We start from the raw sequence: 72,089 nt of genomic DNA on the forward strand, positions 1-72,089 counted from the left end.
AAAGTGGACTAAACCCATGACTCCAACCAATATTCAAAGCTTTTTGGGTTTAGCTAGGTATTATACAAGGTTTGTGGTGATTTTTTCTTTAATTGTTGCTCCATTGACTAAGTTGACTAAAAAAGGTGTAGTTCCTGTGGTCCAATGCTTGTGAGGGTAGTTTTGAAAAGTTGAAGGATAAGTTGACTTCAGCTCTAATTTTGACCATACCCGAGAGTACTGGTGGTTTTATTATTTATTATGATGTATCCCGTGTAGGACTAGGTTGTGTTTTTATACAGCTTGGCAGGGTGGTGGCATATGCCTCTATGAAGTTAAAGGTACATAAGAAGAATTATTTGACTGTTGATTTAGAGTTGTTGGCTGTGGTTTTTGCTTTGAAGATTTGGCACCATTACTTGTATGGGGTTCATGTTGATATATATTCTGATCATAAGAGCTTGCAGTATTTATTTACCCAGAAGTATTTGAATCTCAGGCTAAGAAGATGGCTTGAATTGCTCATGGATTATGATATGAGTCCCCATTATCATCTAGGTAAAGTTAATATGGTTGTTGATACTCTTAGAAAGTTATCTATGGGGAGCTTATCTCATGTGGATGAGTACAAGAGAGGCTTGGTAAAGGATATTCACCATTTGGCCAATCTTGTAGTTTATCTTTTGGAGTCCAAATACGGAGGTGTCATTTTTCAAGAAGTGGTGAAGTCTTCTTCTAGTACTGGGGTAAAGAAAAATCATATTTTAACCTTATCTTAATGTTGATTAAGGATGATATGGGTTAGTAAAAGTTTATGGCTTTTGAGATCGGTGGTGATAGTGCCTTGAGGTACCAAGGCAGATTGTGTGTTCTCGATATTGATGCACTACAAGAAAGGTTTTGACCGAGGCTTAAGAGTTGAGGTACATGGTTTATCCTATTTCAATGAAGATGTACCATGACTTGAAAGAGATTATTAGTGGAATAACATGAAAAGAGATGTGGCCAATTTTAATGGTAAGTGTGTTATTTGTCAACAAGTGAAGGTAAATCACTTGAGGCCTAGTGGTTTGTCTCAAGAGATTGATTTTACTTTGTGGAAATAGGAAGTGATTAATATGGATTTCATTGCCAGTCTTCCACAGTCTCATAACTAGTTCGATTCTAGTTGGGTCTTCGTGGATAGGATGACCAAGTCTGCTCATTTATTCCTAGTGAAAACTAATTATTCTGTAGAGGATTATGCTAAGATTTTAATTCAGGATTATCATCAAGTTGCATGGTATGTCTGTTTCTATTATATCTGATTGAGGCACACAGTTCTCATCTTACTTTTTGCAGTTATTTTAGAGGGGTTTGGGAACTAAGGTAAATCTTAGCACTGCTTTTCACCCTCAGACGAATGGAAAAGCAGAGAGGACTATTCAGACTTAGAAAGATATTCTAAGGTACTGTGCGATGGACTTTAGTGGTAGTTGGGTTGATCATTTGCCTCTCATTGAGTTTGCTTATAATAACAGATATCATTCTAGTATTCAGATAGCCCCATTTGAGACTTTATATGGCAGGAGATGTCGTTCTCCAATTGGGTGGTTCAAGGTTAGTGATACTTGGTAGTTTGGTCCTGACTTAGTTCATCAGTCCATGGAGAAGGTGAAGGTGATTAGGGATAGGCTTAAGACTGTCCAAAGTCACCAAAAGTGTTATGCAGTTTTGAGGCATAGGGAGTTAGAGTTTGATGTTAGTGATTGGGTGTTCTTGAAGGTGTCTCCATGAAAAGGGTGATGAGGTTTGGAAAGAAGGGAAAACTCAGTCCCCTTTATGTTGACCCATACTTGATTTTGAGGAGAGTGGGTAATGTTGTCTATGAATTGGAGTTGCCTTCAAGTTTGGGTTTTATCCATTTGGTGTTTCATGTTTCAATGTTGAAGAAGTGTGTGGGTGATCCTTCCTTGGTTGTTTTTTTAGAGAGTGTTGGCATTTTGGATTCCTTATCTTATAAGGAAGTCCCAATTGAGATTTTGGATAGGCAAGTCCGTTATTTAAGGACTAAGGATATGGCTATGGTGAAGGTTCTATGACGGAACCATAAGGTTGAAGAAGCTACTTGGGAAGCTGAAGAGGACATTAGTCCAAGTATCCATTCTTATTCCCCATTCTATATAATCGTGCTTAAGGTATGTGTATTTCCAAACATCTTTGTTTTCTGACTTTGTTAAAGGAAATTTTTGTTGTATTTTTATGTTAGATCGTACTAATGCATTTGTAGATATAGCACCCCAGATTTTTGGGCTTGAAAATTTCTTGACTTTGAGCTTACTTCCCAGATTGAGACTCACCTTATGAATCGTAAAGTGTCATTACGATTCTTGGGACCTCAATCATAGGGTAACTAGTGAATATGGTCTAAGTTTCTTCCTTGATGACGACTAGACATTACGAGTCTTTATGAGACATTACGAGTCATGATATGTAACTCGTAGCCTCACCAGTGTAGGGTCTTGAATGATTGTTACCTTAAATGATGTTTCCATAGTTTATATGAAATTTTTCATGCTTTATTAATGGTTTTGAACGTGTGGGGTCCATGGGCATGGTGAATAAAAAAGAAGGTTGTGGCTTTCCCCAATTATGTGGATTTTGATAATTGAATTGGTGATAACCTCAACCCAATCTTGTGAAAATTTTTTTGAACATGAGAGTATACGTATTGATAATACCTTTGGAGCTATTGCACAACACAAAAGGCTAAATAACCAAATTTGATTTAAGAAAAAAAAGGGGTCGAGGCAATCTCCCAATTTAATGGAATTGTAATGGCATAATTATAAGCTTGCAAGTGTAGTTGGTATGATGATACCAACATTGTATGCCTAATGTAATCTTGGTTCAATTAACTAAAATATGTAAATGTTTTAATTGGGCTTAAAGGGGGTTGTGTAGCTGAGCCATGAAGGTGGAGGTTCCTAGGGACTGATACTGGAAACCATGTTTTCCGGCGTTGGCGTTGGACTTTATGATCATTTGCATAGTTCACACATTACATACACATTTTGGAATGGTTGTCGCCTTGATGGCTTTGTCCATTCCTTGGATTTCTCTGATTCGTACGGCTAAAACGCACTGGTCCAAACCAGTAGGGGAGAGCTAGACCCATATAGTTCGTGGGTACGAATGACGGTTTGAACTACACAGTCCATACTAATGTTTTACTTTCATGCTAATCTTTGTTCCCTATCCCGACATGATATATATATATATATAGTTGTGTTTATTGGTTTTGAATGATTTTGAACTTATTTGATCATGGAATTACTTTATCTCTTCCCTAAGTAACATGCTAGCACTTGCCCCACTAACCATCTCTGAATGTTGTATCCCTATGTGATGCAGGAACCGAAGACACTTCAACTTTTTCTGTGCAGTGATAGGATTTTTGGGTTGTCAGCAATCAGCTTTAAAGTGGTGAACTTCCATTCTCCGGAAGGACTATTATTTTGAAGTCTTCTTTTATTTACGTCTTAGACTACGTCTATTGGATTCTTTTACCTATCATCGGCGGGCATATCCCGACTTAGATTGGTTTGGTTTGTTTAGAAGCTTTGTGGATTACTATGGATTGGGATGTTTTTGTTGAATTCTCAGAACCTTGTCTTGGTTTAGTTTATCTATCTTGTTATATGGTCAGAATTCATCCGCTGCTAGTTGTATTGTGTTCTATTTGACTAGGTAAAAAGGGGTGGTCTCTGATCTATGGTGGACTTTAGATACCCATCACGGCTAGAACCTTGTTCGAGTTGTGACAAGGACCCAATTTCCACCAGTGGCCTCAAGTGTTGATTTAGTGAATCTTGTAGAGTTATCTAGACTAGGATAGATTAGGGTCATACAAGATGGAATAAGAAGGAAGGTAGAAAGGCTTATTAAGGACAAAGATATACGAATAAGTAAAATGATAAGTTGGTCACAGAGAGTGTAAGTGTTAATAAACAAATGTGTGTGAATGGGATTAGTGAACAAAAATTTACTTAAGGCCATGGATTCTTTCCTATTTATTATTTTTATTATATGTTTCTAACCATGTGGGTCAATGATGCCTACCAGTATGTGCAGTCGTACTGATACGACACTTACAATTTCTCTTTTAAGGGATATTGCCATGTTGCAGGTCAATTAGAGTTTTTATAGCGGTGATGGTGGTCATTCTTCAATAGCTTTTGCCCTCTCTATTCTACATGGATATCGTTTTATGGACTTTTCTACTCCTGGTCTACTGCAATTGTATCGAATTAGTCTAATTTTTTGGGATTCATTGCTGATTATTTTCCATATTACTTTTACATATCAAATATATTAAACTAGATTTATATATGAGCTAAATGGATTAGTGTCTTGAATTAAGAATTATTTAATTAGATTACTAGAATATATCATTGAAATAGAATTGTTTTAATTTCCCTATTAAATGAATGGTTGAGTAGTAAAGGTTCTCCTATCTAGGGTGGGGTTAGGTAGGTACCCGCATGATCCGCGGGTTGGGTTTTGATAGATAGCCAAATTCTTTTGCATGACCATGTTAGCCTCTTGAAATGTCATCGTCCTTGAGAGGGAAGAAAAATGTCTTTTCTTTGGTCTTTTGGTTTCTCATTAACATTTGTTTTGTGTTCCATAGGCCACAGTGGATAAAATTTGATATAATGATTAGGACTTCCATACTTGTGATAGAGTTGTTCATGAGTGTCCTTTTGTAAATTTCTAAGGTCCTCATTTGGAAGTTTTAACCCCTCTTTACATGCACAACTTCCTACAAGGCTAAATTCTTTTCTTCATAATCAATAGTTTCAGTAGACTTAAGAGTCAGAGTCTTATCTTTCTTTTTTGTCCTAATATCCTTATCTTGAATCTTATTAAGTTCATATATTGTCAAGTTTCCAATGAGTTCATCCATTTATAGAGTAACAACATCTCAAAATTCAGTGATAGCTTCCACCTTACTTCTCCAAGATTCAGGAAATACACTAAGAAGTTTTCTAATAGTCTTTCCTGTGGGATTGAATTCTCGTAGTCGTAGATCTCATTGAGAATTGTAGTGAATCTTATGTAAATGTCCTATATAGTTTCTCTTTTTTCATTCTAAATATTTCATATTGTCTATTTAAGTTATAAATCTCGGCCATTTTGATAGTATAAGTACCTTCATAGGTAGTATGAAGAGTGTCCCATATATGTTTATCATCTTGACAAGGAGAATATACAATGAGAATTTTAGCTTTGACATTATTTTTAATTGACATCTTTTCAGTAGCATCCCATTCTCTTCTTTCCTTAGGAAATTGAGTCTTTCCATCAACAAAATCTTTCATGGGGATAGTGGGTCCATCTAGGATAATATTTCATAAATTAGGATTTTCTCCAATTATGTGATCCATCATTCTATTTTTCCACCATCCATAGTACTTACAAAAATTTAGAGGTGGTCGTGTTTATGAGGCACCTTATTGAGTAGTTGAGAATCAGCCATAGGTTTCTTTTTAAGGTGTTACCTCTACAAGAAAAGACATGCTCAGATACCAATTGAAAAGATCTAGTACCATTTTCCAACATAGAAACCAGGTCCCTATACAGCTAAATATGTACGATAAAATAAAGAAAACACAATTTTATATGGCAAACCTCCTTGCTTAAAGGAGTAACAACCATTACCAATAGTGTGCAGGATTTCTCAAAAAAATCCACGAAAGTTCAAATCGAGCAAATTTTATGGTTATAACTTAATAATCAAAGAAACTAACTCGAGCACCAACTCTCAAACAGTTAGCTATAACTCTTATAGAAATAACTCTCAAACTCACTTCTTGTTATAAGCCTCACCAAATAAAATAAAAGGTCTCATACAAATAGAATAGTTATAACTTAATAACTAGACTATTACCAAACTCACGCAGTTCTCTCTTCCTTAAAATCAAAAATAGTCAACTTGGAGTTATTCTTGAAGACTTGGTTTGATGATTCTTCCTTTGTTCTACTATACTGCTTGAGAATATTTCCTTATCAGAGTATGTAATTGATGGTGATTCACAAATTTAGTCCTTTTCTTATATAGCATGATATCACAGACTTTGCCTCCTATGCACATAAGGAAAGCCTTAAGGTTTTACTCTTCCTTGGTTGACAAGGATTCAACAAGCAGAATCTCCATATAATTCTATTTACCATAAATATACTTTCCTTGACTTGAACTATGTACACACGCATGCTTGGTGGCCAACCACACACTATATCAATATACTATTTCTTTTTGCACAAGAGAATGACCACCCAAAGGCACTAATACCACACATTGAACAATTGTCAATTGATAAGTATGTAGGAAAAACCATTACTCCTTTTTGTTTTTTTAGCTTATATTTCCTATTTCTACATTGTTGTTCTTTCTATTGATGAGATCCAATATTTCTACTATTCTATTTATCCTAGGATGGTTTCCTTGTAACACCTCAGAAATTCAAGCTAGATTTGAACCATCAAATTTTATGGTTCGACCCAAGCTATGTTAAACACAATGTAAGTATATGTTAAAATTATTTTCTTGGCATGAACTAGGTGTACCAAAGAAAAAAGGATTACTGTTGAAAAAGATTAAAAATACCAAGTTGAAAACATCTATGATAGGCATACAGATCATACATGTGATATATGTCCGTATGTCTACTCATATCAGAGGTTCAAAGGGTTTGAAGTTTTAAATTTTCAGAGTTTAAGATACAGAATCACATATAGATCACATGTTGGACATACAGAGCATGTCAGTCATATTTGGGGTCCTATTGGAACTTAGATTTTTGAGATTTTTTGTGTTTACTAATGGAAGCCATATAGGGCCATGCATTTGTATGCAAGCCATATGTTCAGTCATAAGTAAAACTCCTTAAATTTATTGGGGTCTTCTGTTATTGAACGTGGTAGCCACATAAGACCATATATTCCATATATGGGGTTGTGTGTCGGACCACAAATGAACTAATAAAAGTTGAAGTTTTATAACTTATAAAGGTTAGATTATGAATCAACATATGAACTATATTTCAAACCGGACATAGGCTTTAGCAATTTTAAAAAATTGATTTAGGTGGGGAGGCACACACTGGCCAACATATAGCTATTTGATACCACAGATATGCCGTATAAGGTGGTCATATATGAGAAATTGCTGAAAAATTATAAATGTGTTTAGTTCAAAATTTTTCATCTACTTTGTATTTGGCCAACTTTTGAGAGAGAAAACACCATGATGCTTCCTCTAATCATATAGTTATGGTGAGTTCCTTCTCAATCTTTTGTGGTTGTTATGTCAATGTAATATATATTAACAAACAAAATCTTATTTTAATCTATGGATTCAAGGAATCTTGATTTAAGAGTGATTGAAGGGTATTTTTGGAAAATCTTAATTGTTATAAGTAGAGGGTTGGTAGGGGTTCATGTTGCCTACTGAAAGGTATTAAGAATGGTTAATTCTAAAATTTGTTGTGAACCTTGATTTTTGCCATATAATTGTTATTTTTCAAAAAGTATGGAAATTCATGGATTTGATTAAAGTTTTAAAAATTATTACTAATATCGAATGTATTGCTATCACCAATCATTGTGGATCCGTTAAGATTATTTTAGTAGAAAGAGATGTATGTCTCTTTTGAACATATTTTTAACTACAAGGTTTGAATAGGATTTTATGTGCGTGTGGGCCAAGTTCACATCAAACCTTCATATTTTATTTTGTACTATAATATATTGACATAAACGTGGTTTACCCTATGAGTGAAATTGTTGAACTTGATTTATAAAGTCTTAATATTAAAGTCTTTATCATTAAAAATATTTTTAATCTCTATGAATTATCCACTAATTTAAAACAATGTAATGACTTTAAATATGATTTCTTGATTGAATAATGATTGTTCAATTTCCCCTATCGTTGGATCCTATATGGGAAGCTTTGTCAATCTAGAGAATGATTGATGTCTATGGGTTAACAAAATAGGTGTATCACTTTCAATCAATTTTTGGTGTGGCTATCCTAAGTTCGGATTATTCCCATGAGTGGCATGATAATCTAGATTATGCCCATGAGTTGGCATGAAACTTCTGTTTGGGTTTCACCCATGAGTTGGCATGAACTTTACTATTTTGGTTTCCTCTATTATTTGACATGAAAATAAGTCGATTGACGTGATTTTGATATTACTTGAACTTACATTATTTTGAACATACTAAACTAAAATTGACTATTTCCCAGAGTTTTCATAATTTTACTCTATCTCTGATATTAAAGGTGACTCGGTCTGCTAATTCAACAACTCATAGCGGCTTTGAAGCCATATTTGGACAAGTAAAAAGTACATATGAATTTCAAGAGCAGGTGGAGGTCAGAACCACACATTCAGATTTAGAGGCATCTTTAGATGTTAAAAATATATTAATAGTCTTTTCTTTTTATGTTCATGCTATTTTATATAGTGGATGTACTTTATTGCTTGTGACTGTAACACCCCATATTCCGAACATAGAACACTCAATTCTCAGTACAGAAAACCAAAATCTAAGAGTTGATGTCCCAGGCTACCATGACTCATAGTATGAGTCGTGGAATAAGACCACGAGTCGTGGTATTACTCGAGGTACCAACCACCAAATTTTCATAAGTCCGTAAGTATCACAACTAATATCATGATTCATAGAGTGGTTCACGAGTTGCAATTTGGACTCGTGGCCAATGCATGATATGAAAAAAAATTCACTCGAATCCACCAAATAATATATGAGTCATGAAGTTAGTATATGAGTTATGAAATGAGTCATGTTGTCTATATGGGAAAGTTATCAATGATTTTAAAAAAACTCCTAGGGACCATGACTTAAAACACTAAGCGTATGGACCACGAGTCTATTGGAGTCATGTACCAAAAAATTTAATAACATTTAAGTAACGATAAATTTGACTTTTCATTACCTTATTTCCTTATTAAATGATTTTTTGACTTTAAATATATAAATATAAGATCCTAAAATCTATTATTTCTTTAAACTCTCTAAACCATGGTTAAAGAAAAACCAAGCAACATAGAGTTCCTATTCTAGAAAGCTAATCAAGTTCTTCTTCAAGTTAATTGTCTTTATTTAGGTAAGCAAGATTTCAGTGATGGATATATTTCATCCTAATGTCCAAGTAATTTCATGATATTATGAAATTACGATCAAAACTAGGGTTTATGTACAAACTACTAAAGTTGGTTCATTTACATATTTTACTTGATTACTATGAAAAGGCTTCTATTTGATTCTTATAATAAACTCTTATATATGCATTAAAACTTATACATTATGATTACTTTATGAACTATGAACTCTATAATGAGAACAACATTTTTTTTGGATACAAGACTTTTACACATATGATTGATAACATGAACTTGAGTAAAGACTCACAATAGTACAACCTTATAAACACAGTGCGCACATACTCAAACAATGATTCATCTATGTTATATGATACAATAAGAGCAGAAGTATATTTTTAAAGGATTATTAACACCGATAAGACAAGGGTTCAAATAAACCAATTCTCATAACTATGTTGCAAACATTGATTTTGCCCAAGAGGTATAATTATAAGATCCTTATGTCCATGGTTTTGTACCTTGGCCAGTCAAAACAACCTTTTTCCAATATGGGTGTATGACATAGGGCATAATGAGCTCAAATGGTATTTGTCAGTTATGATAAACTTCTCTATGTATAAACTTTTGAAATTTTTATTTATATACTCATGAAATACTTTTATGTAGACTTATCATATATTGTGTTTTCTCTACATAACTTATGATTATTTATTCAGTTTATACAATGTATATGTATATACTTGCATACCAATACATTCCATAGTAATACATACCATTATGTTGACTATGTCTTTCACTATATTTTTTCTGTGATGTAGATTCACGTACTTGATATTAAGGTTTGCTGCTAGACATTTTGTAGCACCTGACATCCAGATGATTAGTGAGTACTCCTATCATTGGGGAGGCTTAAAGCTATTTTTAGTTTCTTCATTAGTTTGGTTTAGTCTTTTGATTCAATAAAGGTTATGGGGCCTGTTTCACTTGACTCATTTGACTCTTATGATAATAGTAAAGGCTTTAATAGACAAATAATATTTAGTAGTTGACTTCGTTCATTCATTCTAGCTGTATTTTAATAATAATTACTTCTTTTCAAATTTAACCCCCTATGATTGTTTATATTTCTGCATCAGTTTCATCATTCATATTAATATATAGATACGTTATGCCAAGAGTCCCACCAAATCACTAGTAAGTAACTAGATATAGCCCACAACTTGGGTGTAGACTTAAGTTGAGACAAACTCTATATCAAAGAAATATGTTCTAGTGTCTTAGTGTATTTGTGTAGCTGTGACTAGTAGAGTCCTACTTATGAGTGTGAAGCATGCCACATCTATAATTGGGAGGCTACACGGTTGTAATTACCCAAAGCATTGTTATGTAAAAAATCATCTTAAAAACTTAGTGGTAAAGAAAATCCTTTCTTCAGACTTGATAGAAATTATTTCATAGGAAAAAATGGGGCCCAACATAATTAGGCCAAAAAATTAAATAAATGGATTGACATGTTACCTGCCACTACAATTTTAAACCCACTGCTATAGCAGTAAGTCAACTGCTACACCTGTACACGAGCAATATCTAGCTGATTTTAATTTAAAACCCTTTTTTATTTAGCCTCCTTAGGTCTTCCACCTCCTACAAAACCATGTTGATCAACTCTAACTCCTATAATAATGAGGTTTCTTAGGTTATGCATCATGAGAGTGTTATATAGGCATACCCATCAAAATTCTAATGCGAGAAGAGCCCATGTGCGTATGGGAAGACTCTCCACTCTTCGTGGTAGTGTGATTTATCTACGAGGTCGGTTATGTTTCATTTTAGTATACTTGAGATAATGCATATAATAATGATAGTAATATCAGGAGTTTTCATATCTTAGGCCTTTGAGCATAGATTTTGGATGGATAGAATGATAATAATAGATTTAGGCTTTAATATGTGCTTTTATCTTATTATATTGAGTTGGTGTGACTTTAGTGGATTTAGAATGTAGTTTAACGTGATTTACAGATAATAAAAGGATTACAAGGATCTTTAAGAGGTTAGATGAGGGAAGGGTGATCGACGAATGGAAGGAGGGTAAATAGGGTTAAGGTACGTTGCTTGTGGGGCCCCAAAATATTCTGAAAATTGATTAGGGATTTGAAATAGATTGTTCAATACTTTGTGTCTGGAAGTTTCTGTGAATCATACAACTCACTCTCTTGAGTTGTACATACAACATATGAGAAGTATGTTGTAGTCGTATCAAAGACCATGTGACATGATGGGCATTTTGTTGAAGGTATGACTTGATTCTTAGAGCCTTAAGATCACCATACGAGTGGTATGAAGGGAAGTAGTAAGTCTATCAGTGTAGGCTCTCTAAGATTTTGTCCAAGATACGAGAGGGGGCTATAAGTCATATGAAGATAATAATAGTCGTATGTTACCATTCATATGATGATCAGTGTAAGACATCCTTGATTATTCCAAGCTTATGAGTTGATGGTCCTAGTCGTACCCTCATCAGAAGAGTAGTATGTTTGACTTGTAAAGACTGGTAAGCAATTTTTTTAAATTTCAGCTAAAGGTATTTTTGGTCTTTTCCCCTCTTATAACTCCCAATCTATGACCTGTAACCCTCAAAGAGGTGATATTTTCCTTTATTCCTTATACAATTAACAACACTTACCTTCTCTCATCACCAAGAACATCAAGATTAGGGTTCCTGATAAAAATTCATCTTCCACGTCCTAAGGTTTTAACTCTCTTCATAAGTCATGAAATTCCAGGTATGTGGGGTTTATGAACAAGGTTGTTCTTTCTCCCTTTATGAACAAGGTTGTTCTTTCTCCCTTATTCTTAAAGTACATGGTTTTGAGATTTAGTTTACTTCTTTTGAATTAGGATTCATACCCAAATAGCCATATTCTTGAATAATGATACTACCATGTGATTAAAATTTGTAAGTGAATTAAGGTTTACTTGTATTCATGTTTTGACTTGCAAGAATTATGTCATGATTTGAATTTCATTATTTTGACTTGTTATTGTTGAGAAAATTTAAGATGATTATTGAGCATGATATATCATTATGAAATCCTATGAAATAAAGCATGAATTTCAAGTCCTAAGTACAATCATTAAGTTTATAAGGAAGTTTAAGCTTTTGAAACTTCATTCACATACATTATAGCATGATTCAAGAAAGATTGATCTTTTGATCTAAAGTTAAGATATAAAATCAACAACTATTTATATTGATTATGATTTAAAGAAAAGAGAAGCATAACTGGTTTTCATTCTATAAACCCTTATGTTATTTAAGGTGAAATTCTTAAAGTATGAGCATACAAGTATTCTGGGGGTAGCATTTAGCACTGATAAAGAAATGCAGATAAATGTCCTAAATTTCTAGAAACTACAAGCCCCCGTAGGTTAAGCTTTTTTCCTAATATTGATGAAGTTCAGTGATCACTTAATATAAGGTTCTATTTTGATGACAAGGATAGAACAGTACTCCCCAACATGGGTAAGACATTGGACTTCATGGTAGCTCACATGGTTTATGTCGGCTATAAAAATCCACCATAAGAAAGAATGAAAATTAAAGCTTTTAGAAACGATGTGTCATGGCTCACATAGTTTATTATTATGCTTCATTATTCATGTTTATGATCTTGTAGTCTTTTGTCTTATTTAGATTCAAGGTGAGTCATTTACGCTTAGCATGCATCATTTGAAAGCTTGTGTGCATATTTAGTTATCATTTTTACTTATGCATTCATACCCGCTTACTCAGTACATTCCAGAGATACTGACCCACATATATGTCTATGCACTACAATGACTTATAATATAGGTTTGGGTGCTCGTTTCCAGTAGCACGATTAACTGCAAGCGTCATCATCTATATCCTGACTTTTGGTGAGTCCTCATAGTCCGAGGGCCCATTTTATTAGACTTTTACTTATTCATGATAGTGTTTTAGTTATTTGATTTTTATTTATGTTTGGGTTAGCTCGGGTCTATCCCAGTGGTTCTCCATACATTAGTAGAGGCTTGTCAGACTGATCATGTTTTCAGTTCAAAAAATTTGTTTAAAGATTTGCAAGTTAAAGACTTTTATTAAGATATGAATTTATTTACTTTCAAGTTCCTATATATCTGAGTTCAATTCTCATGTGAGTTCCAAGCACCGTTTGATGTACATGGGGTACTTTTTGGATGTTACAAAGTTGTTATCAAAGCCTAAGGTTTAAAGAGTCCTAGGGAGCCGGACAAGCCACATTACGTAGTCTTGATCGCGAATGTAAAGAGCGCCATATTTATGAGTAGGAGGCTATGGAACAAGTTAGGAATTGTCATTCATTTCATGATCTATCGTGCTTACAGTTGCCTTTATCTACCTTAACTAGTTATTTTACATGACAGAATATGCCTCATCGCCAAGCCGACACATACAGAAATAATGTTCAACCACCCCTGCATGTCAACCCTCTAAATGAGAATGTATCTCTTTCTAAATTTTGGGTTTCCTTTCAAGAATTGTCCCAATCTGTGAATGCCAATGTTCAAGAAAACCAACAAGTAGTAGTCCTATGTCAGCAAAATGATAACCTAGCTGCAGCCCAGATTTAGGACTTTAGAAGGATGAATCTACCTGAGTTCCGTGGGTCAAATGTGGATGAGGATCCTCAAATCTTTATTAATGAGGTGATAAAGATTACATAAATTATATATGTCACTAAAGAAGAGAGTGTAGAGTTGGCCTCTTATAGGCTGAAGGATGTCGCTTATGATTGGGTTATTATGTGGAAGAAAGGTAGGGGTAAGAATGTAGCTCCTATGTATTGGCATGTGTTTCAGAGTGCTTTTATGTACAGGTTCATTCTGTGTGAGATAAGGGAGAATAAGGTTGAGAAGTTTATAAACCCGAGGTAGGGATCTATGATAGTGAAGGATTACTGCCTTAAGTTCACTCAGTTTTCTAAGTATACCTTGAGTTGTTACTGACTCTAGAGCTTGTATGAGTAAGTTAGTTACTGGGTGTCTGATTTGGTGGTTAAGAAGTGTACGACTACCATTCTTATTAGGGACATAGATATTGATTGATTGATGACTCATGCTCAATAGGTTGAGGCAAAAATGTTGACGAAAAGAGAGAAGAGAAACAAGAGGGCTAGGACTGGACAGTTTGAGTATGGTCGGTCAAGGTCTAAAGAGGGAAGCCGTTTGCAATTTCAAGTTCATTTAGTAGTGCCTGCACCATCTTCGGCCAATGCCCCTACACCCAACACCAGGCAGGAGTAGTGGAACAATACTTCAAACTCAAGGTATTAAAATAGTATAGTCCGGAGGGCTAGTTACCCGACATATACAAAGTGCTACAAGACCCATCCTGGCAATTTTTTAATGGGAAAACAGGGTTGCTATGGTTGTGGCAAGCTGGGCCACAGAATCAAGGAGTTTCCCCAAAGATCTACTAGGGAACCTCTAGATAATAGAATTCGATATTGATCTTCTACGTGATACTCAACCAGTCTCTATTTCTCCATATCGTATGGCTCAGGCCTAACTTAAAGAGTTAAAGGAGCAACTTAAGGACCTCTTATATAAAGGTTTCATTAGACTTAATATTTCTGCATGGGGTGCCCCAGTTCTTTTCATGCTCAAGAAAAATGGTACTCTCAGAATGTGTATAGACTATATACAACTAAACAAGGTTACCATCAAGAACAAGTATCACATTCACAGAATCGATGATTTGTTTGATTGCTTCAGGGTGCCCAATCGTTCTTCAAGATTGACCTTAGGTTGGGATACCATCAATTGAAAGTTAGGGAGAAAGATATTCCAAAAATAGCTTTCTGAATAAGTTTTAGCCATTTTGAGTTTATGGTTATGTTGTTTGGATTAACAAATACTTTTGCGGCTTTCATGGATTTGATGAACAGAGTGTACAAGCAGTACTTGGACATATTTTTCATTATCTTTATAGATGACATACTGGTGTGCTCCAGGATTGAGTAAAAATATACAGACCATTTGAAAATAGTGTTGTAGACCCTCAAAGACTGTCAATTGTATGCAAAGTTTGGTAAATGCGAGTTTTGGTTGGAATTTGTTACCTTCTTGGGATATGTCATTTTAGGGACTGGTATTTTTGTAGATCCTCATAAAACTAATATAGTGAAGCACTGGCCTAGATCTATCACTCCATCTGATATCCAGAGCTTTTGGAGTTTAGCTGAGTAATATAAAAGATTTATTGAAGGGTTCTTCTCTTTAGCCACACCATTGACTAAGCTTTCCCAAAATAAAGTGAAGTTCATATTGTCAAAGAAGTATGAGTAGAGTTTCCAAGAGTTGAAGGATAGATTAACTTTAGCACCAGTGTAAGCTCTGCCCGAAGGGTTAGACGGATTCATAGTGTATTGTGATGCTTCCAGAGTTGGGTTAGGTTGTGTGCTAATGCAGAATGAGAGGACGAATGTTTCCAAGTAAGGAAATATTGTAATACCCCATGTTTGGAAGTTTCTATGCATCACAGGACTCACTTCTTTGAGTCTTACATACAACATACCAGAAGTATGTTGTAGTTGTATCTAAGAAAGTATGGCATGGTGGGTATTCTGTTGTAGGTATGACTTGAGCCTTAGAGTCGTAAGATAACCATACGCATCGTATGAAGGAAATTCAAAAGTCTATCAGTGTAGGCTCTCTAAGATTTTGTCCAAGATACGAGTAGGGGGATACGAGTCGTATGGAGATAATACTAGTCGTATGTTACCACTCGTATGATGATCAGTGTATACCGTCCTTGATTCTTCCAAGTTTATGAGTTGATGGTCTTAGTCATACCCTCACATACGAGTAGTATGTTTGACTCATAAAGACTGGCAAGCTATTTATGTAAGGTTTAGTTAAAGGGATTTTTTGTCTTTTCTCCTCTTACAACTCCCAACCAAAGACCTATAACCCCCAAAGAGGCATTATTTTTCTCTATTTTTTATTCAATTAAAAACTGTTACTTCCTCTCATCACCACTAATATCAATATTAGGGCTCCTCACACAAATTCATCTTCTACGTCCCAAGTTTCAAACTCTCTTCACAAGTCAAGAAATTCCCAAAGTGCAGGGTTTTGATATTTAATTTACTTATTTTGAATTAGGGTTTATACCCAAATAGCTATATTCTTGAAGTATGAAATTACTATGTGATTTAAAGTTTTAAGTGCTTTAAGGTTTACATGTATTCACATTTTGACTTGCAAGATTTGTATTATGATTTGAATTTTATTACCTTGACTGGATATTGCTGAAACATTTCAAGGTGATTGTTTAGCATGATGTTTTATTATGATCCTATGAAATAAAGCATGAATTCCAAGTCCCAAGTACGAGCATTAATTTTACAAGAAAGTTTAAGCTTTTGAAACTTCATTCACATATATTATGGCATGATTCAAGAAAGATTGATCTTTTGATCTATAGATAAGATATGAAATCTATAACTATTCATCTTTATTATGATTTAAATAAAAGAGAAGTATAATTGGTTTTTATTCTATAAACCGTTATGCTATTTAAGGTGGATTTATTAAAGTATGAGCATATAAGTATTCTGGGGGTAGTATTTAGAACCGGTAAGGGAATGTAGATGAGCGTATCTTAAATTTCTATAAACTACAAGCCACCGCAGGTTAATCTTTTTCCTAATATGGATGAATTTTACTGATCACTTAAGATAAGGTTCTATTTTGATGGCAAGGATAGAACATCTCTCCCAATGTGGGTAAGACATTGCACTCTATGGTATCTGACATAGTTTATGTCGGTTAGAAGAATCCCCTATGAGAAAGAAGGAAAAGTAAAGCTTTTAAAAACTAAGTGCCATGCTCACAAAGTTTATTATTATGCTTCATCATTCATGTTTACGATCTTTTGGTCTTTTGTCTTATTCAGATTCAAGGTGAGTTATTTAGGCTTACCATGCATTATTTGAAAGCTTATGTATTTATTTATCTTTTTTACTTATGCATTCACCCCCACATACTCAGTATATTCCAGAGGTACTGGCCCACATATATGTCTATGTGTTATATTGTCTTATAATATAGGTTTAGGTGCTTGTTTCTAGCTGCATGATTAATTGCAGGCATTATTACCTACATCCCAACTTTTGGTGAATCCTCATAATCCAGGGACCTAATTTATCAGACTTCTGCTCGTTGATGATTGTGTTTTGTTATTTGATTTTTTTTATGTTTTGGTCAGCTAGAGGCTATCCTAATAGGTCTCTAAACATTGGTACAAGCTTGTCAGAATGATCATATTTCTAGTTCAAAGAATTTGTGTAGAGATTTCCAAGTTAAACAAATTTATTATGATATAAAATCATATACTTTATAGTTCCTACATATGTGAGTTCACTTCTATTGTGAGTTCCAAACTAAATAGATATCATAGGTTAGCTTAGGGCTATTCGTAGCCTTAAGTACCGTGTAATATCCAGGGGGTACTTTCGAGGTGTTAAAAATTATAAGTGCAGGGAAGAGTATAATTGGTAGTTTTAGTGGAGTATAGACAGTTGTAATACATACTTAAGTGGACATGATGAATTGAACAATAGTCTTAGAATGGTGGTTGAATAAGAGTAAGGAAACTAGATAAGAATTTAATGTTTGGGCTAGATGTTAGATGAAGGCATGAGTAAGACCTAAGGGTATGAACGTGTAATGACCCTCTAGGTCATTTTTGTGGTTTATGTGCATTTTTTAATGTTAAGCGTTCCCATAGTGGCCATAGGTCATTCACAACTTACCAAAACTTTTGGTTTGGTTATCAGGTATTTTATTTGGATTTTAGGCTCAGTTTTATTATTTTGGAGCTTTCTCTACTAGGTCATTAGTCTTAAATAAAAACTCCTAGTAAACAACCTTGGATGAGAATTCCAACAATGCCATTAACTCTAAAACATTAACTTTAGGCTAGGAGGACCCTTGGTTTAGGTCCCAAGGCTTCCGAACTCATTATAGGATATTGGATAGATTATATGAAAAATGAAACTATAGGTGGGGGATCCTTAATTAGTTGAAATAATTTCAGATGAAAGTTTGGATAGTTCTACTGAGTCTGGAACCCCAAATTTGGTATGGTAGCAAAGTTAGTTTGCATGCACGGGGTTCTAAATGAATTTCGAGCACCCAATCAAATTCTATTTGGACTTATAAAAATATGGTACATGGTACCATCTAGCGCAACCGCTTAAGCAGATCTTTGGTCACTTAAGCAGTAGTCGCTTTAGAGACCCTTAGTTACTTTGGCATCCTTGGCCATTTAGATAAGGTACGCTTTAGTGGTGAAGGACCTCTTAAGAGAACATCACTTTAGTAGCTGAGAAACTACTTTAGCGATGCTCGCATCCCTGGTGCATGACCCCTTTAGCAGACTCGTGCTGCTTAAGTAGACAAGTGGTGCTTTAGCATGACCTGGGATTGTTAAATCCCCCTATTCAACAAATTTTCCTTATTTTCTCCATCATTTTACACTATTTTTTGGAGCTTGATGAGAGAAAAAGAGTGTAAAATTATCCACTAGATTGGAGATAAGTTAGCCTAACACTCCTTGGTCATTTCCCATTGTTTTCCCTGTCGATTTCCATCCAATTTCATTATAATCTTAGAAATTAGGTCCTTGAATCCCTATACCTTAGGGGCTGATTTGGGCCCCGATTTATGCATCATTTGTGCTCTTTTTTTGAGCACACATTCTTTATCCTTGGAGGAACCTTATAACAGGTTCAATTTTGGATTCCATTTATGGGCCCCGCGGGTCTGTTCTTAACCTAGATTTTGACCCAACCCATTATATTTTCATATGGGTCTTTTTTTACTCCTAATAACATGTAGATTACTATTTTTACAGTGTGGCAGTATTTTGGGATTGTGGAGCACTGGCAGGCAATTTGAGGATGATTCAAAGATTGTAGTTTGGTATCAAGGTAAGCTTTGGTTTACTCTTTTGCATGATATAGTGTATTTCATATATTACATGCTAGGTAAGGATGATAGGTTATGATTATAGGTAGAATTCCATGACTTAGCCTAATAAGAAGCTTAAGGATCAACCCTTAAGATGAAATACTTGTTATAGCAATAGAAGCCTATCACCCTAGATAAAAGCATGTAAATAATTGTTGATGTTAATTATACCTTAGTATAAGGATTACTACTTCACTTAGTAGATTATACTATAGTTTCTCAAATTGCAGTATTGATATCATGATGGTTATATACTATTGGGCTCGAGGTTATGGTTATGATATCAGTTGGACTCCAGGTGAGTAATCTATCCTTGTAAAGGATTTAGCCTTAGTATATTAATGTTTAGATGCTTATGATTGAATTTTTGGGATACTAGTGATGGCCTTTATAGATTTTGGAACATTCATGCTTACATAGTGGTACGATTCTAATCAAATCCATGATTTTTCTATTATTTTATAAAAAAGGATTTATTCCTAATTTTCACTTTTAGAATAGATTCTTTAATAGTGGGAATCATACCACCTTATTTACTGATTTATGAGCTTTGTTAACCAAAGATGATGTTTTCAAAATTAGATTGACATTAATTATGATCTATGGTTTACCCACTCTTTTACCACTACTATTCACTTTAGTCGTGAGAGATTTTGACTCTTTCTATTATATTATAATGATTTAGTCTCAGAGTTAATCTCAAGCAATATATTTATATATTTACGCTCTTAAGCCACAGTTTGAGTCTATATATTTATTATATATATACATCTCTTTGGTACTAGAGAGAGTATATTAATGATGATGATTATGATTGGAAAACCTAGATCAGGAATAGGTAAGTGTACATAGATATTTCTAAATCCTCTAGGGTCCCTTTTGTTCGTAATTCATTATGCTGGAGAAGAGAGGTCATCTTAGGTCCTGCCTTTGTGAGCTGTTGAGCTAGAGGAGGTGTATTTACATAGTATGTTATGGCACTTAGATCAACTATGGTATTATATATTTACTTATATTCATTCGTGCATATGCATTGCTCATCATGAGTATGTTGTTTGGTGCTTATATCTATCATCCTTATGGGGAGCTCCATAGGTAGAGGCTACGATTGCTATTTATTGAGTGTTGATTAAACTTTTTCGGATTTATGTTGCCTCGATTAGGTATTATTTGTCCAAACTAGATAATTACTTTGTAGTTGTTATTATGGTTAGTTTTCGTAGGTTGATTATGGACTGATATTGAGGTTGAAAGTATGATTCTGATCCCTTTTCTTTCATGGTAACTTATATTATAAATAGTGTACTTATGGTTAGATGCTTTGACTATGGGCCTTGATTATGCTAGCATTAGCCTTCCTACTTGGTTAGGATTTTCTAGAGAGGTTAGGTTGGCTACCATAGTTCTCTACCTCTAAATTAGTCTTGTATACCTATATGTGTATATATACCTAGCTATGGTATTACTGTATATCCCTCTCTTCCCTTGTTTATTCATATTGTATATGTATTTCTTAGCCTTTGATAGTGCTATATATCCCTTTTTTACTCTTTATTTATATATGGGCCAGTGATATACAATATAGTACTTTAGTTCTTGGATACAACTAGAATAAGATAGTTTATCCTTACTGCCTCTCTAGCTTTATTATGTTAGCCTCCTAGATAGTTACCAATAGTTTATATTTCTTCTTTGCATGTTATTTTTATTTGTATTATATTTGGATTTTAGTCGGTAGTTTCCTACTAAGTACCACATGTTTAGTACTCATACTATACTTCTGCAGCCTGCAAATCATAGTACGAGTTCTCATTATTGTGTGTGTGTCGTACGAAGTAGCTATGGGTCAGAGATTTGGATTTATCTATTGACTTTTTGAGAATTACTAGTCTCTCTTCTGGATTATACTTATCTCTATGTTGTATTCATAGATGGGTTGTATATGTATAATTATTCATTATTTGACTTTGCACTCTTATTGTATTAGAAGATCTTTTACTAATTTCACCAGGTCATGGGGTTATTTTATATGTCTTAGGCCCTTTATTATAATTATTTCATTTTTGCTTTTATTTTCTCTTGGTAGTCAATTAATAGTAGTATTGGATAATGGGTTGCCTTACTTGGTGGTGGGTTATAGTAGGTACCATCATGAATTGAGAAATTGAATTGTGACAGAACGTGTGTCTAGAAGAAAGATTTGTTAGTTTCATTCAAGTGGGGCATTCTATGAGTTCATTTATATGTTTATAGAAATCCCAATAATGGAAAACTATAAGATTAAGTGTTAGAGTTACTTTGGTGTTGTGTTAATTGCTATTAGTAGCAAAAGACTTATTGACTCACTTCTTAATGTAAATTAATTATTTGTAATTATTGTCAAACACTACTTGTTAATGTTGACTACATTGCATTTTCATTAATGTTGATATCGGATAATTTGTTGTTGTGGAAATGAGTTAATGATATTAATGATAATATTGAGATCATTATAATACTAAGATGATGATGTGATTAATTGATTATAATTTTATTTTGTTGATGATATTGAGATGATGTCATAATACTAATAAGGTGAAGGTGAGATAATTCTGATAATGGTGATGATATGATAATGAGATGATTCATGCATATTACATATATGCATTGTGGGAAGGAAGAGTGGTGCTTATACTTAGATGTAATGCAGGTTAGAAAATAATAGTGAATTTAGGCTACCCCATTAGAGACTTTAGAGGTTAGATTAGTGAAGTCTATAGAATTTCCTGAATTTGTTAAAAGTAAGATCAGAAAATCAGGGAAGGAAGATAAGGCAAGAAGGGGCTTAGGAAATTAAAGAAAGAATAGGATTGGCAAAGTACAAGGATACACAACAATGTTAAATGTCGAGTATGTCACAGAGGTGATAAGGGTATCGAGCCAATAATTGTATTAAAAGGTAATTAGTAATCAAGACTTTACTTAATGCCATGATTTCTTCCTATTTGTTATTATTATTATTGTTTATTTCTAACCTTGGTCGGCTGATGATACCTACTAGTATGTGTGGTTGTACTAATACTACACTTACTATACATTTTTAGGGGTATATTCACGTTGCAAGTTAGTTGGGGTTTCCATAGAAGCGAAAGTTATCACTTTCCAACAGTTCCTGTCCTTTCACTCTTATATGAAATTGGTCTCGGATTTGTCTATTCCTTGTCTAGTGCTCTTGTACCAATTTAGATTAGGTTCTAAAGAATCACTTCTTATTATCTTTAATAATTTTTTTTACCTATCATATGTACTGAATGAAGATTGATTTATGATTTAAGGATTCTTATGGCTCTCATGAGAGATTTATTTAACTTTCATATCAAACTAATGTATTAAATGTATTTCAATCAAAAGTTTTGTTATAAATATATATACATGAGTTTGTTTTATTTATTTTCCATTTTAATTGAATGGTTGGGTGTAAGGGTTCTCCTATTTAGAATATAGTTAGGTAGGTGCCAGTACGTCCCGTGATTTGGGTGGTGACAATGGAATTGAGGAATACATACCTTATTTTAGGATCTATTATATAACAGTCCTTGTTGAGAGTTTTATATTTTGCTTTCTTTGACCATTTTGCCTTATCTCGTAGCTGTTATATGCTATTTATGAGTTATTTAGTTGGTTGGCACGTTTTTGAAGTGTTTAGGAGTGATTTGAGTGAGTTTGAGGTTTTCAGTAACCTTATAAGTGATTATTTTGACTTTGGTCAATATTTTATGATCCAAACATCAATTGGTGATTCAGTCAGTTCCATCATATTTGAAATTTTGATTTTAGGTTAGTGGCATAATTAGTTTGGGTTCCAAGCCATTATATTGAGTTTGACCTACTAGATGAAAAACTATTTAAATTTAGCTGGGGGTTTTCGGGGGTTAACTTGTTGAAAATGACCTCTTTTGATAATTCTGAAGGTTCAATTGGGTTTAAAATGTTGAAATTAGCCAATAGAATATTTGGTTTATCTCTATGAGGTCCCAAATAAATCCCGAGGGTCCATTCCAAAACATTTCTAGATTTGTGCACTATTGAACTATTGTTTCTAGGGCTAAAATGAATCCTTCTTTGAATTTATTTTGCAAAATCCAATACAAAATATCGCGAGGGGCATTGTTGAATGAATTGAATTCAGTTTAATTTCCCAAAATCCGAACGGATTAAAATAGTAGAACTAATAATAGAATAAATAGAGACAAAAGCAAATATTTGAGAACTCATGAAAGGAGAATAAGCTTATCCAAGGGAAGAAGACCTAGCCAATTTTCTTTTCGAGCCATCAATAACTATCGGCTTTCAACGGATCTAGCTATCCTTTCATCGATCGATCGATTATGGAAGACTCTGTTAGGTTGAAACCCAGATTTCATTAAACATTTCTTAACATCTTTTATTTTGTGTGGTTTTTCCATAATGGTAGGTAATATATGAATATGAATAGATAGCATTCCTAGTCGTGAGTTTAGAGAAGGAAATATTATTAATTGTGAATTCGATGGTGGGATTGTGTTTGTGAAGGGTAGCCTTATTCGTTCATCATGAATGTGAGGTAGTGGCCATGTTTACAAAGGGATAGTGGGCCAGGGTCGGTATACATCACGACTGTAATGGTTTGACCATATTTATAGATCTTAGGTCGAGTTTGTCTTTGTGTTCATCACTGGGGCCTACATTAGCAAAGTAAAATTCATACCTGGATAGAATTTAATTTCTTTTCATATACAAAACACTATTTTCACCATTTTTAGATTTTGGGAGCTTGGTCCTTGGCAATTTAAAAGAGAAATTTCATCAATCTTGTGTGAGCAAACTCTAAAATCATATTTTTGTCATTTTCCTTTGATTTCATCTACAAAACAACTTCAAAACTTAAATTTCAAACTTGTAATTTTAGAGTTTTACCTAATATTTGGAAAAATATCCTTTCTTCAATTTCAACACCGATTTAAACTTTTTTCTGTGGGTTTTCATATTTAGAGTCCTCTAAGTATGGATAGTTGAATTTTTAAATAAAATTTTGCTTTTACTATTTTTCCTTTGAGGTTAATTTTTGAACTATTTTTGGACCCAGAATGAAAGTAGCCAATATGGGTATTATTAAACTTCTTTTGACATATAGATTGGTTTTTGATAGATTTGGTCTAGTCCAAAATTACTCGTAAAGGAAACACTTCATGTTAAAGGGACTACGCTCGCGTTTTGACTTTTCAAGGTAGGTTATACTTAAATTTATTTAGATTGAGTTGGGTAGTAGTCATTCATGTAAATTATTTTATGGTTTGGATATTTTATCTTGAGCAATCATATTTTGTGATTGTTATATTATTATGTTGCCTGTGCGGGGGGCTATTTGAGTATTATTATTGGCTTGAGAGATTATTATTTGTGATGCCTAAGTGGAAGCTTATGTGAACATTATATTAGACTTGGGAGATGATTATTATGGTGATACTAGAATAAGAGTTGATATTGGTCTGGTTTGAGCATTGTTTATCATCTATCCTTATTGTGATGCCTATTGGGGCTTGAATTGATATTATTGATGTCTTAATGATTATTTATTACTGTTGTGTGATGCAGTGGCTTATATCATGATTTATTATGATATTAAAGAGATTTGGGCTCATTTGATTCCATTATTGACTTGATTTAGCATATTGATATTGAACTGGTTATGTGCATGCATCCTCATATCATTCATCCATATAAATAGAATTTGTACCATAGAGAAACATTGATTTTAAAAGAAATTAAGTACTTTAAGAAACCTTACCCAAAGATTTTATTAGAAAGGTTGATTGAAATATATGATTGAGATTGTGAAAATACATGGGTTGCAAACCTCTCATGGGTCCTATCCTAGAAGCTTATTCTTAAAAGGTGTATATGAGGCCATGTGATGGCTTACTTCATCATCCTCCCACTATATTTGCATTGCATTATTTTCACTTTTATTTATCTATTTGTTATCGCATATTTAGCCTTGACTTAAAACTTCCAGTGTAGTTATTCTTATGTAGATATTATAGTTGTAGAATTGTTAAGAGATATGGTTTGAGCCATAGTTTGGAATTTTTGTATGTAGCTGGAAGTGTGCTAGTGGTATTCTTTACTTGTTTAGTTTTCTTCTTTTCTTAGTTGATCTATAATACCTTCTGAGTATAAGTGGATCGTACTCATTCCTACTTCTGTGCCTGTTAAATAAAGATTCTAGTATGAGTGAGACCATGGTAGCTGGTCTATGCTTTGAGAGATGATCCAAAGTACTAGTGAGCTCCCCATCTGGAGCCTTATTCTAGGCTCTATCTATGCCTTATATCCTTACTTGTACTTAAAGATAGTGATGTATTACCAGATTTTTGCACTGTCATAGACATTATTTATACTTATGATAACACATTTTGGGAGTCAGCTGTATTTTTATTCACGTATTTTGTATTTTATGATTATTATGGCCTGAATTTATTCTAAAAGTCTAATATTACTTTATTTCTTATCTTTTTTTATTTCATATCTATAGTGGATTTTCAGCTTACCTACTAAGGTTGGGTAAGGATAGATGTCATCATGACTTAGTTTTTAGGTTGTAACAAATTGTATCAAAGCACTAGGTTCATTGATCTCATAAGTAAAAGAGCAAGATGTCTAACAAACTCTTGCAAATCAAAACATTGACATATTTGTCTATCTTTTGGAGACTATATGACAATTTTTAGAGAACTTTGCTAATTTGATTCCATTTTGTGCATATTATTTATTCTAAATTTGTATTACATTCTTGCTGCATATATACTAAAGGCTAAATCTTGAGTTTTTGAGAATATTAAGCCAGAACCTACTGGTTGAGCCTCAATCAAAGGAGAAATAGGGGTCACAACTATGACAGAGGTAGTGGTTGGGCATGAGGAACGGCTCCAGCTAGAGGACAAGTTAGAGAAGTCTCTACCAAGCCTAAGATTGAGCATGATGAGGAGGTTTATTAACTAGATGATGTTAGATCGGCTCAGGCCCCTCAGGGTTTTATGATTAAGCCAGTATTATAGGATCCATTGTTCTTTATTTTAGGCTACTTGGATGGCATTCCCTAGACTGGTATTCTACCGAATACACTAGATGGTCTCAATCTACAATAGGTGTACAGGCGCTAGGGTAGGTTACTACCCATGGTTCTCAGACTCCTGGGGAACAACCAACTGTTATTATTACCTCACATATAGATACTTTGCCTACTAGATTAGTTATTCTGCCTATTGCTCTAGGTCCTGTTATGTTTGCTGATAAGTAGAAGTGATTTGAGAAATTTATCAAATTATCCCCAACCAAATTTAGTGGTTCTATTGGTGAAGATGCTTATGAGTTTTTGATTGCTAGGAGAGGTAACATTGATTTTCTTGAATCCCATGGTGTTGTTTACACTACCTACCAGTTGACTGATATAGTTAGGCAGTGTAAAGACCTCTAGTTAATTGTAGACTAGTAGGTTCCCATCAGTTAACATGGACCTAGTTTTCTGAGACCTTTTTGGATCTATTTTAGCCCTTTAGCATAAAAAAATAACAAAGAGATGAGTTTTATCATTTGGATAAGGAATCATGCCTATTTCTAAGTTTGAGACTCATTTTCTTTCCTTTTACATTTATGTTATTGCTAGTATCTCTGTGGAGTTTGAGAGGATTTAAAAGTTTTTTAAGAGTTTGTATAGTTATTACTAGTTGGCAGTGGCGTAGTTAGTGGTTAATGGTGGTTCTTTTCAAAGTATAGTGGATTATGTCAAGATTATTGAGACTATTTGCCAGTGTATGTAGGTTAATATGCTAAGAGAGTGCATCGATAGAATAATTTCAGTGGTCACGTATCTTGAGGTAGGGAATTTTATGGTAGAGCTTGTCATGGTCATCATAGAACACTAGTTCAAGCAACTTTTTAGAGTTCAAATGGCAGGTTTCCAAATTCTGAGACTTCTAATAGTTAAAGATTAGGCTATGCAGATTGAGGTTCTCATTCTGGTTCATTAAATTATCGAGGGTGTTTTGGTTCTTCTAGGCCCTTTGGGCATGATTCTTCTGGTAAAGGATGTTTTATGTATGATGATCATGGTCACTTAGAGAGAGATTATCTCATCATGTGATTGGTTCTTCCTAGTAAGGATCTCAACTTTAGATTTGTGTAACAATAGTTTCAGTAGTTAGGGGTAGTATACAGAGTAGTAAAGGTTATAGAGGTACTATATGTGGGGCTCAGGAATCTTGTGGTGGTGATGAGGAATTACTTAGTTGGTAGTGGGCTGAGGCAGAGACCTCTTATGCAGTGATTACAGATATCATCCTAATTTTTCATCATTCCACTACAATACTATTTGATCCTATATTTACATTCTCTTATATTTCGGTTTATTTTGCTACTGGTGTTGATGTTATGTATGAGTATCTTGCAATGCCTATTCATGTATCTACCCCCATAGATAATTCTTTAGTGGTAAATAAGGTGTACCAATCTTGTATTGTTACCTTTTCTGCATGTAAGACTTGTGTGAACTTAATTATCCTTGATATGGTTGATTTTGAAGTTATATTGGGTATGGATTGGTTGGCTTCTTATCATGCGGTTTTAGATTATTTCGCTAAGACCATGACTTTAGCTACTCTTAGTATTTCAAGGTTAGAATGAAATCTTCTAGCTCGTGTCTGAAGGGTATTATATCTTTTATATGTGCTCATCCCATGGTAAGAAAGGGTTGTCTTTCCTATTTGGCCTATATTTGCACTACTAGTGTTGGTTCACCGCCTCCTTTAGATTCTATGAAAATTGTTAGAGAGTTCATGGACGTATTTCTTATAAACTTGCCTGGTATACCTCCAAATCAAGATATTAAATTTTCTATTGATGTTGAGACGATCACTAAGCTCATTTCTATTCCTCCTTATAGGATGATCCATATAGAGTTACAGAAATAGAAAGATAATTTATAGGATTATTGGATAAGCATTTCCATAAATCGAGTGTGTCTCCTTGGGTGCTCCTATCTTATTTGTGAAGAACAAAGCTATATCCATGGCCATGTGTATTGATTATCACCAGTTGAACAAGGTGACTGTCTAGAACAAGTATCCTCTTTCTTGTATTTATGATTTATTTGATTAGCTTTAGGGTGCTTCACTATTTTCTGAGATCTATTCAAGTTCTTGTTATCATCAGTTATGGACTAGACCTTTGACTATTGTAAAGAAAGATTTTCTTGGTATGGCCATTATGGGTTCTTGGTTGTCTTTTGGTCTAACTAATGCCCCGATAACATTTTATGGAGTTGTTGAATAGGATATTTTGGCCTTATCTTGATTATTTTGTGATCATGTTTATCAAGATACCTTAGTTTATTCCAAGAATGAGACTGAGTATGTGCGATGTTTAAGGGCCATACTTCAGAGATTATAAGATGAGAAGTTGTATGCCAAGTTCTCTAAGTACATATTTTGGTTGGATTATATTTCTTTCTTGAGTCATATAGTGACCAAGGATTGTATTATCATTGATCCGACTAAGGTAGCGGTGGGTTGTCACTCTGCTAGACCTACTTCTCCTACAGACAATTAGAATTTGTCAAGTTAGCAGGCTATTATCGACATTTCATGTGTGGATTTCTTGTATTGTGGCTTCTTTGACCAAGTTAACTCATAAGAAGATTGTTTTTCAGTGGTCGGATGCCTGTGAGTATAAAAACTCAAGAAGTTGTTAACTTTTTCTCTTACCTTGACTTTGCCTAAGTAGGGCATGGGTTTCATCGTATTTCATGTTGCTTCTGGAGTTGGCTCGGGTGATATGTTGATGCATAAGGGCAAGGTGATTGCTAATGCTTCTTAACAGTTAAAGCCTCATAAGAAGAATAAGCACACCCATGATTGGAGTTATCCGTGGTTGTTTTTGTGCTATAATTATGGTGATATTACTCGTATGGAGCTCATTGTGACATTTTGTCTAATCATCATAGCCTTCAGTACTTCTTTACTCAGCAAGATTTTAATATGTGACAACATAGATAGTTAGAGTTTCTTAAGGATTATGATCTCACTATTCTTTATCATCTGAGTAAGTCTAATATAGTATTTGATGCCTTGAGTTGCATGGCAGTGAGTATGGGGGGTTTGCTCATATATTGGTATAGGAGCAAACTTTAGCCTTACACGTACAATCTTTATCTAATCATTTAGTTAGGCTTGATATTTTGACACGAGGCATATTTTTTCCTTTTTAAGGCTAGATCTTCATTGATGGAGCTAATTTGAGCTCGTCAATTTGATAAAGAGAAGTTGAGGGTGATTTGTGAAAAATTATTAAGCGATCAGATAAAGACTATATTTCTTTATCTCAATGGTGTTTTGAGTATTGGTGGTCATGTCTATGTGTCGAGAGTTTGTGGATGGGTTAGACTAATCTTGGAGGAGGCTCATTGTTCGAAGTATTCTATTATCCAGGAGAGGCCAAACTATATAATGACTTAAAGAAATACTATTACCGGTGTATCATGAAGAAAGACATTGTTGAGTTTGTGGACAAGTATTTGAATTGTTAGTAGTGAATCTTAAGCATCAACGAGCGATTAGGTGGTACAATATAGTTGAAGATTTTTCTTGAGTGAAAGTGGGAGCAGATCATTGTGGATTTTTTTATTGGTCAACCCCAAACTTAGGAAAGTTTGATTCTATTTGGTTGGTTTTGTATAGGTTGATGAAGTCCATGCATTTTATGCTTGTTGTTGTAGCTATAATGCGGGGAAGATGGCCGAGATCTACAGTTTATAGATTGTTTGATTGCACAGTGTACCTATCTCTATAATTTCTAAAAGAGGTACTAAATTTACCTTGAATTTTTAGAGTTCTATGTAGAGTGGGTTGGGTACTCAGCTTGATATGAGCATAACTTTTCACCCTTAAATGAATGGCCAGTTAGGGAGGCCCATTCAGGTGTTAGAGAGTATGCTTCGAGCATATGTTATGAATTTTTGTGGCCATTAGGACCAGTTTTTCTCTTAGTGGATTTTTCATGCAACAATAGTTACCATTCCATAATTTAGATGGCGCTTTTTAAGGCTTTGTATGGGAGAAAGTGTAGATATCTCATGGGATGGTTTGATTCATTTGAGGCTAGGCCTTAGGGCACCAATTTTTTTAGAAACTCATTGGATCAAGTTTGATTGATTTAGCAGAGTCTTATGACAACCAGAGTAAGCAGAAAAGATACGTCTACCGTCGAGTTTGTAATGTAGAGTTCATGCTTGGCAAGTGGGTTTTGTTGAAGGTATCACTCCTAGAAAGTGTAATGATAGTTAGGAAGTAATAACGCTAGATCCAAAACTCATTGGGCCTTTTGAGATCTTGAGAAGTTTGGAAATATGGCATATAGGCTAGATTTGCCTCTACATCTATCAATTGTTCATCAAGTATTCCATATTTCCATATTGAAGAAATACCGTTCAGATAATTTGCATATGATTTAGTGGATTTTAGTGAATTACATCATGACTTATACTACAAGGAGGATCCCATTGCTACTTTATAGACTAGGAAGGTGAGGTCTAAGCATATTAATTTTTCTAAAGCTCCAGTAGAGACACCACCCTATTAAGGAGGCTACATGGGAGGTTGTGTCTGATATGCAGAGTAGATGCCCCCAGCTTTTTAATGATTCAGATGCTTTATTTTCTTTTTCATTCAAAGAAGAACAAGTGTTTTAATGGTAGATAATGTAAAAATAGTTGTTGTGTTTTTTTACCTTTCTCTCTATTTTAATCATTTTGCCTTTCCTCGTAATTATTATATGTTATTTATGAGTTGTGGGGTTGGTTGGAATGGTCTGTGAAGTGGTTGTGAGTGATTTGACTGAGTATGAGGTTTTGAGTAGCCTTATAAGTGATTGAATTAATTTTGGTAAATATTTTATGATTTGATTGTTGAATGACGATTTTGTCAGTTCTATTAGATTCAGAATGTCAATTTTGGGTTATTAATATAGTTGGTTCAGGTTCTGAGCCCTTATATAGAATTTAGACCTATTAGATGACAAACTAGTTAATTTTTTCCTAAATAGTTCTCGGGGGGTTAATTTATTGAAAAATGACCTCTTTTGATAAGTCTAATGGTTCGACAAGTACCAGAACATCAAAATTAGCCTAGTAACATATTCAAATTATTTTCGTGGGGTCCTAAAAAAATCTCGAGGATCCATTTAGAGATACTTCTATACTTGTGCACTACTAAACTGTTGCTTCTTATGCCAAAATAAATCTTTCTTCACATTCACGGCCCCTGGTTATGATCACAGAGAAGAAAAATATTGTTCATAACAAATGTGATGGTGGGATCACGTTTGCAAAGGGTCATCATTTTTGTTCATCACGAACGTGAGCTAGTGGCGACATTCGTGAAGGGATAGTGGCAGGGTCTTAGTCATTCTTCATCATGACCGCGATGGCTTGACAACGTTTTTGGTATTGAGTTGGGTTGGTATTTATTTTTGCAAATGAAGGACAACGTTCATGAAGAACAATTTATACGTGGACATAATTCAATTTCTTTCTCATCCAAACCCCCATTTTCACAATTTGTAAATAATGGAAGATCGATCCTTGGCAATTTAAAAGAGAAATTTCATCAATCTTATGGGGTTCAACTCTAAATTCCTATATTCATCATTTTCATTTATTTTATCTTCAAACTTTGGATTTCAAACTAGTAATTTTGGGGGTTTTCTTGGTATTTCAAAAAATAGCTTTTCTTCTTGTTCAGGCTCGATTTAAATTTTTTTCAATGAGTTTTCATATTTAGATTCTTTGGAGTATAGGAAACTTAATTTTTGAATAAAATTCTTGCTATATCCTTTTTCCTCTAAGATCTATTTTTGAAATATTTTAGACCCAAAATGAAAGTAGCCAATATGAGTATTGTTAGACTTCTTTTGACTTGTAGATTATGTTTTTAATAGATTTGGTTCGTTCTGAAGTTGCTTGTAAAGGAAAGTCCCTTTATTGAGTGGTCTAAGTTTGTGTTTTAACTTTTCAAGGTAGTTTATGGCTTATCTTTCTTCAAATTGAACCGAGTAGTTAATCATTCATGGAAAGAAAGCAATGGGTTTGAGATTTGATTGTGAGAAGTCATATTTTGAGGTAGTTTTCTAATTGTATTGCCCATGTGGAACCTATTTGATTATTATTATTGACTTGAGATATTATTATTATTATTATTATTATTATTATTATTATTATTATTATTATTATTTTGATGCTCGAGTGGGGACTTATGTGAACACTATATTTGATCTAAGAGAATTACTTTGGTGATACCTGAGTGGAGGTAGATACTGGTCTTATTTGAGAATTATTTCCATCTATTTTTATTGTGGTGCCCAAGTGGGGACTTGAATTGATATTATTGATGTCTTACATGACTATTTATTATTGTGGTCCCATGCGATGACTTATATCATGATTTATTAATATATTGATGAAATTTGAGCTTATTTGATACCATCATTAACTTGATTCATTGTATATGACAGTTTATTGGTTATGAGCACACTTCCTCAAATTATTAATCCATGTATATGGATTTGGTACTGCCAAGAAGCACTAATTTTAAAAGAAAATGAAACATTTTATAAAACCCTTGATCAGAGATTTTGCTGACTAGGTTGATTGAGATATGAGATTGAGATTGTGCAATTATATGTGTTTCAAACCCCTCATGGGTCATATCTTGAAAGCTTAAGCTCGAACGTTGTATACGAGGTCATGAGACAATTCCATGCAATGGCTTACTTCATTATCATCCCATTACATTTTCCCTGCATTGTATTATTTGCAGTTCTATCTATGTGTTTGTTATTGTGTATTCAGCCTTGTCTTACATATTCATGGGTAGTTATTCTTATATAAGTATTATTCTTGAAGAATTATTAGGAGACACGATTTGAGCCACAGTAGGGAACTTTTATGTATATAGGTAAAAGTATTCTCAAATTATTCTTTACTTTTTTAGTTTTTCTACTTTGCTCAGTAGGCTTATGATCCCTATTGAGTACAAGTGGAACATACTCACTCCTACTTCTATGCCCTTTTGATGCAGATCCCAGTACTAGTGTGACCCCCGATTATTGATGTATGTTGTGAGAGTTGATCCAGAGCAGTAGCGAGCTCCCCTTCTGTAGTCTTGTTCCAGCCTTCATCTATCCTTTCTGTATTTACTTGTATTCAGAAACAGTGATGTATTGCCAAATTTTCATTTATCTTAGATGCCCTTTATTCTTAGGAAACCAGATTTTGGGATTCAATTGTATTTTAGTTCATGTATTTAGGATTTTGTGATTATTATGATCTAACTTCATTCTAAAAGTCTTATATCCCTTATGTTTCTATGAAGTTAGGAATTACTCTTGAATAACCCCTAGAGTTGTTCTCTATTTCCACTAGTTAGTGAGTCTATCTTAGCTAGATGATTCTATATAAATTGCACCATGTCAATTGTTCATAGAGACACCACAACCAATCTAGTATAGTTAGGCATGGTAGATTTTGATGTCATATTAGGCACGGACTAGTTGTATTCTTATTATGATTCAATTGATTGTAGAACAATTTTAGTTTCCTAATGAAGGTATCTTAGAATGGGAAGTTAGTCCAGTGGTGCCAAAGGGTTATTTCACCTTTTATCTTAAGGCCAAATCTTTTAGGGTTGTATCAACCATCTAGTTCAGATTAAATATTCTGGTGTTGAAACTCCCTCTCTTTAGTCAATCCTATAGTTAATGAGTTTCTAAAGGGTTTTTCTGATGATTTTCCCAAGGTCCCTCCCAATAAAGTGATAGACTTTAGGATATACATTCTTTCTAATATGCAACCCGTCTCTATTCTGCCATATAGAATAGATCCAGCCAAGTTGAAAGAATTGAAAGATCTTTTAGAGAAGGGATTCATCAGACCTAGTGTTTCCTCAAAGGGTGCCCCAGTTCTCTTTGTGTATAAAAAATATGGTTTCCATAGAATATGTATCGATTATTGTCAACTAAATAAGGTCACCTTTAAGAACAAGTATCGCATCCCTAGAAGCAATGACCTATTCGACCAATTTTAGTGTGTTGTTTACTTTTGTAAGATTGATCTCAGTTACGGATGCCAGCAGTTAAAGGTTAGAGAGTATGATAATCTGAAAATGGCCTTCTAAACTTGATATAGTCACTATGTGTTTCTTGTAATGTCCTTTGGGATAACCAATGCTCCTATAATCACTACGGGAAAGAAGGCATTTCCGGAAAAAAATTGCCATATATCGGATGTTGTTGCCAAGTAATTTTGGCAACAATAAAAAGGTCGTTGCATCTCACTGCAATAAGCACCGATGATAAAAAATTTTGCAACAACAAAAGATATTGTTGCCAAAAATGACTTAACGCAACCAAAAAAATTATTGCCTTACATTCGTATAGTTGTGGCTTATAAAAAATTTTGCAAAAAAATTTATGTTGTAACAAACTAATGTTTTTACCAACAACATTAGTTGTTGCAGAAACTTAGCAAATAGTTAGCTAGTAGTCTGTTAGGAAGCTTTTTAGCAACAATAATTTTTATTGCAATAAATCAAATACTTTTTGTACTCATTTAGCAACAAATTGTGAGTAGTTGCTACATACACAATACACATTTTTTTTAAAATATTTACACAAATATTGAAATAAAAATTATATAAATTTGCAAAGGTCAATACATATGTTTGATGCACTAGATATTACTTCCAAAAAACTAAATACTTCTACATATGTTTTTACTTTTAAAATATATATATAAGCAAGGTCATGATATTCTAATCCTAGCCCTTCAAAAAATCCTCTCCCATTAGTACTTGTATTACTACTTGATTTGAATCTTCTCACTTGATTTCTTCTTCTCTATCCCTTGGATTTTTTCCTCAAGTGATGTTTTTTCACTCAAAAGTATCCTTTTTGTTTCTTCTACAGTACACAACATAGTGTGAGCTTCATCTCTTCTTAGATATTTTGTAAGATCTACAAATAAAAGTCACATGAGTTTATGTTTTGTAGGTTACTGACAAATTTGGATAGAGAACAAAAGTCAAACACAAATTCACAACTCTATGTGATTATTTACTTCAATCGACTCTTTTGGAATATTTTTCTTTAAACCTTGAGAACTCATCAACTTTGAAAATCACATTTCTACTGCAAATTTATCTGCCAAGTTAGATGTCAAGAGAGATTATTAAAAAGATGAATATGGGATAGAAGAAGCCTTACTCTTTAAAAAATAAAGTCAAAATTTCAATAATAATTACCATTCTCAACATAGCTATCTGCAAGTGGCAAAGATTGCTAATCCTGTAGAGAAACATATAACAAGTTAGTTCAACTATTAATGAGGTTTCAGTATAAAGAAAAGGGATGAGTCCACATAAAAATGAAAAGAACATCAAACTAAATAGTTTCAACACATTGCATTCATTTTTACTTTATAAGGTTACTAGCAAGCACAAGAGAAACTTCAAACATATTCTCAAGAATGTTTTGCTTTTTAAGTAAAAGAACCACTGAAAATCGCAGGAATAAGGCTTGTAATGAATCAAAATTCATCATTAATTCACTCAATCCTTTCTAAGTTTGGAAATTAAGATACTTTTTATGTCAGATGTTAGGCAGTTCAAAATTGTTTTACTTGGAGATCAATTCCCTATTTAAGTATACACTGCTAGATATTATACTCTTCTTACAAAAACGTTTGAGTTCATTGAAGTACTAGGATAAAGAGAACAAAACAGAGGACCAAAATAAAATGGTACAAATGATAAATAAACTAGAATGGAAAATTGAAGACACACTATAATTGAAGCCCTGCCATAATTTGAGATGGGAAATCAAAATCATAAAATATAAGAAATTGAAATTAAAAGGAAAAGAACTTACAAATTAAAGCTCTAATATCCATTTGAGGAAAGGTCGACTTGTTCTACCTCATAATTGAAAGTTTTGATACATGTTGATAGAATTGGGAAGGAGAACCAAGAAGATAAAACCCTAAATTGACAAAGAAAATGAGGAAGTTGTTTCTCGCTCGATATTTTGCTAAAATTTAAGATAAATGTATAATTTTTAAATTTTTTCCATAAAACAATAATGTAGTGGAGAAAGTCGATTATTTTACCAACAAAAAAATATTAGCAACAATAAAAATAGGTTGTTGCTAATGTATTTAACTTTAAATTTATTTTATTAATTCACAATATTTGGCAACAAGATTAAAATATTTGGCAACAACAAAAACTTCATGAGTAAAAATTCTATGATATAGCAACAACAAAATAAAGTTGTTGCCATTTATTTAATTTAGCCACAACATCATTGTTGTTGCAGAAAAATTATTGCTAATTATATATTTTCTTGTAGTGCTCCTTTATGGACCTCATGAATAGGGGTTTTAAGTCCTATCTCAACATGGATATTATTATGTTCATACATGATATTTTGAATTACTTCCCTAATAATAAAGATCATGCCAATCACTTCAGAGTTATTCTTCGGACTCTCAAGGATAGATAGTTGTATTCAAAATTTTGTAACTATGGGTTTTGATTGAAGTCTATAGCTTTCCTTTGGCATGTTGTTTCTAGTGGTGGTATTCTAGTTGACTCCTAGAAGATCGATGTAGTTAAGAACTGGTCTAGCCTACTTTCTCCATAAATATCAAGAGTTTCTTTGGTTTAGCCAGTTACTACAGATGGTTCATAGAGGGTTTTCCATCTTTTGCTACTCTATTGACCAGATTGATTAAGAAATTTTAGTAGTCTAATGCTTGTTAGAAGATTTTTCAAGAGTTGAAAGCTCGATTGACTTCAGCTCTAGTTTTGACTTTGCTAACTAGTATAGATAGTTTTGTGGTTATTATTATGCTTTCATAATCAGTCTTGCTTTTATGTTGATGCAAAATGGTAAGGTTATGCTTATGCTACTAGATAGCTTAAAACTCATGAGAGGAATTACCCTACCCGTAACCTTGAGTTAGCAACTTTTGTGTTTGCTTTAAAGATTTTGCATTATTATCTCTATCGTGTACATGTAGATGTTTTTATAGATCATAAGAGCTTGAATTATGTTTTAAATTAGAAAGAGTTGAATCTTTTTGATAGAGAATATGGCTAGATATTTTGAAGGATTATAATATGAGTATGCTTTACTATCTGGGTAAGCCAAATATTGTTGTTGATGATATAACTGGTTGTCCATAGGGAGTGTTTTTCATATAGAGAAAGGTAAGACAAATTTTCAATAGAAGTTCATAGACTTTCATAATTTGTAATTTGTCTCACAGATTCAGATAATAGGTATTATAGTATAGAATGGTTTTTAGTATTCATTAGTGACCGAGGTAAAATAGAAGAAAGGTAAAGATCCTATACTAATCCGTGTAAAATAAGCAGTTCTTAAAAGAGTGTGTTGGATTTCTCCCAAGTGGAGATAGTATTATTTGGTATCAAGATAGATTTTATGCTCCAAATGTTGATGGCTTGAGCGAGTGGATTATGACCGAGGCACAGAATTCTACATACTTTATATTCATCTAATTTATACAATGATAAATCATTATTTAAGAGAGGTCTATTGATGGAATTCTATGAAGAAAGAAATTGCATATTTTACGTCCAAGTGTTTGAATTATAAATAGGTTAAGGCTGAGCATAAAAGGATCAATGGAATAACACAAGACATAAGTATTCCTACTTGTAAGTAAGAAATGTTTTTAGTATGGAATTCATTACAGGTTTGTTTTGCAAGCAACATAAACAAGATTTAGTTTAGGTGATTTTTCACCACCTAACTAAATCAGTCCACTTTTTTCCCATCAAGACCGATCGATACCACAGAGGATTATGCTAGGAGGTACATTAAGAAGATTTAAGCTTCATGGGATTCATGTGACAACTCAAAAATTTAAGTGAAGGATAGAGCCATGCTTTAAGTAATGCAGGATTAAACATCATGTTTTTATAGTGTAAAAAGGGATTTAAACATGTACCATGGCCACGAGTACCTCCTAGCTCATAACCAAGCTAAAACCTTTCTTACCAATAAACTCCTTAAGAAATAACCAGCTTCAAATGAGTATAACCTATATACTCTGAAGTATCTTTGATCTCAATACCCATAAAATGATATATATTTTAATTATCTTTCCAATGGAACTAGTTTTGCCTGAATCCGATATTAGGGTGAAAAATTGTGGCCATTTTAGTGAAGCACTGTTCTGCTGTGAGATGTCACGAGCCAAACCACAACCATGGTTCCATTGTACGATTGTATAATGATCTCGTTTGATCAAGACAACCTCAAATATCTGAATGTTGTGAAATATACCTTCCAACCATGAGAGGTAACCATGATCATGCTTTGAAACTACGATCCTAGGCACGGTCGTGAGTCCCACAGATGATCCTGATTTAACCTTTAAACCTATGAACTAAGGTAAAATTATAGGTAGGTCCCATGATCATACCAAGGATCATTTGATCATGCTTAGAGAGATCTCATCTAGCTCCCAACCATGATTACAACCCACTATCGTAGGTTAGTCCCATGATCGTGGGAAGGTCTCGTATGTCCCTTCCAATAGCTTTTAATTATAAATTTTAAAGGAGCATATCTATCTTTTCCCACACATTTAAAATCAAAACTTAGGTTATTGAAGGTTGATTATTAAGGTTAATATTTCCCTAAGCCCTCATTACTTAGAAAAACATCCAACACTTTGTTTCAAATAAAGAAAAGAGCCAATTTCTTTCCCAAGGCAGAACTAGGGTTCATCTTCTTTAGAATTCCAATTTTAAAGAATATTTTAGGGTTCTTATATGCAGGTATGTCGAATTTTATCAATGAACCCCTTTCACTTATTGAATCCCAAAGTTAACCCAATTGTTTTGGTCAGTTCCTTCTTTACAATTTAGAGTTAATGATGTTGTCAAATTCCTTGATACCTCGGTCGATTGGTGTTATTGAGTACTAATCCATGTTTTACCATGAATTTTGGTGTTATTACATGTCCATTAGCATAAACCCTAATTATTTAATGGAACCCAAAATATTAGACTTGAGTTATTAAATTACTTAAATTCACTTAGATCATGAAATCGACATAATAGTTGCATTCTTCAAAGATGGTAAGTTATGAACATCTGATGACCTAGGATTTCATGCATATATATTCATGTGTATAAAATCCTCCATATTACCTATTTTTGAATGCTTTCAGACATCATATTTATTTTTAATTTTCAGATTATTATTACTATTATCATTTTGCATTACAGTTGTTAGTTCCATTCAGTTGGGAGTAGTACTTATGTCACGACCCAAACTAGGCCTGGCTGTGACGGGTATCTCAAGTCCATCGAGGACCAGAGACCATCACTCTTTCCTAGCCAACCAAAAAATTAACACACCTAACAATGACTAAATTCCAAACATATAAGAAGATAAAATTGATAAAGCTCAAAGTCAATGAAATTTCAGCCAACAATACACAACCACACCAATCTCCATAAATCCTCTAAACAAAACCAAAATCCAATCTAGGTCGGGACATGTCCCCGACCCTGACTATAACAATTATAATTTTAATGATAATGATAATGTGAACTCTTCAATTCTAGTCTATAAAACGGAAACTGATGAAATAACCAAGTCTTTTGGATAATAGAAGCTCACCACTTCACCACCAATGACTGACAAACCAAGCTAATCCACCTAACCCTACGCAAGAAAAGTAGAAGTATTTTTCGTGCTTGCATCGCATAGGGATATGATTTCCGAAGACGGTTAGTAGGTTAAGCACAAACATATAACTCGGTGATAGGGGATAAAATAATGCCTAGTCAAATCCATTTAAAATCTATGTGAACATCTTTATATAAATAAATAATTAATATTCTAGGGTAAGGAACAAGGCTTATAATGTTCTTCAAAATCATTAACCTAGACTATATAGCATAACAAGGTACCCACGGTCAATATGGTTCCAGCTTTTCCCTAGCTGAAGGGCCTCAGTGCGCGTAGCTGCATGAACCAGAGAATAATCACATATACATATGCATTATGGGTGACTTGAACTTTTCAGCATATATCAAGAGTGACTTAAGCATTCAATCATATAACATGGGGGACTCGAACCTCCCAGTCATATAATAAGGGGGACTGAAACCTCCTAGTTATTTAAACCTCCACATCGGCAATAGTAGTTTCCAGTATTGGTCTTTCGGGACCTCCACTTTCATGGCATAGCTACACAACCCCCGTTAAATGCCAATTAAATTAAGTTGCACATAACCCATTCATTAAACAAAAAAACAAGCGTTAAGGCATACCGTGGGTATCGTCATACCCTTACACTTGCAAGCTTATCTCTATGCCATAATAATCACTTTAACTTAGGGGAATATCCCAATCCCTTTTGTTTATTAATTCAAATCTTATCCAACAAGGCTTTTAAAATCCATGTTAATTGGTTTACCATTTATTTAATGCATTATCATAGGTGAGTAAGTCAAACCAAGTGACAATTTTACAATTTAATGTCATTTACACAGATGGGTTGAGGCTATACAATTGTTCAAAATCGATTTCAATTTCCAAAAATTAGTTTAAGGAAAACCATGACCCCTTTTTATATTCACCATACCCATTCCCATATGTTCAAAACCATTAATAAAGTACAGATAATGCATAACAAACCATGGGTAACCAGTTTAAGAATCAACTTTGTCAAAGCCCTCAACAATCACAAATCCACATTCCAAAATCGTATAATTAAACTATGTAAAACACATTCTTTAAAAAAAAATTAAGGAAGAGTAACATTTCTGAAGGATTCTAAATTATGCAGAAGAAAGCTTGAATTAACCCCTAAATGCTCAACCTTGAGATAGCCCTAGTTTGCTTTGCTTGATAGAATTTGAGAGAGTAAAGTAGGTTTTTGATTAGTGGTGATTTTACCACTCATTTGCACTCATTATTCATGCACATTAACTTGTTTTGAATGAATAAATGAGACATACTTGTGATTAAATGAACAAATACCTACTCTTTGCAGGTATAAAAGTTGAAAAGATAAAGAGATGTTGACTGGAGCTTGAAATGATAAAAAATTAGCAAAAAAAAGTACAGCCGTGCAAAAAAGAGCCTCAGTTATCACAGTCACAGTCCAGTGGTCACAAGCACGGTCAGTCAAGATGGTCATCAACCATGATCACAGAAGTTAATTGCGGTTGCGTAGCTATGGTCGTAGCCAGACCTACACAATCGCAGTGTGACAAAAATGTTCAGCCCAAGGGCAAAATTGTAATTGCACGTGTTGATCCCAATTTGAACAAAAAGACTCAAACCTTAATTCCATGTATCATTCATTCCATCACATCCCTTCTTTACCAATTTTGAGGTCTTGGCTTGAGACTTTGTAGCCTTAATTTTTGGAGAAGAAAATATTGTGTAAATTTTGGGTGAAGAATACATTGGAGACTTTCTAAGTGAAAGACTAGCTCATTTCCATTGTTGATATTGTGGGAGAGCCAAGTTTGAAGTAACATTTTCTTAGACATTCTACAACTTTGAAAAGTGTGTGTTGGGAAAAGAGGAGATTTACTAGAAACCTCAGGGCTTTAATATTTAGGTTATGGATTGATGTATTAATAGGATCAACCCACTTAAGAATTCAACTGGACATTATACAACACTCTTTAAGTTAGAAAGAATTAAAGGTTAGCAATCTATTAAGGTTGAGAAACAATAGATAGAACTTAAGAGTTCAATTAACCTTACAATTGAGATTGTCAAATTAGAATTTAGAATAGCTCAGAACCCTAATTGCATTAAATACTTGGTGAACATAATCCTAGTTTATTTATTCTCATTGAATTAAAACTTGCAAAAATATTCATTAGTTTGAATACAACTTGTTGCCAGTAATAAGCATTGTTACCACACAAACCCTTCTTACTCTGGAACCTTCGATCAACAGTCTCCTAATTATTATAACACTTTATTTACACAGTATTCCCTATGGGATTCAACTCCAACCTAGTTGGGTTCTATATTGGACATCAATTTCTTACACGTTATAACAAAAGTTATAATTTGGGCGTATCAAATTTTGGTGCCATTATTAGGGAATACGGTTGTCAATTAAGTTTATGTGTTAATTGATATTTTGTCAAGTTTCTTAATCTTACTTTTATTTGTTGTTTTTGTTCATTTCAGGATCTTTATTTTTCATGCCATGTATGAGGAGGTCAAGAAAACTATTATACCATTTCATCCAGAACCTCAATTAATTGGTAAAATGAAAGATCAATAGGAAGCTAAAAGATTAGCCGCCTTGGCTAATGCACAACTCAATCAGCAAAACTCTGATAACCCAGGTCGGGTGGCTAATGCAGATGATGATGACCTGGGGATGATGATCTGATTGATCCTACAAATTGGAGACGTGCAGAGAATATAGCTGAACCAGTGAATCAAAATTAGCTAGTTAGAGGGAGAGCAAACTGCCAACCAACTGTGTGGTTTGCATTTGATGAAGAGGATAATACTGATTTGGATGAAGCTGGTGATACAAGAGAGATTATTTCACCACCATTAGCACCAGGTATGAAGTTCAACATCACAAGCACTATGATATAGTTGTTAAACTTCAAAAGGTTATTTGGTGGACTTCCAGGGGATGACCCAAATATGCACCTAGTGAACTTTATCAGTATCTACAAATCTTTTGATAACCCTAGAGTAGGGAAAATTCAATTCATCTACGGTTATTCCTATTGTCTCTGTATGTGGAGACAATAGTAGCTGAATAAATTAGATCCCGATTTTATAACAAACTGGAGGCAATTAAAAAGAGCTTTCCTAGAAAGGTTCTTTCCGCCTTCTAGGATATTATAGTTGAGGGATAAGATCAGAAACTTAAGGCATTTATTGAATAAATATCTTCATGAGACATGGGTGAGATTAGAGAAAAAGTTAACGCAGTGCCCAAATCACAAGATGACCGATGAGCATTTGACGAAAATATTCTATAGGGCTTTGAACTCTATCATGAAGCCAAATTTGGACAATGCTGTAGGGAGATAATTTATGAACCTTACTTTTATAGAGGCTGTAGAGATATTGGAGAGACTGACTAAGACAAGTAGAGCTTGGCATACTAGGGATTCTGTGGTAGCAAGTAATGTTGTGTCTCATGTGATGTAACCTAAACTATGTAGGCGAGAAGAGGAATGTGACCAGGATATGGCATATCTGAATACCCAGATGGATTTTATCACAAAGCATTTACTAATCGAGAAGACAAAAAAAGTGAAAGTTGTTGGGTCTCAAGGTAGGGAAACTGATTTAGATTCTGAGAAATAGGGGAACTACTTGAATAATCAAGGGGTTTTTTGAGGCAATAGCTAAGGGAATCAAGGTCAGAATTATTATGACAAAGCTAGTTATGGAGATCATGATTAGGGTGGTTGGAAAAATAAAAATGATAGGAGCAGAATGTATGTACCTCTTGGGAATTGTGAAAATGTTGTTACTAGTTCGGATAAGATATTGATGGAGGATATGATGGCTAAGTTATTAAAGAGGGTAGAGTCGACTGATGTTGGAGTGAGATAGATAAAGAGTGATCTTTCATCTATGAGTTAAATAGTTGACTTACATTCGACTTCTATTACACAATTGGAGCAGCAGATAAATCAAATATCAGCTGTAATCAATCACAGAAAGAGTGAAACATTACCAAATGATACCGTGAAAAATATAAGAAATGATAATTCTTGCATGGATATCACCACGAGAAGTGGTAAAGTGTTACATGGCCCTTCTATGGGAAAACCTATTGTAGATAATGGGGTAGAGATAGAAGAAAAAGAAGAAGAAGGACATCTAGTAAAATTTGATAAACTGGAAAATAATATGGTCCCATCTAATCAAAAGAAGATTGATTAGTTAGAGAAAGGCAAAGGGAAGGAAGGAGAGACAGTAGTTACCAGAATGCTAAAAATACCTACTCTATTCCCATACAGATTGTAGAAAAATATAGATGACACAAAATTTAGCAAGTTTATGGCCATGCTAAAGCAGCTACTAGTAAATGTTCCCTTGGTTGAGGCGCTAGAACAAATGTTGGGCTATACTAAATTCATGAAAGATCCTGTGAGTAAGAAGTAGACCATGAGCTATAAACCAGTGGACAATCCTCACTATTGTAGTCCTATTGCTACAAGATCCTTAGTGCAAAGGAAAGCAAATTTGGGAGCATTCACCATCCCATGACTATTGGATCACTTAATTTTGCTAAGTCCCTGTGTGATCTTAGGGAAAGTATTAGTCTGATGCCACTAGCGATTTTCAAGAAGTTGGGTTTGGGAGATCTTACACCAACCAATATGAGGATTTTGATAAAAGATAAATCAGTGAAGAGACCGGTTGGGATATTGTATGATGAGCTTGTTAAAGTGGCGAGTTTTATTTTTCCAGCTGACCTCATAATCCTGGATTGTGAGGAGGATTTTGAGGTACCCATTATCTTGGGTAGAACTTTCCTCATAACCAAGAGAATATTAATTGACTTGCAAATCAATGAATTAAAATTTAGGCTCAATGATAAAGTGGTCGATCTTGATGTTTGTCAGTCAATGAAACAGCAAAAGGAAATGAGTGTCTTCTCAATTATTGATGTATATTATAAAGTTGAGCAAGAGTTATCAATTGAGGAGAGATTTAGAGTGAAGACATTGGTTGTAGTGTTGATGAACTTCACTAGTGATGGTATCAAAGAATATGATGAGACTGTGTGTATGCTGACTGGAATAGGTTCATATTTCTATGCCCCCAAGAAGCAAGATTTGGACCTAAAAAATAGCCCACCACCACTGGCTAAGCCTTCCATTGAGAAGCCATCGGTGTTGGAATTGAAGGAGTTGTCAGTTAATCTGCAGTATGTGTTTCTTGGCAGTGAAAACACCTTATCGGTAGTTATTAAAAAAGACTTAGGAGAGTATTAGGTTAAGGCCCTTATCTCTGTACTTAGAAAGTACAACAGGGATATCGTATGGACGATTACTGATATTATCAGTATTTCTCCAGGCATCTGTACCCATAAAATCCAGCTAGAGGAAGACAGCATACTGACTATGAAGAATTAGTGCATATTAAACCCCCTGATGCAAGAAGTGGTTAAAAAGAATATTATTAAATAGCTCGATGCAGGGGTAGTATACCTAATTTGTGATAGTAAATGGGTAAGTCTTGTACAATGCGTGCCCAAGAAAGAGGGCATGATTGTAGTTGCTAATAAGAAGAGCGAGTCAATTCCTCTTAGACTTGTGATTGGTGGCGGGTCTGCATGGACTATCAAAATTTGAACTCATGGACATTGACATATCACTTCCCAATGGCCTTCCTGGATCAAATCTTGATATTTTGGTAGGAAGGGGTTGATATTGCTTTTTAGATGGGTATTCGGGATACAATCAGATCTCGATTGCCCTGAAAGATTAGGAGAAAACAATATTTACATGCCTATATGGAATATTTGCATTCAAGTGAATGCCATTCGGTTTATGTAATGCACCAGACACATTCCAATGGTGCATGATGTCAATTTTCTCTGACATGGTGGAGGACACTCTAGAAGTGTTCAAGGATGATTTCTCTATAGTGGGTGATTTATTTGAATTATGTTTGGTGAACTTTGGTAGATCACTTTAGAGATGCAAGGAATTCAATCTTATGTTGAACTTGGAGAAATGCCACTTCATGGTGAAGGAGGGCATTATTCTTGGATATCATATTTTAGAAAAAGGTATTTAGGTCGACCAGGCTAAGGTAGAAGTTATAGAAACTACCCCCTCCCATCTCAGTGAAGGGAGTCTGTAGTTTTCTTAGTCAGGCTAGATTCTACCATATGTTCATTAAAGACTTCTCTAAGGTTGCATAGCTACTTTGCAAACTATTACAGAAGAAGGCTAAGTTTGTGTTTGATGATGACTACATGAAGGCATTTAAATGCCTTAAGGAGAAGCTGGTTATTGCCCCTATTATAGTTGATCCATATTGGTCTCAGACATTTAAAATAATGTACGACACAAGTTGAGTATCACTCAACGTTGTACTTGGTCAGAAGAAGGAGAAACTATTTCACCCCATTTATTACGTAAGCAAGGTGTTGAATGGATTGCAAAAAACTTATACTGTCACTGAGCAAGAGCTTCTAGCTATCATTTATGCTTTTGAGAAGTTTCGGGCATACTTGTTGGGAACCAAGGTGGTGTTCATACAGATCACACTATTTTGGGGTACTTAATGGCGAAGAAGGATACCAAACCAAGTTTGATCTGATGGGTGTTACTTCTGTAGGAATTTGACTTTAAGGTCAAAGACAAGAAAGGTTGTGAAAATTAAGTTGCAAACCACCTATCCAGGCTAGAGAGAGATCAGGCCACCACAGAAAAGCTTGACATTGATGACACTTTCTCTGATGAACAAATCTTTTCTATTGCACTTGAAAGGGTGCCTTGGTACGTGGACTTTGCTAAATTTGTGGTGAGTGGTATTATTCTAGATAACTTTTCTTTTCATCAGAAAAAGAAGTTTCTCCATGATACCACGAGATACTTATGGGATGAGTTGTACGTTTTTAGGCATTGTGCTACCAATATTATCTGATGGTGCATCCCAAAATTTGATATGTTGAATGTTCTAGAAGCCTGCCATGCTTCCCCAGTTGGGGACATTATGCAGGTGATCGTATAGTAAGAAAAGTATTGCAAAGTGGATACTATTGGCCAACCCTATTCAAGGATGCATACGAGTTTGTGAGAGGATGTGACCGATGCCAAAGACAAGGCTCGATCTCAAAACAACATGGTATGCCAATGGCAAAAATGATGGAGGTTAAATTATTTAACGTTTGACGCATAGATTTCATGGGGCCTTTCATGTGTTCCTATGCACTGAAGTATATCCTGGTTGTTGTGGACTATGTGTCCAAATGGGTTGAGGTTGTTTCTTTGGCAGATAATGAAGACAAAAAAGTGGTTACCTTCTGAAGAAGAACATATTCTCCTATTTTAGGGTACCAAGAGCTATCATAAGCAATGGGGGATCCCATTTCTGCAACAAAATACTCCAGGATGCTTTGGCAAAATATGGTGTGAAGCAACATAAGGTGGCCACTCTATACCACCCACAAACTAGTGGGCAAGTGGAGATTTCACACTGGGAAATTAAACCAATCTTGGTCAAGATAGTGAATGCAAGAAGGAGTAATTGGTCTCAAATGCTCGATGATACCTTGTGGGCATATCAAACAGCTTTCAAGACACCTATTGGGATGTCGCCATATCAGCTGGTTTACTGCAAAGCATGCCACCTTCTAATTGAGCTGGAACACAAAGTTTTATGGGTGCTCAAGCTATTGAATCTGAACTAGAAACAAATAGCAGAGCTAAGACTAGGGAGTTGAATAAGATAGATGAATTCCATTTTGGTGCATATGAGAGAGCAGATCTATATAAAGAAAGAATGAAAAAGTACCACAATCGAAGAATTGAAAAGTGTAATTTTCAGGTAGGCGATTGGATATTACTCTTCAACTGCAGAATCAAGCTCTTCCCAAATAAACTCAAATCTAAGTGGTCTAGCCCGTTCAAAGTCACACAAGTCTACTCATCTAGATTAGTCAAACTCAAAAATAAAGATGAAAGTATCTTTAAAGTAAACAGGTAGTGAGTCAAGAAATACATTGATCCTATGGACTTGATGAAATGTTTAAGTACAGTTTATCTCGATGAAGTCTAAGTAATAAAATTCACTAAGTCATGTTGCGACGTTAAATCAGGCACTAGTGGGAGGCAACCTATGATGTGTTGTTGTAATTGTAGTTAGAAATATTTGTTTTTCTGGTACAATTTGATATGGTTGTTGAAGTGTGCGAAAATAAGAAGTCAAGGAAACAGGAAGCAAGTAAGATAAAGTTTTATGATGGGGACTCTGATGGGCTACTACTGGATCCCTCAAGACCATGAGAAAAATTGACCATTCTATTTAAGGCGTGACGAACAAAGTGATGGACCATCAATAGCTCGATGGACCATCAACATGGAGCCAAAAACTTGAGTTACTAAACAAGAACTAACGGACATTCTAAAAGAACATCATCATGTTGACGGACCGTCACCTCCACTATCATAACAAAGTAGAATGGTTGAGGTTCTGGTAAGGACTGACGGAGAAACTGATGGACCATCAATTTTACCATCAGCTAAACCCTAGATTTTTAAAATGTCGGTTCAGTTCACCAAATATCTGCCAAGTTAGTTTGACCTAAACCAAAAGGTATTTAATGGATAATGGGAGACCGTTACATGCACGTTCCAATTTTTTTAACTCCTAAAACGGTTTAAATTCCTCTGCATTCACTATCCCAAAGAACATTCATATTCTATTAGGAATATTCATCTTCTTTTCTTTTCCTATTTAAATGGCTGCTCTTCTCCAGTGTTCTTATCAGTTTCATAAAGCAAATCCTCACTCTTTGAAAGCAAGAAATAAATCATTAGTTATTTTCAAGTTTCGCAAGTTTAGAGTAGAGAAGACTAGTTTAAGTGCAAGGTGTGACTGTAACTTTTCTTTATTGTTTGGAATAATGAACATGTTAGGGTGAGAGTATGATAATGTCTAAAAGAATTTTTTCTTATTCTTATTATTGTTATGCTACTATTAAGTCGAACACTGGTAAATTTTGATCTGGGTAAAGTCTGAGTAACCCATGACCTAAAAGTGGTGAAAATAGTGCTTAAATATAGAATCAATGCCATGATTGTTGTCCTTATTGATTCCATGCATGCCAAATGTTAGAAAATTTTCCAAATAGAAAACTAAAGTTGAAAAATATGGATTTCCAAACTGACGAACCGTCAACCACTTGACGGACCATTACAAAAGTCGTATTCAATGATGATCAAAAATAGATTTTTGGTTATGCCTTGAAAGACAACTTGATGGACCATCAACCCCCTGACGGACCTTCAACTTGACCATCACTAGGCTTCTGAGAGATTGTTTCTCTAGTTAAGCCTTAATAGTAAAGGTGATGGACCATCACTATCTCGATGGACCATCAGTCTGTCTGTCAAGTCAAATTTGTGCTTCATTTCTTTCTGATTCTGATAAGAAATTGATTGTTTGTTCCTTATTCATGCAAAATAATGTAGAAACTACCCCCATTATAAAGTAGTGCTAGGCATCAACAATCAAGGGATAGAAGTGAACCGGCCTAGAGTGAAGAAGGACCCGCCTTCAACCCTCAGCAAAAGGATAGAGTGAGTTAAGTACTCTCTTAGTCTGAGCAAGAGATTGAGAGTAAAAGCAATAGCAGTGCTACTTCCATTCCCAATAAGGAAGGGGTTAACACATCAAACCCCGACCAAGTTGAGGCATCAAAAACTAAAGATGATAATGTGATTAAAAGTAAGGGCCCTCAGATGTAGGAATCCACTCGGTGGCAGATTGAGGATTATGGCAGCCCTTCTTTGATGGGCTTGAACCAACAACAAACAGACCAATCAAATGGCCCATCTCTGAAGAATACCAAATCATCACATCCGAACTTCATAAGTATTTGGAGCTTGAAAAGAGGTTTAATGAGTACAAGTTGGAATGGAGAAGAAAACCTCCCATTTCATACTACCTAAATCTTGTGCGGGAGTTCTTCTCTAATTACTTGGCATTATTGGAGAAGGAGTGCCCTAAAGGAACTAAAATAAATGACATGCCAAAAAAGTCGCAGGTTCTTATGAGAGGGGTCAATATTGTCATTTATAAGCAAACTCTGAATTGGATGTTGTTTAGTCCAGACTATGAGCCACCAGCTATAATTCCAGAGCTTGAGCATCGTATGTTTATTGTAGAAGAGCAAAGGCCTTGATTGGCTAGACTTTTGACGGAAAAGGTCAATCCATCATGGTTGTATAACAACAAGGAACGCATAGCTAAATCATCCTTAAGTTTTAGGGCGAAGTTTGGTGGGAGATTGTGAGGCTGAGTTTGATGCCAATTGGTGGAGATACAAATTTGGAGCTTCGAAGGGCAGTGTTAATTGCTGGTTTGATCGATGGGCTAAAGATTGATTTCGGTTATATCATTGTTGATAAGTAGTTTACCCTTGCTCGTAGAAGAGCCATCCCTTTACCATTCCCATGTCTGATCACAAAACTTTGTAGGGCGGCTAATGTGCCTTTACTTAGGGAAGTTGATAGTAAGGTTTGGGCAAGTCACCTACAGGATATTAAGCGAACGAAGGATGACTTGAAATATGAAATGCATGTTCATAAGACACCTACCTATCAGTCACAGTCTACTCCAGCTTTAGAGACTTCTGAGGTCCCCATAGGTATGCCACTGCCCATTACTACTTATATGGCACCAGATACTTCTGTAGGATTAATATCGATGCCTTTGGTGCGAGAAAATTCAGATACCGCATCTGTCCCACCTTAATATTCTGAATACCAGCTGACAAAAGAGAACTTTACCAAATCTCTGAGAGCCCAGAAAAAGTTTGAGAAGTAGCTAAATGCTTGGTCAAAAGAGTTCAAACCATTCATCGATCATATTATTGTTGAAGCTCTCAGGCCCTATCAGAATATTTATGTTAGTATGGACGACATGTAGGAGCGTGCCAATAATCAATTAAATGAGTTATCTATTCTAGACTTCTCAAGGTTCATGGAAGATTTTTGATAGGCACAAGCTAACATTGCTGAGCTGAAAAGAAAACCACCACATCCTATTTTTTATCCTTTTTTGGAAATCAGTGATGAAGATAAGGGCCTCATTAATCTAATGGGTAGGACACTGAAAGATATAGGGAAGCAAGTTGATGAGAGTAGTGAGAAGAAATATAAAAGAAGAAAGAGGCATAGGGACAAAATGCCTAAAGAAATAAACGTAAGAAAAGCACTAAAGAAAGCATTGAAGGATGAAGAAAAGAGGGATAAAAGGGTCGCTGATGAAGCAAAAGGAGGTTCGACTAGTTTAGCCTCAGCACGAGGGATCTTTCCAGAAGGGATTCCGATGTGATACCCCATATTAAGGAGAAAACTATTTTAAGCACCACGACCACCATTGGGGTCACTGATATTACACCTGATGCCAAAGAAGCCTCTCCTAATTTGACCTACTCACAAGCCTACGGGTCTTTTCTAGTATTTCACTCCCTTGTACTATATTGTTTATATATTTGAGGAGAAAGCATTTTTGTTTAGTGGGAATGGATGCTTGTTGTGTTGTTGGTGCTTATTATGTTGTTGGTTACCGTAGAGTTTTTATTGCCAGTGTTCTTTTCCGTCGTGTGATATCTAGTAGAACCAGCATATTTAGGTTGCTATTTATCTTTCTTGTTCATAGTGATATAAATTTTGTTCAGTGATTATAAATATGTTATGTTATGTTCTTTGAGCACCTTTTGTATGTATAGAAGAAGGATAAATGTGGTAGAATACTGTGAACTGCTGTTTATGAGAATGCTTTCTTGTCGCTTGATACATGTTAATAAACCATTATGAATCTATAATTGGCATTAAGGTATTAAGATAAAGCAAGCATGATCATGTGATGCAAATCCAAGAGTTTGTAGGACAAGTATGAGTTCATTGCCTGTGTATGCGTGTATTAAATATAGTTCTTGCATAGTGTGTATAACTAGAACTTGCCCAGTTTATTTGTGTTACTTTGTGGTTGATTTAATAGGATAGGGTAGCAGTCCTTCTTTAGTTGGTAGTCTACTTAACCATAAAAGCCCCACCAAAAAGATACAATTTTCCCTTTTAAACCTTTTTGAGTTTTCACTGTTGTTTATTAGGACCTAATAATTTTAATTCATTCTTTTTAGGATGTTAGCACCTAATTTTTGCCCTGGTCTAGTATTGTATATCGTGCAACTTAACTTAGGCAAAATACCTAAGTTGAGGGTGGCTACTGTTGTGAAGTTAGCATCTGATGTAAATGGTTTGGTGTTGAAATAAAATATCTCAACCGGCCCTGATCTAGTTACATAATGTTCAACTCAACTTAAAGCATCAGCATAAGTTGAGGGTGGCTGATGTAGACTCAAAAAATATCTGGGTTTATTGTTAAATTATGGATGAGTAGCATGGATTGTATGTGAAGTAGAAAAGAAATAGTCAGGGTGAGTAGAAGTCAAAAGTAAAGAGAGTGTAATCTAAACTTGAGGTCACTTTCCCGAAATCATTCCTCACCTAGCATCGAAGGATTATTACAAGCCATAACAAGGTTATTTGATCTTTGTAAGTCAACCATGGAGGGAATTGGATGATAAGGTCAAGCTTATAGGTATATATGCTGTGTTTGTAACTTCTTTATGAGAGTGAGAGTCTTAGTTTATAGTCCGTGGGTTAAATGAATAAAGTGTGGTGGACTTCTTTGATTGTGAGGGCAATCTGAGCTTATGTGTTTTTACCAACTTTTGTGGGATATTGAGTCCATGAACATGTGTGTGCTTAATTGTAAAATAGTGTCAATTATGGATCCTGATGTATTGAGACTATACGAGTAAGTTGACAATTAAGAGGTTGTGTAATGCAGAGTTCAATGGTTGAATGTCCATCATTATTCTTGCTCATGCATATGATATGGTGTTGAGTTGCTTGAGGAAAAGCAATTATCTTAAGTTGAGGGTGCTGATGTTCTGGCTATGGACGGAACGTTTTACCTCTTTTACAAGGTATAATTGTGTACCTTTAAGCAACTATTAGTGTATTTGATGTTGGGTTTTACTGTATTTCGGGTAAAAGACTTAGAAAAAGGAACTTGGAAAAGTACAAGATAAACGCCCTTGAAGGTCTAACTGACGGGCTGTCAACACTGTGACAAGCCGTCAGAGTGCCCGTCAGCACAAAATAGAGAGGAAGAACTAGATAACTCAAGTGACGGTCCAAGTGACGGACCTTTAGAACACTAATGGGCCATCAACTTTGCCATCAAAACCAAGCAGAATGCAGACCATCTGGAATTGAGCGACAGCCTGGGCGACGAACTTTCATGGCATTAATGAACCATTAATTTGGCTATCAAATCTGATACGAATTATGCAGAACTAAAATTCCAAGTGACGGTTCAAGTGATGGGCCGTTAGGCCACTGACGGTCTATCAACTTAGCCATCAATCATGACGCGGCAATCTGCAATTTGAACTTTAAATCCCCTTTACCTGGAAACCTATAAATACCTAGTCTAGGGTTTAATTAGGCATCTGTCATCTATCTTTCATCTATTGAACCTCTTTTGTAATGTAGTTTCTTTACTCTGATAAAGAAGCTAATACTCTAGGAGATCTTATCATTTTTATTTACTATTCATTTGAAGATTAAGAAAAATTCTTTGAATATTTGTTAGTGATTTCTGAAATTATTTATGATAAATACAATGATGTCTTCTTCTTTTATGATGTGTGGCTAATACTCCCATAACTAGGGTTAAGGGAGCCTTGGTATGAGTTGCTGATTGGGGTTGTAAGAATGCCCAAATTTTGTACATAATTGATATTGCATAATCACCTATTCATAATAATGACCTTTCTTGGTTGCAAATTCGAAGGGTGTGCCCAAGATTACCACTTGTTTGATTAGAAAAGTGTGTGTTGGAAAAAGAGAAGATTTACAAGAAACCTAAGGTCTTTAACCTTTAGGTTATAGATTGATGCCTTAACAGGATCAGCCTTATTGAGGATTCAATTGGGCATTATATAACATCTAAGGGCTTTAACCTTTAGGTTATGGATTGATACCTTAACAGGATCAACCCACTTGAGGATTCAATTGGACATTATACAACATTCTTTAAGTTTGAAAAAATTAAAGGGTAGTTATCTATTAAGGTTGAGAAACAATAAATAGTACTTAAGAGTTCAATTAACCTTGCAATTGAGATTGTTAAATTGGAATTTGGAATAGCTCACAACCCTAACCATATTAACAACTTGGTGAACAGAATTGTAGTTTACTTATTCTCATTGTATTAAAACTTGCAAAAATATTCATTAGTTTGAATACAACTTTTTACCAGTAATAAGCATTGTTACCAAACAAACCCCCTTACTCCAAAACCTTCGATCAATAGTCCATGAATAATCATAACACTAAGTTTACACAGTATTCCCTATGGGATTCGACCCCAACCTAGTTGGGTTCTATATCTTACATCAGCCACTTACACTTTCTAACAAGAGCTGTAATTTGGGTGTATCAGTAGTTAGGATAAAATTTTAGAAATTTTTAAGGACCAAGAATCAGGGGTGTTGCATATACCTCCCTTAGGATCATTCATCCTTGAATGATAGGGCAAGGCATTATTTTCACCTATCCTTGAGTTACATGCTAGTTTTCAACCCGCAAACTATCTCTGAATGTTATATGCCCATGCAATGCAGTGTTCAAAGGATCTTCTACTTTTTCTGCACAGTGATAGGTGATCTCATAGTCGGTTATTTGCGGTGAAGTAGTGAGCTTACATTCTTTGGAAGACTTGATCAATCCATTTATTTTCCTTCCATAAATTAGAATTGAAGACTTTACAATTACATTATCATTGTCATTGTTAGAGTCAAGAAAATGTCTCGACGTAGGTCATTTTCTGGTATAGAGGCTTTATAAATATTATTGTGGATTGGGTATTGATGCCACTCTTATATGTCTTTGATTTTATTATATTCTATCTTGTTATATGTTGGAAATTTATCCATTTGATAGTGTATTTATATTTTGTTTAACTAGGAAAAGGGGCTGGTCTCCGGTCTTCCGTGGACTTGAGATACCCATCATGAACAGGCCCAGGTTCGGGTTTTGACAAAGTTGGTATTAGAGCCTAGGTCCATGGTCAATTAGGTGTCCAAAAACCTATGCCAATTAGAGTCTCTTTCATGGGTGTGTAACATGTTATATTTAGGAGGGAGAGGCTATGAGCCATTTAGGAATATTTTCCTTTCTTGTTGTTCTACTTTCGGGATATAGAGTTTGAGGCCTTGAAACTCCTCTAATCTCTATTTGTTTAAATTTTACATCATCCCTCCCCAAATATATAATGCTCATGGAACTTCTTTTTTCCCACCTGAGGATAATATGGATGAAACTCATCCTACTTATAAGGTTCACAACCGGTCTAGGGCTCCATCTCCTGATTATACTGCCCTACATGGAGTTCCACTGATCCCTACTAGTCCTCGTCAGGCTCCTCGAGTTGATAATGATCATGCCCCACCGCCCCAAGGATACATTTCTAATGTTGAGTTTCATCGGTCTATTCATTTGTTGACCTAGTTAGTGATATCTCAGTCACGTCAGTCAGGTCCTGCTAGTACTGCTGTGAGTTCTTCTGAGGTGACTCGAGCTAGGTAGTTTATAAGGCTCAATCCTCTGACCTTTACTGGCTCTAAGGTTGAGGATGATCCTCAAGGATTCATAGATGAGATGGATAATATCTTCTGAGTTATGAATGCTTCCATTTCTGAGGGTGTGGAATTTTCCGCAGATCAGTTAAAGGATGTGGCATATCAGTGGTATGAGGAGTTGGATCAGTCTATGGGAGATGATGTAGATTTGGCACTATGGGATGAGTTTTCGGCTGCCTTCTTGTATTGTTTCTTTCATCAGGAGTTGAAGGAGGCTAAAGCGGAGAAGACCACCCCCGTTACCCAGACCAACCAACCTACGCATATCCTAAGTCGGATGAATTCTGAACGTATAACAAGATAGAGTTATTGTGTAATCCAAGACTCTGGGATAGTTCTATGATCGTGACTACCCAAATGAGTCCAATCGTTCGATACCAACCACTACAAAAAAATAGCATTTAGCTACAGTCATATTTGGTCACTCTTCTATGTAAATCTGTCGCTAAACAGAAATTTCAACGGAATAGCAATGGATTTGTGTCTATCGCTATATTGCTCATTGCTAGCCTCTTAGCAATAAAAATGAATTCCTTCGCAAAACTTTTGACCGTTTTACGACGAACTTATCGATTGTTGATTTTACTTACGAAATATTCCGTTGCTATACCGTTCTATTTCCAAAATTCATTTTTGTTGTGGCTAAATTTATGACAAAAAATTTTACTGCAAATCCATTGCAGCATAGTTTAGTCGACTGAGCAGACGTCTTTAGTGATCAAATTTATATTTCATAAGTCATCGCTAAAGTTTTTCAGTAACGATAAAAGCTATTCACTAATTTTTTGTTGCTTATAATTTTGGTAGAAAATTATTGAAACTCGTAAATTATTGAATGATTAAAATAACCAACATTCATATAAATAATTACTTATACTAGAATATTCAAAATATATAGATCGCAAAATGCATCATATAATTGAGTCCAAACATCCACAAGTTCAAGTATTTTATTAAAAATAAACTAATGTTAAATCCACATCCATCAAAATTAGTATTTGTTTCTGCATAACTGTTTCCTTCTTTACTCCTCCCACAGCTTCATAACATGAATTCAATTGATCAATTTCAAATTCAGTCTGTCTTTTTTCCGTACAATTTCTTTGTACTTTTTATGTAATTAACAAGTGGAGATATTAAAATAGACTCAACTTCCTGTTGCTTCTTTCATTTTCATTTACAATAAGAACTTTCGACAGATATCAATACAAAAGAAAAATAAGAGAAAGGTATATCTAATGATGTAAATTATGGAGTTACGTGGAGAAGTCAAGAATGCTCAGCACCAAAAGATTTACCATCATGATTATGTGTATAAATATGCAAATGTAACTCACTTGGAGTTGGATCTCGGCCTATTGTAATAGCCTATACAAACAAATAATAGTCAATATTTGCTTCATCAAGTATTAGAGAAGAAATAAATTGAAAAAAAACTAAAAATTTAGCCTATTGTGATAGAGCCACCTGAGCTTACAAATTAGGAGAGAGGAAAGAAATAACTGGGAAGGGGAAGGAGAATAAAGGTTACAGATTATATTTAACTGATAAATAAGAAGTCTATATTTTCTAAGTCGTGTAGTTTTTCTTTAAATTATTCAACTAGTTCATCGTTAGCCTTCATACTTGGACTCCTTCACTACTTGTAAAACATTGCATATATAAGCAATGGGAGCATTATACACCTTCTGTTTCTATTTAATAAATATGAAAGATTTAAATTTCAAAACAAAGATGCAAATACAAGTTAATATTATTAATGATGGTAGGAAATTTTGACATAATGGAGCAAAAGCTAGTGATGTCATAGGATCATTTTCAGCCTACTTTATCCATACAATAAAGGTTGCAGCTTTTCAACATAAAACTACAACATCGTTAATTCCATCAGTTCTAAATATAACCAAGAAAGATACTCCCACCATTCACTTTTACTTGTCCAGTGCTCCAAAAATAGATCTTCACTAACCCTTTATCACATTCATTGTACCAAGAAAAGAAATTTATTTTTTCATATTTACCCCCAACATTAATTACTTCTTCAAAAAATCATTTCTCAAGTACTAAAACCATACATCAACTTATACGAAGTATAGTAAACTACTTATATTAATCGATGTTTCTCAAGGGTCGTGCAAAGTTCTAAGTGAACAAATAAAAGTGAAGGGAAGGATTATAAGACTACTCAAATCAATTGAAAATAACAATACTCAAAATGTTGGTCAGAATCTATACAGTTGGACTCCCAAGAAAGGAAACATGAAGAGTAACATACAGTTTGACTCTCGAGAGGCAAGAGGCAAAACATAACAAGTAAAAGTGAGCGGGGGGAATACCACAAAGCAGCTAATAAATGGACAAAAAAAGATAAATAAAACAAAACAAGCCAAAAAATTGTGAAACATTATCAATTTGCTCAAAGACAACAATAGACTTAGGCAATTTACCTCACTAGCTACGTTATCCAAAAAATAAATACTGCACCTTGACAACACAAAACTACAACATCAGTACAAATTCGCTCAACCGCATTAAGCAAAACCACTCAAAATCCATTAAAATACACACAATACTCAAAAAGATATAACCAAAATTACTAGCTTCAGAAGGAGACAAAGACTACATGGGAAATGTTGTAAAACATTATCAATTTTCTCTAAAACAACACAGACTCAAACAATCACCTCATTAACTACTTTATCCAAAACAATAAAGACTACAACATCAGTACTAATTCCACCAACCCCATTAAACAAAACTACTCAAAATCAACTACAAATACAAAACACTCAAAAGGGTGCAATCAAGAAAGGGTATAGAAATCAAAACTGTGATGGGTTCTTACGAACCCACCATTACATAACCTAGTCGGAGCACATGGCTAGACGATTTTTGAGATAGTAGCGGTGACTTGAGTAGCAGTGGTATCGAGTTGCAGGCATCGGTGGTGGCTTACCCGTGGCTTTCTTATGAGATAACGAAGGAAGTACCAATGATGCTGTCACTACATCAGCTGGAGAGGAGAGAAGATTTCACTGGGAAGGGAGAGCAGAGGGAGGCGATACTTGATTGCAGTTGGGAGGCGGCTGGAATTAGGAGTTTCATTATTGTGGTGTGATGACTGGATAAAAGGAGAGAGAAGGGTGATGATGGCGATGCTTCGGTGTCAGCCAGCCATAGATGGTGATGGAGGAGAGAGATCATAGAGAGAGAGTGAAGAAGGAGGAGAGGTGCGGCTAAAGTGGAAAGAATGGATTAGGGTTTATTGTTTTGGTTTAAAAGGAGAGAAAGAAGGTTTTAGATCTCAACCATTGGATCATTTTTGATCGATGGATGAGATCAAACTAATCTGAAAATGTTTGATTAAAAATTAAAAATAACATTTCCGATGGATAATTTGGTCACTAAACTAAATAATTTTTTAAAAGAAAAATCAGAAGAGTACCGATGAATTTTCTATTGCTAAATTTGTTTCTACGAAATAATTAACATAGTCATAAATTTTTTGTTGCCAATCCATCACTATATTTAGGCACCAATTTTCCCACAATTATTTAGCAAGGAAGCACTCTTACATCGCTGATTCATTGCTAATAGCATACATAAAAATGAATTTGCTATGCATGCGACCAAATTGATAGTTTCACTGCTAATCCGTCGCTATATAGTGACAAAAATTGATCTGTTGGTAAATTCCATCGCTAAACACTATTTTTTTAAGGGCAACCAACAACCATAACCAAACCAAACCATAATCCATACCATAACAATAACCAAACTAAGTTACATAACATAATATAAAAGGATGGAATAGTGAAAAACTTAGTCCAACGATATTAGCCCCAATGCCAATGCCAATACTAAGGCTGAAACCACTACCAATCCCACCCATACCAACCCATATTAGTTCTACAAAAGCCTCTAACCAAAAGAAAACCAATATCCAATTGGGACATACCCCCAACCATAGCCAAAACCAATATCCATAAATAAACTAAAGTGTGTAAAAACATCCATGAACATTAAATAGAGCCTTCTAAAATATGGAAGCTCACCACTGTAATTCAGTAGCTGATCCCAAATCTGAGCACTAAGCAGTAGGAGTAGAATGGTCGATCACTACATTGCGTGGGGATACAACTGCCCGAGGATGGGCTAGTGGGTGAACGATAGCAAATACTCAGGTTAAGGATAAAATAATGACATTCAGTAAAACCAAGTAAACCAACCACTTACATGAAAACCATACATATAATATGTATAACCATTTCAGGAAAGGGAGCTGGCTTAAGCATGCCTTTAAAACCATTAGCCTGTGTATGTGTAGCTTAACCATCCTAAACTATCCACAGGCTACATGAGTCCAGTGTAACCCCCTGAACGGGCCCTAATGTGTGTAGATACACGAACGAAAAATACCATAAGAGTATGGGATTCCCAAGTACCCTTTTTTCTCCATGATACGTATGTACAGTGTACTTAGAGGATTCCCATGTACCTCATAGTATCATATATAGTCGATATGACTAACCCCTCATGTCGACAAACATGAGTTTCCAGTGTCCGTTCATTGAACTCGTACCTTCATGATTAGCTATCACACCCCACCATTATTGCCTAATTAAAACCATTTCCAACCAACCAAACCATTATTCCATTATTATTAACCAAGGCTATAACAAGTGGTATCGTCATACCGCCTATAGCTTGCAACTAATGTCCTTAGCCAACCTTTTAATGTGAAGGGATTCCCATGTACCCATAGATTACATTAGCAAGTTAACTTGGAGGAATCCTGTGTACCCCATGAGTATTCCATTATTATAATTTCTTGGGAGAATCCCATATACCCCGCAAGTTGTTCATTACCATGTTTATTGGGGGGATTCCATCGTACCCCACAAGGAGTTCAATTAACCATAACCATGACCACCAAACAATTCTATTTAACCATTCCAAACCATTTATACCATTTTGGGTTCCATTACCAAACCATGCCATGCAATAGTTCCATTAAAAGTCCAATAATATAGTAAAAGCATTATCAAAGACATTTTAACAAACATGTTGGGGGTATAGTGTTCCCAAAACCAATTCCAATTACTATTTAACCATTCTATTCTCATGAAACCAATTGTCCAAACCACTATTAAAGCATGTAAAACATATTTAAAACATGGGAAACCCATAACTAAGCATTTACAAAAACCCCAACATATATTTGAAAACCCAAAAATCATACAATAATTATGCCATGAAAACATTCTAAAAAACATGCCGTTAGTTGAAACTAACAATAAGGGAGAAGTATCTTGCCTTAAATTGAGAAAATGATGGAGAGAAATCACAAACACAAGCCCCAATTTGATCACCTTAGAGAAATCCTAGCCTTTCTTTACCCAAAATCTTTAGAAAGAATTAGAGAGTGTTTTCTAAGTGTTAATGAATAGAATAATAAGGCAAAGAACTTCCCAAGTGTGTTCTAAGTCATGGGGACATAATGGTTAAAGAGAGGAAATGTCTAGATTACCCCCAACTTAACTGCATAAAATCCCCGCAGGTGGGTATGATTCCACCATACTAGTCGTACCCTTTAATAAGTGGTACTCATTACTCGTATCCTAGACCTCCCTTAGACCCTCACACTGGTCAACATATGACCATGAAAGCCAAATTGTATCTGAGGATACGACTAGTACCCTCAACCCATACCCATAATAGAACCAAAAGAAGTTGACACTATCCAACATACGTGTGAGATAATACGACTCATACCTTATCTCATGACCCATGGTGAGATACTCATACGTAGATACTAAGTCTCAGATTAAGTGAAGAAAAATCCAACCATAAAACCCATATCCGATCATATGACTTGTACCAACCCTAGTCGTACAATTCTAGAAACCAATCCAATCCATCAACCAGCATTGGTTAGTGTACGACCAACCTTACCAACTGTACCCTAGCATACGACCTATACCCCCTAGTTGTACCATGACCAAAAACCAAAAATCTAGAAAATTTTCTAACGGTTCAAAACCCAGGGTGTTTCAGTCTTCCCTACTAGGACCATTCATCCCCGAATGACGGACAAGGTAGGTCAAACACAAACATGATTCATTTACATTATAAAATATCAATCCAACCTTTAACTAAGTTAGAAAATAAAGATGTGATCAAGAAAATAGACCTTCCGTACGAATATCTAAAGCAAAAACAAATACGGGTATTTGAACCTCATGTTAACTTCTGCTTCCCATGTAGCCTCTTCCACCTTTTGGTTCTAGCATAGAACCTTAATCAAGGCCACATCCTTGGTCCATACCCAATGAACCTACCGATCCAATATCTCAATTGAGATCTCTTCAATATATAGTGAATCCGAGATATCCAATCCTTTTAAAAGAACCACCAAAGAAGGATTATGTAACGGCTTGATTTTTTTGGAATTAGAATGTCACATGGTGCTCATGATCCCGAAGGACCACAAGCTAACCCTATACTGATATCTGTACCTGGACACTGCATAATATAGATAATAAATATGGAAACTGGCCATAAGGTTCAAAACATTTAAAAATACTCAAAATTTAAAACTGAATACTGATATATCTGTCCAAAAAGCCTCTAAAATATTTGAACTATGGAGTTGATGGGATATGTAACTGACTAACTCCTTCTACTAAAAATAAACTAAGTATGATGCTATAATAAAAATAAGGATCATCCTCGACTGAAGAGGACTCACTGCTATGTCTACTACTGCTGACTCAGACTGAGCTGCTAAGGGTACTCTGGATCTCGTGCCTCTGAACCTATGGTGTCAAATAAAACACCATAGCACAAATGCATCAGTATGGGAATATACCGAGTATGAAGATGAGGTATGGCTAAATGCAAGGGCTCATGAATGAATAATTACTTAACGGAATAATCATGTACTGAATGAGAAAGCATGCATGAATGCATAAACCATAACTGAAATCATCATGACTCGAAATACTGAAACTCGGGTACTGCTTTACTGTCATATGAACTCACTACTAATGCCTGAGATACTGAACAACTGAATCATCTGATACTGATGACTGAGTACTGGGGTTGAGATCAGTCTTATCTAGTGAGTGATCTCAAAAACTAATGACACTGAAACTGATTAACTGAATCTACTCATATCAATGACTGAATTCTGATCTTTCTACTCTCGATTGACTACATCGAAGATCAAACCTCTCTAACAGATGATTTCAAAATCTACTATCAATGATAAGAAAATATTATATCTGAGATCAAACCTATCTGGCAAAAGATCTCTAAATCTGATAATGAGAATAATCAATGAATCTGAGAATGAGATCAAGCCTATCTGACAGGTGATCTCTGGATCTAATAATAAGAATACTCAACTAAATCTGAGACTGAGATCAATCCTATCTAGCGGGTGATCTCTGGATCTGATAATAAGATTACTCAACTGAATCTGAGACTGAGATCAAGACTATCTAGCGGGTGATCTATGGATCTAATAATGAGACTACTCAACTGAATCTGAGACTGAGATCAATCCTATCTAGCGGGTGATCTCTGGATCTAATAATAAGAATGCTCAACTGAATCTGAGATCAAGCCTATCTAGTGGGTGATCTCTGGATTTAATAATACTGATACTGAGTCACTTTATGTGGGACCATGCCTATCTAGCGAGTGGCCCATGAATTAATGGACCTATCTGAGTTTCTTACTGAGATGATTGTATCTGACAGTACTAATTTCTGAGTTCTTTCTGAAGACTGATACTGGAACTATAACTGTGTTAGTGCTCACTTAACCGACATGCCTCGAATCTAAACTATTAGGGTCCAACCTGAAACCCCAACTGGAACGGTGTCAATACCATGCCACAGGTAAAGACCTCTTTGGTCAAGCCTCTCTAACGGGTAACCCTCACAGGAAATAAAGCCTAAGGCAATATAATAGTTAAGCCTCTCTAACGGGTGACAAGCCTTTTCTAATGGGTGACTCCTGCATTCTGCACTGGCTATGCAGTTCTGGAGTTCGTTTATTGCTCCTAACAACTCTATCTTTCTAACAAGGAGTAGCCATTCCTGCACTCGCTTGGTGCTATCTCCTACTCCTAACTGGAAGACTTTGAATTGATTCTCAACTGAACTTAAACTAAGCTAAATCTGATATTGATCATGTTTCTAGAATGATCTCATTGAGTTAATCTGAATTCACTTAGTTCCATATCTGACGAAATAATACTGAATCACGTTATCTGACTGAACGATACTAAACTCAGGATAGATTACTCAAATACTACTAAGGACTGAACTGAACACTTTAATACTACTAGATCTAAGTTGAGTATAGAACTGAGACTAGATTACTCACAGTACTGAGATTACAGAGATTACTAAGATTTCTTAAGTTTTGTATCTATCTGAGAGTACAGAGTTCTATAACTCATTGAGTTCTAAGAATCATGGATTGACTGAGATTATCAGGAAAACTGACACTGGCTCTAGACTGTAGCTAAATTGTCAGGTATAAGTACCCCTAGGACTCGATAACATAAAAGTAAAGCATAACCGTGCTTGAATTATCAAGACCATGGATATTCATTCACCATCACAATTACTACAGCATCTCTTTAAGCATTTAATAATCATAAACATGTGGTGGTATAGGGAGACATATTATTAGCTCATACTCCACTCAACAAGATCTTGCATCAAACACTTAGCATGTATTAAAGTCTTAGCATGTATCAAGGAGCACATAATTGGGGAATTTTATGCTATCATGTCACAATTCATTCACTAAGGCTTTTCCACAAACACTTGGAATGCATGAGCTTGCACACAATTGGGGATTTCTAGTCAACATGCTATAATGACTCTAATTCCTTCACATAAGCATTTTATCAAACATATGGGGAGCATGCTTTGATTATTCTATAATTCCTATACTTAATTGACATGAACACATCACTTAACAAGCAATTTGAAGTGGGTTTATCAAGAACCTCACATGAATATCACATACTAAGGTCAATGCATAAAAACCTTGCAAACAAATATGAATCAAAACTCAATAATAGCATGAACATCAATTTCAATAGACATGAATCATAAAAACCCATAAACATAAGATATTTGAATTTTTGAAAAGGGTTCTTAAGCTTCTTGGATGAAAGGGACCCAAAAATCAATATCTACATACCTTAGGGAAACTCTTTCTTGAAAGCTCTTGGAGAGATTCTTGATTTCTCTTAATTTTTCTTGAAGAAGAAAGAAAGATTTTGATTTTGTAGAAACCCTAGTTTTTGATGTTGAAGATGAAAAATGAAGTTGTGAGCCTTGATAGTAAATTAATAGAGGCTGAAAGAGTGGGAATAAGACCAGAAAGCCCTTTCAAAATTGAGTTAAAAATGTTGAACGGGATCTGCGATGGTCGAAATGATAGTCCGTCGGATCGTCCATCGCATAGCGGTATGAAAAAGAACACACTACCTCAATTTGATGGTCTCAGTGATGGTCCATTGCAAACCCGATGGTCCATCGGACCGTCCGTCGCATGTTGCCTAGGATAAGGTCACACTGCCTCAGCACGATGGTCCATCGTCCTGGTAGTCATACCTGGGCCAAAAAAGGGAGTTACTGCCTTGGTTGAGATGGTCTGGGCAATGGTCCATCGCAAGCTTAACGGTCTGTCAACCCGGCCGTCGCACCTGGGCGGTTTTGACGGCTTTCAGTAAAACGGCCATAACTTCCTTGTCTGATGCCGGATTTTGACGAAATTGGTATCGATGGAAATATTATTCAATGCTCTACATGACAAAATGTCGATATTAGGGAAATTCTACACGGTTTAAAATATTTCTCACTTAGAAAGACACTTTTGACCCTTTTAGGGCTGGATTTATGCTTTACTTGACACGTTCTAAGGCTCAGACTATGAGAGAATTTTTTGGGGTCTTACAATATCTTCTCCTTGAAAACATTCATCCTCAAATGTCGCTCGATTAGATAAGAATACTGATAAACTGAACTAACTCAAGGAAGGGAGCATCTCATAATAGACATGCATATCTCATGCATGGATGCATAGCTGAGTTGATCTCATGAATGCATGGTTGAACATACTATAAAGCTAAACTCTTTCTACTGAACATTCATATCTAATGCATGAATGTCTGACTAAACTGACTCTTGAAAGCATGACTTGCTATGCAATGATAATAGCTGATGTTAATTTTGTAAAAAAAGGTTGAACATGCAAATGAATGAGTCTAAGGACATGAAATCATAGCAATAGCATGGGGTATCTTCCCTTTGGGACTCTATGTCCCTCTAAAAACACTTCGCTAAAATACTGGGGTGGTGCACGGGGCACCTACGAACTGGGCCATGATTGATCCACTGAGATCTGAAACTAATGCTTGACTCATGCTGACATATAAGCTCAAAATGGGAGTAAAGGATCTAGCAATGCATATCATAAAGATGAAGTACTCATAAAATACCCAAATCTATATCAGGGAACCTTTCCTCATCATGGTGGATCTGAAGCGTATAGACTCTGTTCTGACACTGGCTACTATTGGCATCGGAAGGGGCACTCTGCTGATGAAACTCTCTACCCCTATGAGCTAGCACTCTATATTCTTGCATTCTATGGCCTGGCTCACCATACCCAAAGTATACATCACTATCGGCTCTACACACACCTAGGTGGCTCTTGCCACACTCTCCACAAAGCGGATAGGTACGAACACCACTAGCACTACCCTGGGCTTTGGATCCTAGCGCTCTATCATAACTGACATCAACAAACTTTGGTGTAGGTACACTAGCTAAGGATAGAGCTGGACTGAAAACTTCTGACTATGCTGAGAATGGCTACCACCCTGGGACCCTGTCTGAGAGAAACTATGACTACTTGTTCTGGCACTCTTACTCACTCTCTCTCTTTCTTTTGCCTTATCTGTCTCAATCTGTTGTGCATGCATCATCAGTATAGCAAGGTTCATATCTCCATTGAGCATAGCAGCTCTACACTCTTTCAACACCATCTTAGACACACTAGTCACAAACTTACTCATACTCGCACTAGGGTCAGCTATTAAGTCAGGGGCATATTTAACTAACTAGTTAAACTTAAGACAATACTCTTTAACTGTCATACAGCCTTTCCTTTGGTTCATGAACTCTTCTACCTTAGCCTCTCTCATCTCTAGCAGGAAAAACTTATCTAGAAAGGAATTCTTAAATTCTTGCCAAGTCACGGGAGCTGCATCCTCCCCTCTACCCTTCTTCCACATCACTACCTAATCATGAGCAATATCCTTCAGCCTATAGGATAATAACTCTACACTCTCCTCCTTAAAAACATGCATAATTTAGGTAATCTTCCATACTTCCTCTAGATAAAGCTATGGGTCCTCACCTGCTATTGACCCAAAGAATTCTAGCGGGCTCATTCTCATGAAATCTCTAATTCTGGCTACGGCTGAACCCCTATCTTGCTGAGGTAGGGCCACAGCCTGACGGTTACCTTAAACATTAGTCACAACTTGGGCTAGCACCTAAAAAGCTTCCCAAAACTCGGTATGTGAAACTCTCATTCTCAGGATCTACTGGCGGAGGGATCTGATCATCAACCCTATGGGCACTATCTCTACGAGGAGGCATACTTTGTAAATGGAAGAAAGAGGTATATTAGTCTAAGGATCAACTTGAGATCATGCTCACTCGCACGATATGAATACTGAAAGAAGGGAAACTGCTCCTAAAACATCTTATAGCCTCTTGTACATAAATGTGACGCACAACATACCCATGTATATGACTCTACTAAATGCAACTTTTCAGACTCCCTAGGATACTATTGAACCTTAGGTTATGATACCAACTTGGAACGTCACACAGAGCTTATGATCTCGAAGGACCATAAGCTAACCCTCTACTAATATCTATACCTGGACACTGCATAATATAGTTAATAAATGCCGAAACTGGCCATAAGGTTTGAAACAACTAAAAATACTCAAAATTTAAAACTGAATATCGATACATCTATCCGAAAAGCCTCTAAACTGTCTAAACTGTAGAGTTGATGGGACATGTCCCCGACTAACTTCGTCTACTGAAAATAAATTAAGTCTGATGTGATATTGAAAATAAGGATTATCCTCAACTAAAGAGGACTCACTGTCATGTCTACTGCTTCTGATTGGGACTGAGCTACTAAGGGTACTCTAGATCTCGTGCCTCTAAACCTATGGTGTCAAATAAAACACCATAGCGTAAAGCGTCAGTATGGGAATATACCGAGTATGAAGATAAGGTAAGGGTAAATTCAAGGGCTCATGCATGAACAATTACTTAACTGAATAATTATAAGAGTACTGAATGAGAATACATGCATGAATGCACAAACCATAACTAAAATCATCGTGACTCAAAATACTAAAACTTGGATATGGCTTTACTGTCATCTGAACTCACTACTAATGCCTGAGATACTGAATCATCGATACTGATAACTGAGTACTGTAATTGAGATTAGTCTTATCTAGAGAGTAATCTCAAAAATTGATGACACTGAAACTTATTAACTGAATCCACTCATATCAATGACTGAATTCTGAGCTTTCTACTCTTGACTGACTGCATCAGAGATTAAACCACTCTAACAGATGATTCCAGAATCTACTATCAATGATAAGAAAAGATTATATCTAAATCAAACTTATCTAGCAGAAGATCTCTGAATCTGATAATGAAAATAATCACTGAATCTGAGAATAAGATCAAGCATATATGATGGGTGATCTCTAGATTTGATAATAAGAATACTCAACTGAATTTGAGACTGAGATCAATCCTATCTAGCGGGTGATCTCTGGATCTGATAATGAGATTACTCAACTGAATATGAGACTGAGATCAACCCTATCTAGCGAGTGATCTCTATATTTGATAATGAGATTACTCAACTGAATTTGAGACTGAGATCAAGCCTATCTAGCAGGTGATCTCTAGATCTGATAACAAGAATGCTCAACTGAATCTGAAATCAAGCCTATCTAGTGGGTGACCTTTGAATCTGATAATACTGATACTGAATAAATTTATGTGGGACCATGCCTATCTAGCTGGTGGCCCATAAATCAATGGAACTATCTGAGTTCCTCACTGAGATAGATGACTATATCTGACAATCCTGATTTCTAAGTTCTTTTCTAAAGACTGATACTGAAACTGTAACTGTGAAAATGCTTACTTAACCGACATGCCTTGAAACTAAACTGGTGTAGTCCAACCTATAACCCCACCTAGAAGGGTATCAATACCGTGCCATGGGTAAAGACCTCTGCGGTCAAGCCTCTCTAATGGGTGACCCTCGTAAGAAGTCAAGCCTAAGGTAGTATAATAGTCAAGCCTCTCTAAATGGTGACAAGCCTTTTCTAACGGGTGACTCCTGCATCCTGCACTGGCTACTCAAATCTAGAGTTTAGGGATTGATCCTAATGACTCTCCCTCTCTAACGAGGAGCCTCCATCCCTCACTCGATCAGTGCTAGCTCCTACTCCCAACTAGAAAACTCTGAACTGATTCTCAACTGAACTTAAACTAAGCTGAATCTGATACTGATCATATTTCTCGAATGATCTCACTAAGTTAATTTGAATTCACTTAGTTCCATATCTGACGAAATACTACTGAATCTCGTTATCTGACTGAACGATACTGATCTTGGGATAGATTACACGATTACTACTGAGGCCTGAACTGAGCACTTGAATACTACTACATCTGAGCTGAGTACAAAACTGAGGCTAGATTACTAGTGGTACTGTGATTACGGAGATTACTGAGATTACTGAGATTTCTTAAGTTTTATATCTGCCTAAGAGTACAGAGTTCTATAACTCACTGAGTTCTGAGAATGATTGCTTGACTAAGATTATCGGGAAAACTAACACTGGCTCTAGACTGCAGCTAAATGTCGGGTATAAGTACCCCAGGACTCGATAACATAAAAGTAAAGCATAACCATGCTTGAATTATCAATACCATGGACATTCATTCACCATCACAATCACTACAGCATCTCTTCAAGCATTTAGGAATCATAAACATGTGGTGGTATAGGGAGACATGCTATTGTCTTATACTCCATTCAATAAGATCTTGCATCAAACACTTAGCATGTATTAAAGTCTTAGCATGTATCAAGGAGCACATAATTGGGGAATTTCATGCTATCATGTCACAATTCATTCACTAAGGCTTTTCCACAAACACTTGGCATGCATGAGCTTGCACATAATTGGGGATTTCTAGTCAACATGCTATAATGGCTCTAATTCCTTCACATAAGCATTTTATCAAACATATGGGGAGCATGCTTCGCTTATTCAACAATTCCTACACTTAATTGACATGAACACATCACTTAACAAGAAACTTGAAGAGTGTTTATCATGAACCTCCCATGAATATCACATATTAGGGTCAAAGCTTGAAAGCCCTGCAGACCAACATGAATCAAAACTCAATAATAGCATGAACATCAATTTCAACACACATGAATCATGAAAACCCATAAACATAAGATATTTGAATTTTTGAAAAGGCTTCTTGAGCTTCTTGGATGAAAGGGACCGAAAAGTCAACATCTACATACCTTAGGAAAACTCTTTCTTGAAATCTCTTGGAGGGATTCTTGATTTCTCTTGATTTTTCTTGAAGAAGAAAGAAGGGTTCTGATTTTGTAAAAACCTAGTTTTTGATATTGAAGATGAGAAATGAAGTTATGAGCCTTGATAAAATATAAATAGAGGCTGAAAAGAGAGGAAAAAAGACCAAAAAAACCTTTTAAATTTGAGTTAAAAATGCTGAATGAGGTCTACGGAGGTCAAAGTGACGGTCCGTCACTTAGTCTGACGGTCCATTGGATCGTCCGTCGCACAGCTGTCTGAAAAAGAACACACTTCCTCAATGCGACGGTCTCAGCAATGGTCTATCGCAAACACAACTGTCTGTCGGACCATCCGTCGCACGTTGGCCAGGATGAGGTCACACTGCCTCAGCGTGACAGTCCGTCTTAGCCTCGATGGTCCGTTGTCCTGGTCGTCGCACCTGGACAGAAAAGCGAGTTACTTCCTTGGTTGTGACGGTCCATCGCAAGCTCGACGGTCCGTCAACCTGGCCATCGTACCTGGGTGGTTCCGACTGCTTTCAGTAAAACGGCCATAACTTCCTCGTTCGATGCCGGATTTTGATGAAATTGGTATCGATGGAAAGATTATTCAATGCTCTACATGACAAAAAGTCGATATTTGGGAAATTCTACACAGTTTAAAATATTTCTCACTTAGGAAGACACTTTTTACCCTCTTAAGGCCAGATTTATACTTCACTTGACACGCTCTAAGGCTCAGACTACGAGAGAATTTTGTGAGGTTTTACAAATTACCAAGACACTGCCTCAACATAGAGACATGAAATACCAAATGAACTAGGCTTAAACTAGAAGGCAACTCTAATTCATATGCCACGTTACCAACCCTCCACAGAACCGCATAAGGACCAACATACTGGGGACTGAGCTTCCCCTTTTTACTGAACCACATCACTCCCATCATGGGAGATACCTTTAGGAACACTTTATCCTCAACCTCAAACTCCAAGTCTCTATTACATGTACATAGGACTTTTTGTGACTTTGGGAAGCCTTAAGCCTATCCCAAATCACCTTTACCTTTTTCATAGCCTGATAAACCAAATTCGGACCAAACATATTTGCCTCACCAAGTTCAAACCACCTAGGAGGTCTACACCTCCTACCATACAATGCCTCAAAAGGGTTTATACCAATGCTAGAATGATATTTATTTTTGTAAGCAAACACTACTAAAGATAGATGCTCAACCCAATTATAACCATAATCAATCATACATGCCCGAAGCATATCCTCCAATGTATGAATAGTCCTCTCTACTTGTCTATCCATCTACTGATGAAAACTAGTACTCAAAGTAATCTTAGTACCAAACCCCTTATGGAAATACCACTAAAAATGAGATAAAAACTGTGTAACATGATCAGAAATAATCAAAACAGGTACCCCATACAGCTTTACAATCTCCTGAAGGTACAACCTTGCATAATCCTCAGCCAAAAAGTTAGTCCGTACCTTTAAGACTTTGTCATCCTATCCACGATAATGTAAATCAAATCAAATTAGTTTTGATACCGAGGAAGACCGGTAATGAAATCCATATTGATTAC

The sequence above is a fragment of the Capsicum annuum genome, chromosome 7 (genome assembly GCF_002878395.1).
Source record: "Capsicum annuum cultivar UCD-10X-F1 chromosome 7, UCD10Xv1.1, whole genome shotgun sequence".
Classification (NCBI taxonomy): Eukaryota; Viridiplantae; Streptophyta; class Magnoliopsida; order Solanales; family Solanaceae; genus Capsicum; species Capsicum annuum.